Source organism: Chlorocebus sabaeus, chromosome 23 (genome assembly GCF_047675955.1).
Source record: "Chlorocebus sabaeus isolate Y175 chromosome 23, mChlSab1.0.hap1, whole genome shotgun sequence".
NCBI classification, from domain to species: Eukaryota; Metazoa; Chordata; class Mammalia; order Primates; family Cercopithecidae; genus Chlorocebus; species Chlorocebus sabaeus.
Genome location: NC_132926.1, coordinates 66,264,343 through 66,335,715, shown reverse-complemented (window position 1 = coordinate 66,335,715; position 71,373 = coordinate 66,264,343). Strand labels below are relative to the sequence as shown.

The 71,373-nt window shown below is 37.6% G+C and overlaps 1 long non-coding RNA gene across 1 annotated transcript; it reads right to left on the bottom strand.

Annotated features, from left to right (window-relative positions):
• Positions 1 to 10,856: 10,856 nt before the first annotated feature.
• LOC119627846 (uncharacterized) lies at positions 10,857 to 42,573 on the bottom strand. Its single transcript, XR_005244059.2, has 5 exons — positions 42,388 to 42,573; positions 34,143 to 34,274; positions 33,195 to 33,335; positions 14,622 to 14,682; positions 10,857 to 11,030 (listed from the first exon to the last, which is right to left on the bottom strand). It is a non-coding gene; the product is annotated as an uncharacterized lncRNA (long non-coding RNA).
• Positions 42,574 to 71,373: the final 28,800 nt, after the last annotated feature.

Genomic DNA, 71,373 nt, shown 5'->3' with positions numbered 1-71,373 from the left:
GGGCAAATTACCTAACCTTTCTAGTACAGTTTCTTAATCTATAGAACGGGCTAATTGTAGGTGACTGAAAGGATATTGAATGAAATAATGAGAAAATGTCTGTACAGCACACAGCACGGTGCTTGAAATACAACAGGGACTCTAATTATTCCACAAAAGGCCATTATTGAAACAAAAACTATCATTTTATTCCTATAGATATGGGGTTTCCTATTATTTCTGTATGTTAGAATATTAGATGAGGTTAAATAATATTATAACTAACATAAATATAAGATAGAGAAGTTTCAGAGGACAAGGTTTAGGTGGAGGAAAGGAACATAGCCATGACCTCCTTGGTATCAGCATCAGATGCACATAAGTGAAACTCTTTTGCCGCCCAGAGATGGAGATCCCCTATTTAGGCAGCTCCTGACATAAGGGAGTGAAGACTAAAAATGTCAGCATATTTACTATTATACCTAGAGCCTGCACTCATCATTATCTGAATCTGAGATATTCCTGAAAACATTTTGGATAGCAATTTTGGGAAGAGTCAGGCTATATTCTATTTCCTATTATTTAAATAGGAAAAATAATAATCTATTCCATATTCATATAAAAATATCCAACCAGTTGTTCTAAATGTCACCAGCAATACTCTTCAACTTATATAGCAACTCACATATATCTTCATAATATAGTCATGTGCTTCATAACTATACTTCAGTCAACAACAGACTGAATATATAACAGTGATTCCGTAAGATTATTTTTTTCAGGTTTTAAAAATAACCTTTATTTTTTAAAAGTTAATGTGTGCATTATAGGAAATTGAAAACACGAGAAGGAACAAAGTCACCCACAATCACAAGCAGTTTGCTATGATTATAATACTGTATTTTTACTGTACTTTTCTATGCTTAAATACATAAATACCTGCCATCTTGTTACAGTTGCCTGCAGTATTCAATGTAGTCACTGTACAAGTTGGTAGCCTAGAAGCAATAGGTTACACCATGCAGCCTAGTTGCATAGTAGATTATACCATCTGGGTTTGTGTAAGTATATTCTGTGATGTTCACACAACTATGAAATCGCCTAAGGATACTTTTTTAAAAAATATGTCTGTCATTAAGCAATGCATGACAGTATAAGCATTTAAAGCACTAATTATCTAATTTCCTCAACACATAATGAGCTCATCAATGGTATGTTCATATGCAGCTCTCAAGGATACTCTATAGTATCAGATATAAATTACGTTTTCCTTCTACACTGCAAAGAACATGCACTGTAATGTAAATAAACAAGGACACACTATGTTAAAGATACATCATAACACTTAGCAAAATAACTTGATAAAACAAGGCAATTAAGAAATACTTGTTCTCGATCAGCCTGGGCAACATGGTGAAACCCCCTCTCTACAAAAAAAATGTAAAAAATTAGCCAGGCATGGTGGCACATTGTGGCTGAGTAGCTGGGACCTACTCAGGAGGCTGAGAGGGGAGGATCACTTTAGCCTAGGAAGTGAAGGTTGCAGCAGTGAGCCGAGATTGCACCACTGCATTTGAGCCTGAGAGACAAAGTGAGACCCTGTCTCAAAAAAAAGGGAAGGAAGGAGAAAGAAAAGAAAAGAAAGAGAAAGAGAGAAAGAGAGAAAAAGGAAAGAAAGAAGGGAGGGAGGGAGGAAGAAAGGAAGAAAGGAAGGAAGGAAGGGAGGGAGGGAGGGAGGAAGAAAGGAAAAATGAAAGAAAGAGGAGTTAGTTTCCAATTGCCCAGGTGAGATTTGGTAGTGGGAAGAGAGAAAGGGGGCTGTGATCTTAGTAGCAGTTTGGTGATGGGTGAAGTTTGAGGGAGAATGAGTAAATGAAGGAGTTAAGTCATGCAGTACGTGCCAGAAGTTTGTCCAGGTCTAAATTTGAGGAGCAGATAAACAGTCTTCTCACCTTGGCACTCAACAGTCAGTCAGTGACTAAGAAGCAAGGCCTGCAGCAATAAGACAAACCGCAATTGCCTTTTGTTGAATAGGCAATCCTTCAGGATGGACAGCGTTCCCTTAGCTTGCAGATATAAAGTTCTTACTTTATATCTGTAAATGTGTTTTGGAGTGTGATACTTCTGCTTATGTCATAATCACTGCCATTTATGATATCAGTCTTTCCTGTGCATGCTCTAAAGTATATTTTAAACATTGGGCACTGAGTATTCAGGGTTGCTTTTCTTTTTCCTCCTCTTCTGCTGACCAACAGTGATTATTAAGTTGCACAAATTTCAACATTTTCCTTAACTATAGACACACGCACACACACACACACACAAAATATATAAACCTTGGCAACTTCTGTGATTTTTTTTGTTTTGAAACTATGACTGCCCCAAAACATTGTTAGCAACTAATTGCAGAATAGATTTTCTAGAATATATTTTTATTTAATAATATGGAGAAGATGATATCTATAATGTGCAACCCATTTAAATAATGAAAGCAGGGACTCATCACTTGGGAACAGGTTGGAACTAGGTCTGCAGTGTACTCTGCATCCTCTCCTTTAGATATCAAAGTAATGTACATGCTTTGACTGACAGATGCATGGCAGATTCATTATAGCAGGCTTTGATTCAGAGTGAATTTGCAGAGAAATTGTTTGCAATCTTTAGATGATGAGAATTCAGAAAGTGAAAGATACCTATATTTTTGCCCAGTTCCACAGATTGCTCCGTAGTAAAGACTTGTCTGATATCCCTGATATTTAAGAGAAAGCCAAATAGATACATCAATGCATTATTTTTCACAGTTCCTTAATCTGTTTGAAGAGATGGATACAAAGATATACACAAAGGACACATTTTCAGACCTTTGTGAATTCCCAAATCTATGAGCACTTCTGCAGCATATGATTTTTCTACAGCAGGCAATGCATTTGAAGTTTAAAAATGCATGTGAAATTTTCATTTCGTTACTAAGAGTGATTGCCTACTTGATAGTGTATTGAATAGAAAGCAAAACCACAAGGAAACTTTGATGTTGGCCAGTCACACAAATCATATTTGTGGCTCAAGAAAAGAACAAATTGTCATAAGCCACTAGTCCTCAAAAGCCACTTACCAATGGCTGAAACTGAAAACACGAAATCTCTGGAAGCCAGAAATCCAGGCTACTAGATTGTCAGCTCCTCAGAAACCTCTGTAGTCGGACCATGTTGCTCACCTTCCTGCAGAAATTCCTGAACATTGTAAAGATTTCAAATTATAAGCATAATATTACGGGGCAATATTTCAAATCCTCATTTAAAATGGAAGTTGAAGACAGTAACAAACACACCACCTTCCTTAAGAAAACCAGTTTTACATTCTCCAAAATGTAGGGAGCAACAGAGAAGGAAGTTTCTCTTGTAAATGGCCAGTGAACCGGAAACCATACTGTGGGCTTTCATATTCATCGGCTCACTTTCAACTCTCCCTCCTACCCCACCAACGCCGACCACTAGGTGGTGCTGCTCTCATTCTAATATTTCTGCCCGGGCACCAATAATGGATTGTTCCTCTTTCATCTGAGATTTATAGTAGCACGGCTACTATATTTTTTGAAAATATAAAATATTTTTAAAATACTTAAAATATTTTATATAAATTATATAATTTATATTTTATATAAATTATATAATTTATAATTTACTATAAATTATAATATAGTATAATATATAAATATATATTTAAAATATTTAAACTTTTATAATTTATATAAAATAATTTATTTATATATTAAATATATTTAATATATTTATAACATTTTGTATCTAAATATTTATAAATATATTTAGTGAATATGTCATAAAATATATATTTATAAATATGTCATAAAATATATAATATTTAAAATACTTTATAAAATATTTTGAAAATAAAAATATTTTTTTGAAATATTTGAGCGAAATTTTGCAAAAAGCACCAGGATAAAAAACTAGAGATGAGAATGAAAAGTTATTAGTGAATGGATCACACAATTACATTGACAACTACTTCTGAAAGGTCATGTTGTGGGAAACGTGGGCATTTTCCTAGGGCAGTGCAGAACCATGGAATAGTTTTAACCGTGAAATAACCTAACTTCTATTGTCAAAAGAGCATTCTGACTGGCATATGAAGACTAAATTAGAGAGGTGTACTACTTCTCCAACTCTCTGACATCAGCTGGGTTTCCAATAATTCCATTCAATTCTCATGCTATCTATCTGAAGTTACAGTCAGTTCCCACAGGTTAAAGAGCTTAGTCCCAGAAGACTACCCCCACATCAGACACCAACACAAGTTCCAGGCGACCTGTACTTCTGACTGATCATCTATAAATCGAAGATTCCCACAACTCCCTGCTCAGGTTTGACAGTTCACTGGAATAGCTCGCATGACTCAGAAAGGCACTTTCCTTACCATTACTAGTTTGTTATAAAGGATGAAACTCAGGAACAACCAACTGTAAGAGATGCATAGGGCAAAGAAGGGAGGGGGATGCAGAGCTGTCATTCCCTCTCTGGGCACATAAACCTCCTAGCAAACCACCCTCCTGCTACCTCGAGATGTTCACCTACATGAAAGCTCCCTGAACCTTGTCATTTGGCAGTTTCATTATGTAGGTAGGAGGGATTGATTACATCTTTAGCCATTGGGGATTAACTTAAACTCTAGCCTGTCTGCCCTCCCAGGAGATTTGGGGGTTGGGCTGAAAGTTCCAGGCTTCTAATTAAGACTTAATCTTTCTGGTTACCATCGCCAATCTTAAAGCTATGTAGGGGCCCACCAAGAGTTACTTCACTAGAACAAAAGATTCCACCATCTCCCTTATTACTCGGGAAATTCCAAGGGTTTTAGGAACTCTGTGCCAGGAACCAGTCACTAAGACCAAATATTTTTCTGTGGCGCCACAGCCGCTGTGCACCTATGCTCTGATTGATGAATCATAGTGATATTTGGGGTTCCAAGAATCGCTATTAGTCAGGACATAATAATCTTCAAAATTGAAGTTATTTCTCCAGTGCATGGTTTCTGAGGTAAAGGTTCAACAATCCCTTGGGGGAAGACTAGCAGTATGATCACGGAAAGGGCCTTTCTCAACAATATCCAACATCTTTTTATTCAAAACATTCTAGGTGTGGAAACCAACTCAGGTCTGGAATTGGATGGAAGACTGGGATTTTCTAATGTGGAGGTTCAGAGCAGATTTCTGTTAGCCTTCAGCTTACTTGGTGTTCTGTGATTGTATATATCAAGGACTTTAGTAGGTTGCTTATCAGTTTTATTCATGTAGACCCCACAAATTAGTTACAACCAGAAATCTTTGCATATTACCTCTTTCTTTAGGTCTAATTAACAAACCCACTCTGCTGCCTTTGCAAATGAGCAGAACCACATTCCTTAGGGCACTGTTCTGGGAGATCCTCTTTATTCTCCTGAATTCAGAGAGCCCATTTTTATTCAGCTTTTCCCTCAAGCCCTTCCAGCTTACTAAGGACAGACAATAAACCATGTTTTAATGATTCAAGTGCACTCCTCACCAATCTGATTATCATGGCAAGTGTGAAAGGAGAGCCTTCTGGGCTGCAGGGTGGTGAAGGTGGATGGGAGGGATGCTTATCATATTCAATTCAACATGGATGTCCTCTGAAGTTTTCGAATTTCTTCCTCAACCTCATGCAAAGGAATTTGCTGCCTTTTAATATCACTTAATGAGCCATTCATTGCAGGCTTGTATTTGCTGGTTCAGCCAGCACACTTTTAGAATCACAGTGGATTGCCTGAGCCAGCTCAATGAATGGCAACACCTGCATCAAAACATAAGCTATCTGAAAAATTCCCTCCCAAAGAACCTTCGAAATCTATTTTCATTAACGTTCTCCAGATTTTTTATGGCATGACACAAATTAGTAAATTCCTGCAATTCCTTGTGAATGGAACTCTTATTATTTTTTTTTTTTTTCTACTCTGGTTCTGTTCTTTATTTGTTTTGAATTCTGGTAACTAGCCAAGCTACAATAAGACTTAGGTAATGATTCTTAGCTTTCTTCTGCAAGGGAGGTGAGCTACCATGGCAAAGGCAAGCAGTGGTGAGCATTTCAGAAGATTTTCAGGGCTCTGAGTGTGTCCCAATGTTGCTCTTCTAATTGTCAGGGTCTTAATTTTTCTTGATGATTGTCCTAATTTAACCAGATATAGTGAAGTTTTAAATTCAACCAACGTTGTAATAAGGCAGCCCAATAATTAATCTCTGCGTTTGTTTTTCAGGAACCTCAGACTCTAGCAATCATTGGAAAGGTTCTGAGTATTGTGCTGTGCTTTTGGGGAAGAATTTTAAGATTTGGACATGCCTTTCTTTCATTTTATTAGTTACTGCCTTCAAGAACAATCCTCCTGCCCTCATACACCAGAGATTTGCAAGGGAATATAAACCCTCAGAGATGAGCCGTCTCATCATTACCTGCCATGGGTTGTCACCTTCACATCCTGGAATCTGCACATAAGTTTTACTACCTTTTGTCTAATGGCGGCTTCTTCCACAAGCTTTTCCAAGTTATTAAGAACAGCCAGTGGAGCACATTTTAGTGATTCCAGTGCTGCTATCACACCATTCTAATTATCATGGCAAGAGAAAAAGGAGAGGCTTCTGAACTCTGTTGTGATAGTAGTGAGAGGGTGAGTGGCAGAGATGCTTATTATAGATCCAATCCAACATGACTGCCCTCTGAAAATCTGGGAATTTCTTTCATAACCTGATGAAAATGAATAATTGAAGTTTAAAAAATATCATTTAATACAGTCAGTCCTTTTAAAACCACCATGTTTCCCAGAGGCACTATTGCCTCCCTCTAACTCTTTGATACTAGTATCTGAATTAGTCAGAGTTCCTTGGCTGCAAGCAATAGAAACCAGCTCTGGATCACCTAACCTGAACAGGGTATTTGCTGAAAGAATACTGAGTCAAAGCACTACTCAACCTCAGGAAGGACCAGTATCGGGGAAGCCCCACTTGACTCTGCAGATGTCTAAGTGTTCCCATTGGATGACTCAGGTCCAACAGTCTTCCATTCCTATGTCCCCACTCAAGAGTCAAATTCTCCAGAGCATATGATAAGCCTAGCTTGGAGCATCCACTCTTATGGCAGGGTAAAGGAGGGAAATGTCTCATCACTGGTACATTTCAGAATCACAAGCCAAAGGTCCCTGAGTTAGGTCCCTGCAGTGACCAGATGGCACATACATATGAACATACACACACATCCACATGCATGCAAACACAATGGTGGCCTTTTAACTTTCCATTTTAAATGCAAAGATTAGAATACTCATCATGTACTTTCTGTTACATGGTCAATCTGAAGTAATTTTGGGAAAATATTTTACAAAGACAAAGGATTGAAATGTATTTTTACCTTATACTTCAGTTCTTTGGTAATCTAATTTACTATTACCTCTCACCACCGCTTGGGCAATGGTACAAAGAGGGCAGTCAATCTCTGACTTGTCCAGCTGCTAGAAGTTTAGCCAGTAACCACTATATCTCCACCCACCTTGCTTGCTGGAAAGTTACATGTTGAGACTGACCAATGAGCTTAGCACAGTGGCATATTGAGCATCATCCTTCCAGTTCTGCAAAAGGTAGCACTGACTTAAACAAAGGAACCGATGGCAGGACAATCCTGGCGAAGGGATTCTGTGGGGCTATGACCTGCTCAGCCCAGATACAGGGGTTCCTGAGTTTCCTTGCTTGGTTCAGCTCCTGTGTTTGTAAGGCTAGACCTGCAATGACTGTTCAGTAGATTTAGAAAAAGAAGAGGCTGCTCATTCTACCACATCCCCTATCTAGCCCTTGAGACTACCCTGACAGTCTGAAAAGGCCTCTGAAACTGTACCCACCTGTCCTTGATGCAGCTGGTATTCCTGTAGTCACAAGGGGCTTCTTAGTGGACATAAATCTGTAATAATTTAAGTAGTGGAGGATCAGGATTGTTATTTTTGCTTTTAGCAAATCTTTAATTTTTATTTTTCAGATCTTGTTGCAAATCTTTAGAGAGGAAAAGTGAATTCCCAGTATCTGAATGGCTGAGAGCAAGTCATGCTAAGATTGGGACCTACTTTTAACCAGCGGGAGTTAGGCAAGAAGGTTTCTGAGTAGAGATTGTTCTGGATAACATAAATGAATGAATGGAGTCCCCCTCTTTCACTCTCTGCTAATCCTGATACTTTCCCTCAGGGGCTTTGAGCACAATCACGACTCATTAATTATTTCTCAGCTTATTGGTCTTATGCCAGTCTAATATGTTCTAGCTGGCAAGCCCATGGGAGTTGGAACTTTTCTACATTTACTCACCATTGGATCCCCAGCACCCACCTACTGCCTGGCACACAGAGGGCACTCAGTGAATATTTCTTGATTGATTATGTAGCAGGGTTATACATTGAACTCACACTGGATTTAAAGGTGCAGAATTGCTACATTTTCTGAAACTGTTCTGCTCTGGCCTTCCTCATGAATACCCCCAACCTCTTGGGTAATACCTTATCTAGGGTATGAAGATACCTTAGATATGACAATTGAAAGATGTTGCTGGGCATGGTGGCTTAAGCCTGTAATTTCAGCACTTTAGGAGACTAAGGAGAGTGGATCACTTGAGGCCAGGAGTTCAAGACCAGCCTGGCCAACATTGTTAAACCCTATCTCTACTAAAAATAACAAAAATTAGCCAGGTGTGGTGGCACATGCCTGTAGTCTCATTGACCCAAGAGGCTGAGGCACGAGAATCGCCTGAACCTGGGAGGCGGAGGCTGCAGTGAGCCGAAATCACACCACTACTGCACTATAGCCAGGGCAACACAGTGAGACTCGGCTTCAAAAAAAAAAGGAAAGAAAGATGTTTCAGTTTCTTTTAGTTTAAACACTGTAAGTAGACAGAGCTGGTTTATAGAGTGAGAGTGTGTGTGTGTGTGTGTGTGTGTGTGTGTGTGTGTGTGTGTGTACCATCCTCTTTAGGTAAATGCTTAGTCTTCCTGAGCACTTTGTCCCTTTCCTGTGACCTTCTCTAAAATTATATCTGGGTGTAGGACCAGGTGCTTTGACAGAAGGATGAAATCACTGAATCCAGGAAGTGTCCTCTGGTGTCCTCAGTGGTGTCTTTTGAGTGCTAGCCACATCCTGCCCTGCAGGCATGAGTGGCTGATGCCTGAGGCTGGTGGAGCTCTGTTTGTGATCCACTGGCCCAGTTCTTCTAGTTGGGTCAGGGCCTGGCAGTGCCTCTGCTGCAGCCTCACCTGGGCTTTTGCCAGTGCTGTGGACCCTCTGAATCTCTGCCACATGCCTCATCCAAACGTTGACTAAGCAATCTACTGCACAGCCTCTGAAGCAGGATGACTTCTTTCCTCACCATGCCAACACCTACTAAGGCTGCCAGCTCTCAACACAGCCTTCTTCACAGGGTCCCCTGTGTTGTATAGGAATCTCTGGGTCCTGACACCTGGGAACTAATAGAGAATTGGTAAAGTTAATCCCAGCCCTCCCTTTGTCTAATGAGGTTACACAATAGATTCATAAACCTCCCTGTTTTGTGGGGCAAATGGAGAGAGAATTGCCTCTTTCGTGTTCCAAACATGAGTTGGATGAGCATCTGCCCCTTAATTCATCTACCATGCTTCCAGTTAAAGCCTGTAGAGGAGAACTGGGGCTCCCTGCCTTTTTCATTCTCTTCCCATAATTTCCCAGGCCTAGAGTTTTGGGCTGCCTACTCTTATGTCATATTTTCCTCCAACTTGACTGCAGCCTTATAGCTAAAATAAAATAGCAGACAGCATGCTGTAGAGAAAACAGTGCCCAAGCTACAGATGAGGAATTTTAAATTGGGAAAGACTAAAAAATTATATATTTTGTAAATAGATGGCTCCCTTCAGGCTTTCACTAATATTACAGTTTAAATTTTATTTTGCTATAAGATGCAAAATAGATCTATGAGAGCATCTAATGTGGAAGTGAGTTATTGACCTAGTCAGGGCAGTCAAAGAAGGCTTCCAGGAGGAAGTGAAAAGCAAGCTAAGGACTATAGATTGTGCTAAAGGAATAGCGAAGGGTTTTTCCTGTGGAAGAAACAGCATGCCTAGGTGTCCTGTGGTCAGAAGGTGGCCCATTACTATTTATTTTACCTTCAATGATGGTTGATTGTCAATTTAACATATGAGAAGGATATAATCTGACCATAGACTGAGCTAGGGCTAATGAGGACAAATGGCAAGGAAGACAGTTTCTAATTACCATCTCCTGTATAGTTCCAGTCTAATGGAGAATGATTTGTTAAATTAGTAGAGCTTGGTATCTTTTTGTTAAATGATTCTCTGATAATATTAACTTTTCTGCAAACTAGAAAGTAGAAAACTATTTTCTTTTTTTTAAAAAAAACAATGATTTCAAGGAGGCAATATTGCTTAAAACAAAGAAATATTTTAAAATTCATAATAGGAATATAAACCTGACCTTAACAATTTTTTTATAGGGCTAAAATTTTATTTTCCTCTTTAGAGGCATTGACTCAGTTTGATCTTTACAGAATATGCATGAAACACAATACAATAATCATTTAGATTAAAGAGGCTTGTGATTAAAACCAGATGGATAAAATGTTTTATTATTGGGCATTTTGATATTTATGCTGACTAAACATTACTCTTGAACTTGTCTCCAAAGGTCCTGACAAAATGATGACAGCGCATCCCTTGTGAAAATTCCACCCATCAGACAGTGTGAGAACATGAGCTCAGAATTACATCTGATAATTGCTCATCTTTAATTCATTTTAGAATATGATACACATAGGTGAAAAAAAACAAAACCCAATGACTAATGACTCATTCTTTTGTTGCCTTTAGCTTTACTTTCACAATAGCTTTTTGAAATACTGTGACTTGTGTGGTACAGAATCTGACCCCATCAAGAAAGGCACAGAAAGATTATATAACATATGTTAATCACCATCAGAATATCAATATGATTAGATAACTGCACACTGACGTTTCTGAAGAGATAAAAGAAAATTTGGTATGTTAGCAATCCCCAGGTGGTAATCATTTGTTATCTGCCTAATATACAAATTTCTCAACATACAGCTAATTAAGCAAGAGAAAGAAAAATATCCACCAGTAATTTGACATATGATATACTCAGTATTGAGTGTGGATACTTCATATTTTATGTATTTGCATAATTCCAGTGGAGAATAGGGTAAACTTTTATTTTTGAGGTTATAATATTTGTGATGAAAATGAACCTGCCCCTTATTCCTCACTCACTGGTTACGTGTGATGAAGTAGTTAATCTTCAAAGTGGGTGAATTGAGCTTTTTTCAGGCTAAACCATAATAACTTTATGGCAAAGACACAGTTTCTGAATTATGATCTACTATACATATATATGTATGTATATGTACATATATATTATATATATATATTTGGTTTGAAAATTCCCTTCAGAAATTTGATGTGGGGAAAAAATAGAAATAGGACAAGATAATGTGTTAAAGATGAAAATGGTAAAATGCTAGGGTGCAGAGAATAATCTCACATGAGCTTTCTTAATCCTTGGGAATAAAACATAACAACATGCTGTTCTTACATAACTCTGGTCTAGTTAATGGTATGTTGTCTGTATATGGCACTACATAATACTGTGTTTTCCCTAAACCCATGCATGATACTTTACACTAATTTATAAAAAGAAAGTATGTTCCCATGGACTAAATGCAAGAATACACACTGCAGTAGGTAGACAAGCTCAGGGAGCAGAAGCCAAACAATGAAGCTCTTCTTGAGGAACTGTGGTCACAAGATGAGGTCCTGCCACAGTATACGACCAGAGCTGCAAACAGTTGAGAACACTGAGAATCTTTGGGGAAGGTGGTATGCAGAGTTAAACTTGGGTATGGGTGGCAAACCACAGGATGTGTGTGAGGGGCAACCATGAAGTCATATGCAAGATTTAACTCATGTGCCAAGAGTAAGTGTGGTCCTCTCTGCCCTCAGTGTTGTAGCTTAAGAAACCAATATCCCAGGGCACAAAAGATTCTCTTGACCTCTTCCTTGGTTATTACTCATAGCATATTCTTTTGAATATACTGGGGTGGAAAATTTTTTAGATTTAGGGGGACAGATGATTTTAAGGAATTGCCAAATGCCGTTGGATGGGGAGTAATTTAGCTTTTTTTTTTTTTTAATAGTATTGCGATTTTTTTTCTTTTTAGAGAAAGAAGGAGAAAGAGAAAGGAGATTATTATAAAATAATGAGGCATTTTCTTGCATATCTTCAGTAAATTTATTTTAAAATATTATATACCTCATATATGTATGCTCCTAAGTATAAAGCATGTCTACTCAAAAATGTATAATTACATAATATTACCATGTTGTTCTTAAAACAAGAAAGGTAGCTAATTTCTATCTGGACTACAGGTCTTGTGTGATTGGTTCATATGGAATATGTTCATAGTACCCATGTCAAGTCTGGGGATGGATAAAAATAGGAAAACAAAATACATAGACAAAGAATAAATCTTGGTGCCAATATGCATAACAAATGAAAGCTTTAATTGCATCAAAAAATGAATATAGTATAGATGTAAGGAGCTGGCACAAACTCAGCACTCAATATGTGCGATCTGTCAGAGGATAGAGCTGCCACAAAAGCTATCATTATGAGCATTTACTGTGTACTAGACCTGCCAAATTGCTTTACACATATATCTTGCTTCTTTCTCGGGATGGCCCTATTACAGGGAAAATACTACTTTCCACTTTTAATATAGGGAGGTCTAGAGAGGTTAGATAAGTCAATTAAGGTCATACAGCTAACAGTAGCAAAGCCAGATTTTGAAACCATGTCTGTTTAAAACCAGATTCTGCACTTTTAATCCCTTAACTCTCTTTTGTATGTTTTCTGCAAAAGTAAAAAAGGAATTGAAATGAATATACTCTGCTTATATTAAAACGATTACACCAAAAGTCTGTTCCTTGGCTGAAACACACACACACACACACACACACACACACACACACACACACACACACACGGCATGGCCCTTACTGACTTATACACATATACCAACTTACTCGGCTGAATGAGTACTTCTCTCTTGTCTTTTATCTTTTGTCTTCCTTTACCTTCCTTCTTGACTGTCATCCTTCCCATTTGACTTTGCCTTAACCCCACTATTCCCATCTCTTTCACCTGAATCCCACCTTTACTTTTCTCCTTTCACAAAGGCAAAGACTTTGATGCTGTGGGTAAAAAGAAGAGAACCTGCAACCCCCTAGCTGCCTCGTCCTCCCCAGCCATAGGCCATTCAGCTGTGTCTGAGGCATCTTCTTGTTTCCCCAACAGCCTGCTTGCCACAATCCCCAAGCCCTTCTTCAGCTCACAGTCAGAGATGCCTAGAGTAATCTCAGTTTAGTTTTCCTCTACATTGTAGTTTATCCTGGCTTATGGCCTCCAAGACATAGCTCCACTATCTGTTTTCCTTTCCTAACAAGGTTAGGAGTAGGGAACACGAGAAATGAGGTGCAGGAGGAAAACTTTTCTCCATTTAGATGGTTTCTAGAGTGTGTCACACTGCCAGATAGAAATGAGGCTTGTTAAAAGAGTACTCAGTAAGTGGGGCTGTCCACCTGACATTGCCTCCTCTGGGTATCAGAGTCATGACTGCATCAGGCAGGTGAGGTCCATGACTTGTCCATATTCCACAGTGCCCTAGGAGTCAGGGCAGGAGGAGGGTCCTTTAACTTCAGATTTCATTAAAACACTGTATTAGTCCGTTTTCACACTGCTCTAAAGATACTACCTAAGACTGGGTAATTTATAAACAAAGGCGGTTTAATCGACTCACAGTTCTACAGGCTTAACAGGAAGCATGGCTAGGAGGCCTCAGGTGAAACTTACAATCATGGCAGAAGGCGAAAGGGAAGCAGGCACCTTCTTCACGAGGTGTAAGAGGGTGTGTGTGTAGGAGGAACTGTCAAACACTTATAAAACCATCAGATCTTGTGAGAACTCACTATCACAAGAACAGCATAAGGAAACCACCTCCATGATCCAGTCACCTCCCACCAGATCCCGCCCTCAACATGTGGGGATTATGGGGATTACAATTTGAGATGAGATTTGGGTGGGGACACAGAGCCAAACCATATATCAGACACCAACAGCATTTTCAAGTAATGATTACATCAACACTATAAAATAAGAACTAATTTAGCTATGCTTATGTATAAAAAATAAACAAATGCTATACAATGTCCCTGATGTAAACGTCCAATTCTTTCAAAACTTAATAGCTTTATAATATCATTGGCTAAGAATAGCTAAGAGAGTAGTCTAATAGTCTCTGTTCTGCTTAAGTAAACATCTCTTCTATAACACATTATCCGAATTCTGCTTATCTTTGATTTTTAATGATTCCCAGGCTGTTCCTGTTTCAAACTGAGACATCACCTCTCTGTGTGAGGACCCCTGTTGCTAGTCAGTAAATGACCCCTATCTGCAACTACTTAAAGTTCAGATTTTAAACAACAAAAGTCATTGTCATAGAATTGCCAATGTGTGTTTTCAATATACTCACCGAGATGCCTGGCACTAAGTACTTGTTGCTCCAAGAATAGCATCAGGCAAGGAACAGGGGCCTAGTAAAATGAGGTTAAGGAGAAAAAAAAAGCAATTTATTAGAAGGATGGGGGTGATTTGGGTAGCTTCCTAAAGACAAGAAACTCAACTAGCTTCCCCAAGTTACTCTGTCCACAGTCACAGGATCTCTTGTTTCCAATTTTCTTTGAGCAAAGGCTTCATTCTCCCTCTTCTAGGCTGGCTCTCTGCTTATCCCAGCGTATGGGAGGATATAGCCACTGCACCAGCCCTAGTTGTTCTTCCCTTCCAGTTCATACATTCAATAAAGACTTAGAGTTTGCATGTGCCTAATCCCATTTGCAGGAAAATGAACAGATTGACCAGCAGAAATTAGGTTTCCATTGGGTCCAACACACTAAGGGAGGGGGCCAACATGGGAGCCCACGAGAGAAGGAGGTGAGGAAGGGTTCTCAAAGGAGAAGGGTAGGATGAGAACAATGGCTTCTGTCTCTGGGATAAATGGCTTCACTTCTTTCTCATCGCTCTGTCCTGCATGCTTCTGCACTCTTGAGCAGGACAAATAATTTTTTTTAACCAGAGCCCAAGAGGCAAACTGATCAACCACTGGGCTTAATAATGGATGTTAGGACATGTCCCATGTATTACCATTAAACATGCTCCTGATAATACCTTTTCAAGGCTACAAGGGTATAGCTGTTTAACGATGGTATCCTCTTGGTTCAGAGACATAGAAGCAAAGAGGGGAGAACCAAACCTCTTTGTTCATGAGCCAAGAATGAAAGGAACAGCAATTGAAAGAAGTTCGTTGTATCTTATTCCCCCATTCTAGGTTGTTATCTCTTATCAGGATTTAAATCCTATCCAAGGGAGGCTCTCTCCCCGACATAGTGGAGGCTAGAAGTCAGTCTACTAATTTTTTTAGAGTCAGTTAAATGTGAAATTATGAAAAATACACATAATCCTTAAACATTTTATTTTATTTTATTTTATTTTATTTATTTTGAGACAGGCTCTCACTCTGTTGCCCAGGCTGGAGTGCAGTAGCGCCATGGTGGCTCACTGAAAGCTCCGCCTCCCGGGTTCACGCCATTCTCCTGCCTCAGCCTTCCGAGTTGCTGGGACTACAGGCACCCACCACCACGCCCGGCTAAATTTTTTTGTATTTTTAGTAGAGATGGGGTTTTACCATGTTAGCCAGGATGGTCTCGATCTCCTGACCTCATGACCCGCCCGCCTCGGCCTCCCAAAGTGCTGGGATTACAGGTGTAAGCCACTGCACCCGGCCTAAACATTTTATTTTAACTTAGAACATGTAAATGCATATTCATTTGCAAATGTTTTGATGTAGCCCTGCCTTTTCTTTGAATATAGAATCATTGTTTGGTATTTAGTTCCACATTGCTTGTCTAAACCACGTTTATTTTTTCTGATCTCCAGATATGGTTTATTTAAAGTGGAATGAATAACGACTCATAAAAGAGTACAAAACAGTAGATGTTCACCAATTTTTCTCTTTCAAGAACATTTTTTAGTGACTTATCTTCATTGACTTTCTAAAATAGTCAATGTGGTTGTCATAGAAACAATCATTCCTTTTCTTTTGCCCTCATATTTCACTGGTAAACATAATCATTAACTGAAATATGTAAATCGAGTGACAAGTACAATTGTCATGAACAGGTGTGAGAATTAGCTCTGCAGTCTCTCAGTAAGGATGCAGCTCAGCTGAAGGGAGGGAAGTTTTGCAGCCTGCACAGGAGTAGTGTCTTCTCAAACTTGGGTGTGCCCCAGAATCACCTGGAAGGCTTATGAATACACAGGTTGCGGTGTTTTAGCAATTCCAGGAGGTCTGGATTAAGCAAATCCAGGAGGCCTGAGAATTTGCATTTATATTAACTTATAGGGGCTGCCAATGCTTCTGGTCTGGGGACCATACTCTGAGAACCACTGTTCTAGTGCGTGACCCAGTAGCCACAAGCATTCAGCAGGTCATGGCAACAGTTTGGATGCTTTTCAGAGTGATTGGAGAGTGCCTGACAATCCAGCAGGCTAATTACATAAAGTTTGTTATGAGAGTTTGCCCTGTGATTCTTCTCTATCAGTCTCTCATATTGCTTATCCAAATGATCCGTGGTTAGCTGCTGAGGCTCAGTCAGTCACCCTGGGCTCTGGTTCCATCTGCAATGGATGACCGTGTAAATGACCATGTGCTCTGGGCTGGCTATTTAATTTTAATGAACCCCAGTTTACTTATCTGTAGAAAATGGGATGATAACATTTTTAAGGGACAAAGGACCTTGTTACTCATTGCACAGCAGACAACAGGAGCATCAACTTGTTTGTGTTGATTTCCTTTGCCACCAAGTCCCATAGGGTGACACAATACGGGCCATATGGATGCTATGCACACAGGGGGTTTGTGTTGTATCTAAGGAACACTGAGTGTTGGGAGTCTATTGCTTTATAGCAAGCACTAAATAAGCCTACTGTTGGTGTGGAGGAAGATCGTACCTTATCTCTCAAATTTGCCAGCACATAAAATAACCTTGAGAAATTGCCCTGTAACAGACCAATCAGTCTTGCAGTCTTGCCACACCCAGAAGAAGAGTGCCAGGGGCCCAAGGAGGACTGGCTGTTCTAGCACTGTGCACTTGTTCAAAGTGCAGAATGGATGTATCCAAGCATATTCCCATTTTATAACTTGACATTCATTACCAAATCACCCTTCAAAAAACTTTTACCAAGTTACATTCCCAGCAAGGACCCATTTTCTTACGTTCTTACTACACTGAGTAATTATCACCTTTTAATCTTTGCAATTTTATAGGTCAAAGACAAATTCTTGTTTCACTTGTGTCTCTGTGATCAATAGTGAGATTAGACACCTTTTTACACTCATTAGTCATTTATGTTTTTTCTGTTGTGAATGGCATGTGCTGGTTTTCTCAAAACGAGTTGACTTGGCTCTTCTCCTTGGACCCAGGAAGAATGCAGCCTGGACCTGATCTTATGTGCTGAGTACCTATTAAGAGCAAGGCTCTGGTTTCTGTCTTGAGCTTCCCCACAGTAGTTGGGAAAATGAACCACACTCAAGTACAGGGGGACTTGCAATGGCAGCCTCTGAATCCTAAAGGATGAATGTATAACACAATCATTTATTCAGTCAGCTATCACAGAGCCCCTTCCAGTACCAGGCATTTCTCCAGGCACCGGAGATATAAGAACCAGACATATTTCTGCTCCTAAAGCCCTCATTGTCTGGTAAAGAACAGGCAAGTAGAATACAGTGTGAGGAGGAGCTATGATAATAGGAGTGTACATGGGGTGCTATGGCAGCAAATCAGAAGATGATAATTTTTATATTTTCTAATTTATGTAACTTTGTGAGTAATGAGAATATGTAAGATAATATACAGCTCAAAAAATTATAAGATGTTATTATTAGGGATGGCATGATACTATAAGAGGATTGTAGTTTAGACATACAAGAGTTGGTATCTCATTTCAGCCACTTTCTAACTGTGTGATCATGAGAAAGTTTCTTAATAATATCTTCTTCATAGAATGACAATGAGTCACAAAAATAATATAAAGTCCAATCTATTTGTGGGACCTGGAGATCTACATATCATGTTTATATATATTTAAAAGTTTAAAGCAAGTTAGTTATAGATAAAATGCAATTTTTGTCAAAATTTCAGTTGCCTTCTTTGCAGAAATTGACAAGTAGATCCTAAAATTCATATGGATATGTAAAGGACTTCAAATAGCCAAAATCTTGAGAAAGAAAAGCAGTTGGAGGATTCACACTTATCACAAAACTCACTACACAACTACATTAATCAAGACATAAAAATCAAGACATTGAAAATAGACATACAAGTCAATAGAATGGAATTGAGAGGCCAAAAATAAAACATTACACTTACAGCCAATTGTGCTAAGACAATTCAGTGAGGGAAAGATTAGGCTTTTCAATAAATGGTGCTGGTACAACTAGATGAAGCTGAAATCCCTTCCTCACACAAATATAAATGAACTAAAAATGAACTATAGATCTAAATGTAAGAGCTTAAACTATAAAACCTTCATGAGAAAGCACAGGTATACATTTTCATGACTTTTTATTAAGATATGGTTTCCTTTTTTTTTTTTTTTGGAGACAGAGTTTTGCTCTTGTTGCCCAGAACTAGAGTGCAGTGACACGATCTTGGCTCACTGCAACTTCTGTGTCTCATGTGCTTCCATGTGAAGAGACCACCAAACAGGCTTTGTGTGAGCAACAAGGCTGTTTATTTCACCTGGGTGCAGTCGGGCTGAGTCCGAAAAGAGAGTCAGCAAAGGGTGGTGGGATTATCATTAGTTCTTATAGGTTTTGGGATAGGCAGTGGAGTTAGGAGCAATGTTTTACATGCAGGGGGTGGATCTCAAAAGTACATTCTCAAGGGTGGGGAGAATTACAAAAAACCTTCTTAAGTGTGGGGGAGATTACAAAGTACATTGATCAGTTAGGTTGGGGCAGAAACAAATCACAATGGTGGAATGTCATCAGTTAAGGCTCTTTTCACTTCTTTTGTGGATCTTCAGTTGCTTCAGGCCATCTGGATGTATACCTTCAGGTCACAGGGCATATAACGGCTTAGCTTGGGCTCAGAGGCCTGACACTCTGCCTTCCGGTTTCAAGTGATTCTGCCTCAGCCTCTTGAGTAGCTGAGACTACAGGTGCGTGCCACCATGCCTGGCTAATTTTTGCATTTTTAGTAGAGATGGGATTTCACCATGTTGGCCAGGCTGCTCTCGAACTCCTGACCTCATGATCCATGCACCTCGGCCTCCCAAAGTGCTGGGATTACAGGCGTGAGCCACTGTGCCCAGTCTAAGAAATGGTTTCTTAATTATGAACCAAAAGCACAAAGCAACCAAAGAAAATATAAATTAGACTTGTGCTTCAAAGGACACTACAACAAAAATATAAGGTCAACCCACTGAATGTGAGAAAACATTTGCAAATTGTCAGGCCTCTGAGGCCAAGCAAGCCATCATATCCCCTGTGACCTGCGTGTACATATCCAGATGGCCTGAAGCAACTAAAGATCCACAAAAGAAGTGAAAATAGCTTTAACTGATGACTTTCTACCATTGGAATTTGTTCCTGCCCCACCCTAACTGATACGATATAGTCTCCACCGCCCTTAAGAAGGTACTTTGTAATATTCTCCCCCGCCCCTAAGAATGTACTTTGTACACCTATGCCAAACCTATAAGAACTAATGATAATCCCACCACCCTTTGCTGACTCCTTTTTCCGACTCAGCCTGCCTGCACCCAGGTGAGATAAACAGCCTTGTTGCTCACACAAAGCCTGTTTGGCAGTCTCTTCACACAGATGCGTGTGATATTTGGTACTGAAGACCCGAGACAGGAGGACTCCTTCGGGAGACCAGTCCCCTGTCCTCACCCTCACTCCGTGAGGAGACCCACTTGCCACCTCGGGTCCTCAGACCAACCAGCCCGAGGAACACCTCACCAATTTCAAATCAGGTAAGCAGTCTTTTCACTCTTTTCCAGACTCTCTGGCTACCCTTCAATCTTCCTCTCTTGCTACCCTTCAATCTCTCTGTCCTTCCAATTCCAGTTCTTTTTCCTCTCTAGTAGAGACAAGGATAAACATTTTATCCACGGACCCAAAACTCCGGCACCGGTCATGGACTCAGGAAGACAGTCTCCTCTTGGTATTTAATCACTGCGGGGATGCCTGTCTGATTGTTCACCCACGCTCCATTGGTGTCTGATCACTGCGGGGACACCTGCCTTGGTCATTCACCCATATTCCCTTGGTGGCAAGTCAATTGCAGGGATGCCTGCTTTGGCTACTCACCCACATTGCAGCCCAGGGCTGTTCACCGCCGCCTGCTCCGTGTCTCTACCTTTCTCTTTAAACTTACCTCCTTCACTATGGGTAACTTTCCACCCTCCATTCCCTCATCTTCTCCTTTAGCTGTGTTCTTAAAAACCTAAAACTCCTTTGACTCACACCTGACCTAAAACCTAAATGCCTTATTTCCTTCTGCAATACCACTTAACCCCAATACAAACTCGACAATAGTTCCAAGCAGCCAGAAAACGGCACTTTTGATAGCTCCATTTTACAAGACCTGCATGACTTTTGTCAAAAAATGGGCAAATGGTCAGAGGTGCCTGACGTCCAGGCATTCTTTTCCACATCGGTCCCTACCTAGTCTCTACTCCCAATGCAACTCATCCCAAATCTTTCTTCTCTGTCTCCTGTCTGTTCCTTCAGTCTCCACCCCAAGTTCTGAGTCCTTTGAATCCTTCTTTTCTGTGGACTCATCTGACCTCTCCCCTTCTCCCCAGGCTGCTCCTCACCAGGCTGAGCCAGGTCCCAATTCTCCCTCAGCCTCTGCTCCCCTACCCTATAATCCTTCTATCACCTCCCCTCCTCACACCCAGTCTGGCTTATAGTTTCATTCCACGACTAGCCCTCCCCCACCTGTCCAACAATTTCCTCTTAAAGAGGTGGCTGGAGCTAAAGGCATAGTCAAGGTTAATATTCCTTTTTTCTTTATCTGACCTCTCCCAAATCAATTAGCATTTAGGCTCTTTTTCATCAAATATAAAAACCCAGCCCAGTTCATGGCCTGTTTGGCAACAACTCTTAGATGCTTTATTATCCTAGACCCCAGAGGAAGGCTGTCTTATTCTTAATATGCATTTTATTACCCAATCAGCTCCTGACATTAGAAAAAGCTCCAAAAATTAGATTCCAAACCTCAAACCCCACAACAGGACCTAATTAACCTAGCCTTCAAGGTGTACCATAATAGAGTAGAGGCAGCCAAGTAGCAACGTATTTCTGAGTTGCAATTACTTGCCTCCACTGTGAGAGAAACCCACCACATCTCCAGCACACAAGAACTTCAAAACGTCTGAACCACAGTGGCCAGGTGTTCCTCCAGGACCGCCTCCCCCAGGAGCTTGCTTCAAGTGCCAGAAATCTGGCCACTAGGTCAAGGAATGCCTGCAGCCCAGGATTCCTCCTAAGCTGTGTCCCAACTGTGCGAGACCCCACTGGAAATCGGACTGTCCAACTCACCCGGCAGCCGCTCCCAGAGCCCCTGGAACTCTGGTCCAAGGCTCTATGACTAACTCCTTCCCAGATCTTCTCGGCTTAGCAGCTGAAGACTGATGCTGCCTGATCGCCTTGGAGGCCCCCTGGACAGTCACAGATGCTGAGCTTCAGGTAACTCATAGTGGAGGGTAAGTTTGTCCCCTTCTTAATCAATATGGAGGCTATCCACTCCACATTATGTTCTTTTCAAGGGACTGTTTCCCTTGCCTCCATAACTGTTGTGGGTATTGACGGCCAGGCTTCTAAAGCTCTTAAAACTCCCCAACTCTGGTGCCAACTTGGACAACATTCTTTAATGCACTCCTTTTTAGTTATCCCCACCTGCCCAGCTCCCTTATTAGGTTGAGACATTTTAACTAAATTATCTGCTTCCCTGACTATTCCTGGGCTACAGTCACACCTCATTGCCACCCTTTTCCCCAGTTCAAAGCCTCCTTTGCATTCTCCCCTTGTATCTCCCCACCTTAATCCACAAGTATGGGACACCTCTACTCCCTCCTTGGCAACCAATCATGCACCCCTTACCATCTCATTAAAACCTAATCACCCTTACCCCGCTCAACGCCAATATCCCATCCCACAACAGGCTTTAAGAGGAATAAAGCCTGTTATCACTTGCCTGCTACAGCATGGCCTTTTAAAGCCTATAAAGTCTCCTTGCAGTTCCCACATTTCACCTGTCCAAAAACCAGACAAGTCTTACAGGTTAGTTCAGGATCTGCGCTTTATTAACCAAATTGTCTTGCCTTTATTAACCAAATTGTCACCACCCTGTGGTGCCAAACCCATATACTCCCCTATCCTCAATACCTCGCTCCACAATCCATTATTCTGTTCTAGATAAACCTAGCTGACCCCATAAATCCTAAATCCTTTCCCCACTCCCCTTTTCATTCCTTAAAAAACTGCCCTAAAAGCTGCTCCCACACTAGCTCTCCCTAACTCATCCCAACCCTTTTCATTACACACAGCTGAAGTACAGTGCTGTGTGGTTAGAATTCTTACACAAGAGCTGGGACTGCGCCCTGTAGGCTTTCTGTCCAAACAACTTGACCTTACTGTTTTAGCCTAGCCCTCATGTCTGCATGCAGCGGCTGCTGCTGCTTTAATACTTTTAGAGGCCCTCAAAATCACAAGCTATGCTCCACTTACTCTCTACAGTTCCCATAACTTTCAAAATCTATTTTCCTCCTTACACTTGATACATATACTTTCTGACCCCCAGCTCCTTCAGCTATACTCACTCTTTGTTGAGTCTCCCACAATTACCATTGTTCCTGGCCCAGACTTCAATCCGGCCTCCCACATTATACCGGATACCACACCTGACCCCCATGACTGTATCTCTGCTCCACCTGACATTCACTCCATTTCCCCATATTTCCTTTTTTCCTGTTCCTCACCCTGATCACACTTGGTTTACTGATGGCAGTTCCACCAGGCCTAATCACCACTCACCAGCAAAGGCAGGCTATGCTATAGTATCTTCCACATCTATCACTGAGGCTACCACTCTGCCCCCCTTCACTACCTCTCAGCAAGCCGAATTCATTGCTTTAACTCAGGCCCTCACTCTTGCAAAGGGACTACACATCAATATTTATACTGACTCTAAATATACCTTCCATCTCCTGCACCACAATGCTGTTATATGGGCTGAAAGAGGTTTCCTCACTATGCAAGGGTCCTCCATCATTAATGCCTCTTTAATAAAAACTCTTCTCAAAGCAGCTTTACTTCCAAAGGAAGCTGGAGTCATTCACTGCAAGGGCCATCAAAAGGCATCAGATCCCATCACTCAGGGCAACGCTTATGCTGATAAGGTAGCTAAAGCAGCAGCTAGCGTTCCAACTTCTATCCCTCACAGCCAGTTTTTCTCCTTCTCATTGGTCACTCCTATTTACTCTCCCACTGAAGTTTCCACCTATCAATCCCTCTCCACTCAGGGCAGATGGTTCTTAGACCAAACAACAACAACAACAAAAAAATCTCCTTCCAGCCTCACAGGCCCATTCTATTCTGTCATCATTTCATAACCTCTTCCATGTAGGTCACAAGCCATTAGCCTGCCTCTTAAAAACCTCTCATTTCTTTTTCATTGTGAAAATCTATCCCCATTCCACCACTCTTGACTCCCTCTTGGAGTGGATAGATGATCTTTGCTGACAGGACACACTCCAACACTTTCACCCTGATGAAATCCTATTCTTTACTTTTATACTCACTTTTATTCTCATTCCCATTCTTATGCCACCCTCTACCTCTCCCCAGCTATCTTCACCACACTATCAATCTCACTCACTGTCTCCTAGACATTTCTAATCCTTATTTAGCAAACAATTGCTGGTTTTACATTTCTCTTTCCTCCAAAATCACCAAGGCCTCGATTTACTCACTGCTGAAAAAGGAGACTCTGTATATTTTTTAATGAAGACTGTTTTTGTTGTTGTTGTTGTTGTTTTTACCTAAATCAATCTGGCCTGGTATATGACAACATAAAAAAAACTCAAGGAGAGAGCCCAAAAATTCACCAGCCAAGCAAATAATTATGCTGAACCCCCTTGGGCACTCTCTAATTGGATATCCTGGGTCCTCTCAATTCTTAGTCCTTTAATACCTGTTTTCCTCCTTCTCTTATTCGGACCTTGTGTCTTCCATTTAGTTTCTCAATTCATAAAAAACTGCATCCAGGCCATCACCAATCATTCTATACAACGAATGCTCCTTCTAACAACCCCACAATATCACCCCTTACCCCAAAATCTTTCTTCAGTTTAATCTCTCCCACTGTAGGTTCTTACACTGCCCCTAATCCTGCTTGAAGCAGCCCTGAGAAACATCGCCATTATCTCTCCATACCACCCCCCACAATTTTCACCACCCCAACACTTCACCACTTTTGTTTTGTTGTTCTTATTAATATAAGAACACAGGAATGTCAGGCCTCTGTACCCAAGCAAAGTCATCATATCCCCTGTGACCTGCACGTATACATACAGATGGCCTGAAGCAATGGAAGACCCATGAAAGAAGTGAAAATAGCCTTAACTGATGACATTTCACCATTGTGATTTTTTCCTGCCCCACGCTAAATGATATGATATAGGTACTGTGTAATATTCTCCCCCACCCTTAAGAATGTACTTTTTACACCTATCCCAAACCTGTAAGAACTAATGATAATCCCACCACCCTTTGCTGACTCCTTTTTCCGACTCAGTCTGCCTGCACCCAGGTGAAATAAACAGCCTTGTTGCGCCTGTTTGGTGATCTCTTCACATGGACGTGTGTAACACAAATCATACATCGGACAATGAGATGTACTGTCAGAGATGTCAATAATAAATCAAATAAGCAACTGTTAAGTAAAATATGTTCCATCCTCTTGACAGAAATAACTACATAAAGAAAAAAAGAAAAATTTGTGTTAAGTATGGTTTTATGTGATTGCAAGTTGGTAAAATATTAAACAACAAAATTTAATAACTATTGATGCATAAAAGACATAATTCACAAAATATATTTATTTCATAAAATTTATTTTTTCTTGCTGTCATTTCAGCAAAATCATTAATTTTGCAGTTAAATTATGTACATAATTTATCTTCTGTTGAAAGTAATGATTCTGAAGGATAACATTTAGTTGTATTACAGTGTATGAAATGTGAATATATTTTAATGAGAAATGTAAAGTAAAATAAATGTAAAAATCAAAACTTTAATTATTGTTATGTTTTAAGAAGTTTCCTTCTAAAATATTTAAAAATATGTATTAGAATTTCAAGCAAAATAGAATGTACAGTGTAGTTAATAAATATCAAAAATATAAATCAAAAGTATTTAAAGTAAAATTTTTAATTTAGTTTTTTGAAAATGTAATGAACTATCATCAAATATTATTATAAAAGCAAAACTATTTGTATTTTAGCATTTACTGTCTATCTAATTGCCAATATAAACCATCATTAAGGGATGTTACAGTTTAAGCCTAAATACATACAACTCTAAGAGAATATGAATTGTTTCAATTGCAGAATATTTGTCAGTTGATCTTTGTGCAGTGCAACTTTGTGAGTTTCCTGTTTCACTGGTACCTCTGGAATTGGGAATTGAAAGATAATGAAAAGGAAGAATATAGATGCTATTTGACCTTACTGGGAAAAAATACTTCTACATAAAAGAATCTATTTGATTCATGCTAAGAGGACAGTGTGAAAAGTTAATTAATTTGTCTTTTGTTTTTAAATGTTTCTACTGTTTAAGTCTTCCTGCATTCTGAAGCATTATGTTTCTCTGACGTCAGCAGCAGTACAAACCACAAACCTTCAAGTTTAGGGACACAGTTCATTTATTTTTTCAAGGACATAGGGGAAGAGACGTGGAGAAGAATTTCCCTATGGCCAGAATGATCCTGAAAGGTGACTGATAAATGAATTGTGTATGTGTGTTTATGATATGCAGAGCCCTCTACAATGCAGATCCCAGGCGGATCTAGCTCAGGTGTAAGGGTGGTTCTGTAAGGCATGACACATGGCAGAGGAGAGGTAATGAACATTTACACTCTTTATCCTACTTGATTATCAGAGGGTTGAGCACTGTAGACTTTCGTCATCTTGAAACACCTTTTCTTTGTCTTTTGTTATTCCACCTTTTCTGACTTTCTTCCTAAGTCCTCAGCTACTTTTTCTCGGTCTCCTTTGCAAGACCATTTTCCTCAACCAAATATTAATGCACAAGGAGGCTCAGTTTATAGGCCCTCTACATCCACAGTTTTAAATATGGTCTGCCTGCCATTAATGGCTACTCAGCATCTACATTTGGACATCTTTAAGGAAACTCAACTTTTAACATCAACAAGATCCAATTCATATTTTGCTGGATATTTTATGATTGCCCTTCTAGATCCACTCTTCATTCCTTTCCATCCTTATGTGTGTCCTGAGAGGGTATCCTCTAGGTATAGTCTACCTCAACAGACTCCCTTGTTGTATTAATTTCCTTTGTATTTGGATTTCGGTTTGAAGATCGCTGGTAGAAAATCTGAGGGAGGGCAAAAAGTAAGGTAGAGGTATTTGTTCCCTTAGCTACCTCCATCCAGAGTTACCTAGGCCTGAGGGCAGAACCTCTTGCCCAAATATCTTATCTCCTATCATGTGACTTCCTAAACTAGGTTCCCATAATTGTTCCTTCTCTTTGCCTTTTGTAAATTCTACTATTTACAGTCCTAGAGTATTGCACTATTTCTCATGGTTTACCCACTCTGATTGCACTTTTATAAATAGTCCCTTCAAATTACCCAATTTGACTGTACCATCTTTTTTCCACTGGGACCTTAATTGGTACAATAAGTGATACTATGACTGGTCCCAGAAAACAAAGTAAAATCCTTAAAACTCTGGATTGGATTGTGCAGTACTTGAAGAGTACCGGGGGAATGGGGTATGGACAATCCTTGACATACAGTAGTATCACAGTTACTCAAACTGTCACTGGTGATGACACAGGAGGTCAGGGTTTTGGGAAATCAAGTAGCTGTAAAACTTGATTGCTATGAGTTCTACAGATCTTAGGAACTATAGTGTCATCTGGGTTGTTCTAATGGCCCTAGGGAGAATAAGTAGGGACAAAGAGAAATGAAATTGCCACATGAGAATTTATGTGGAAAATCAGAGAGCCCTGATGGCAGCTTTAAAAGCAAATCTTGATTCCAATAACTGCAGGAGGAAGTAGTTGAGAACTAAGCTTAGGATCTGATTATAAGGGTTGCAGCATTAATTAAATGCTCAAGTTCATGAGGCTTATGATATTAAAATAGAGGCACTTATGGGGAATGAGTGCAACCCTGTCCCTTGAGTCATGGAATGAGTCACACTACTGCAAAGAAAGTATGACAATGTGTTCACGCCACTGCAATTCACTAGTCTTGCCCATCTCCAAGAAGGAGCTGGATCACCAGAAGAGCAGAATAGCCTGCTGACCACACAATTTTGGCACCAGCAAAAGAGAACACCTTCAAGGTTAGGGGGCCTGTCCTGCAAGATATGGCAAATACTTTAAATGAACAACATCTCCCTCTATATCTTTCTCTACAAGTAGAACTAATGGGTCTGGAGACCAAGCAAACATGTGACATTTGCAAAAATGTATAATGTACAAGGCTACAAAACAAGGCTTAATAAATTCCAAAGAATGGATGCTATACAGCTTGTTCTCCAAAAAGAGTGCAGCAAAATTAGAAACTAACATTAAAAAGAGATTAGAAACCCTCATATGTTTTGAAATTTTAAAAAAAACACTACAAAAACATTCATGGGTACAATATGGCAAGAGAAAAAATAAAAGGTATAGTGTCTGGAATGGAAGGAATAAAATTGTCATTATTTGCAGATGACATGAATTGGAAAATAAAATGAACCTTGATACTTTTGTATACGATATAAAAAATCAGTATAAAATAGATCACAAACTTAAATGTAAAGGTAAAACAGTGAAGCTTTTAAAAAATACGTAAGAGAATATCTTCATTGCCTTGAGGGGGGTAAACATTTCTTCAACAGGACACTAAAAGCAATGCCAATGAGAGAAAAAAAAATTTCATTGAAGTATAAACTTTTGTTAATAAAAAGAGATTATTTAGAGAGTGAAAAGACACGCTACTGAGAGAACAAATTCACAATACATATATCTGTAAAAAGACACATGCAGAATACACAAAGAACTCTTACAACTCAATTATAAAAAGACAATAATGTAATTTATAAATGAGAAAAAGGTTTGAATTAACATTTAATAAAAGAAGATATGCAAATGACCAATTAACATACAAAAAGGAGTTCAAAATTATGGTCAGCAGGTAAATGAAAAATAAAATGACATTAAGGTACTATGCTTCACACCAAAATAAGTAAAATTTAGAACAAAACAAACTGACAATGCCAAGTATGATGGAACGTGGAATGACCAACTCTCACACATATACTGAGTGTAAGTTGGTAAAAATCACTCTGAAAAACAGTTTGAAAGTATCTAATAAAGCTAAATATATGCTTATTCTGTAATTCAGAAATAACTACTGCTAGCTATATTCCCAACAGAAATGAGTAAAGATGGCCAGCAAAAGACTTTTATAAGACCTTTCATACTAGTTTTATTCGTAATAGCCCCACACTGGAAGCAATCCAGATATGACTTGAGAGTAGAATGGACAAATAAGTATATTCATTCCCAGTAATGGAGAGGGGGAAAAAACCTGTTGCTACAATATGAATAAAACTCACAGACATAATGAGGAGTGAAAGAAGTGAGTCACAAAATGGGACACATGGTTCCTTTGAGATGATATTCAGAAGAGGTAAGACTAATCCATGGTATTAGTCAATAGTGGTTACCTCTGGTGGGGTATTTTGGGGAAGGGACATAGAAAAGCTCTTTGGGATGCTGGAAATGTTTTATATCTTGATCTGGGCAGTAGCTACACAAGTGTATACATATGTAAAATTCATTGAGTTATTCACTTAATCATGTACTTTATATATAATAAGCCTTCATAATAATGTTTCTTAAGCCACAGAACAAAGAAAAATTTTAATGAGAATTATAAAATATTTAGAACTGGATGACATAGAAAGCACTGCATGTCAAAACTTGTGGGATACAGCCAATGCAGTACATAGAAGGCAATTTATAACCTTAATTGCATATATTACAAAGAAAGAAAGATGAAAAATTAATGAGCTATTCAAATACAAAATTGCTAGAAGGACCACAGAGAAACTCCAAAGAAAATAGAAGAAAGAATATATGTTGAAAGCAGAAGTAAATACAATATAAAACAAAAACAGTAGTACGGAAGATGACAAACACATAAAGAGAGAACGATAAATAGAAACTACGAACAAATGAAGAGCAGAAATGAGTCAGTAGCTACAAAAACAGAAGAAACAGAAGCACCATAATGGTTGGGTACCACAGGAGGAAGCATGCCAGAATCTAAGACTCAGATGTGGCAAATTTTTAGAGTGGCTGTTTTGTTCCAGACTTGCAGTTAGACTACTGGAGCTACAGTGGTATAGGAATTAGGCTGCATTTCTCAACGAAAATGGTTGAGATTGTTTCTGATCTACCTTATTTCCACACAAATTCTTGCAATAAAATCTTGACCCTAGACATAACTTGAACTTTAGTTCTTGCAACCTGTTACATTTACCCGACCGACACCCTTTCCCTCTTCTTTTGCTAACCGCATACGATTTAGCGTTCTGGGATGCACCCCCAACATGTTATGATTACATATGAGTCTTGTTTCCTGAGATGCAGACCTGATCTCCTTCCCAGCCAGGCCAATCAATGTCATTCCTATAGATGGCTTTTCCTAAAACCATTGGGAGGAAGGCAATCTTTTTCCTTAAGGTTACTAGCTAGGTCGAATTAAACATCAAGTTACTGAAGACTATCTTTCCAAAACAACGAAAAGAATGCCTTGCCTGAGAATGAAGCTGACATAGAGGAAAGCAGAGCAGAGATGGGGAATGAGGCAGCAAGGTGTAAGAGAGACTGATTGCTAACAATATTGTTGAGGCCCTGGATCCAGCCATGGCTGAACCCATAATCAATTACTTTCTTGCTTAAACTAGTTTGTTTTAGATGGCTACACTTGCAACCCAAATTGCCCTAGTAGCAATAGTTGATCAGTATTAAAAAAAAAAATCTGTCTTAACATAAAAAAAAAAAGTCACTGCTCACAGGATCTTCATATAGGTTTCCCTTATTGTTACACTTACATTTTCTGTTCAAATTAGTGCCTGTAAGATGGTTCTGTATTCTGCATCAACATATTCAAAGTTTTTGCTAGATTGCAGATTCAAAGTTTTTGCTAGATTACAAGTTTTAGAAGATTCACTCAGTGGGTTTAAGTTTAAATTTGAGAGAAGAATAAAATAATCTAGCAAAGCCCTTGTTCATTCAGTAGAGGTAATACAAATAGAGCTTTTCTGAAGAATCATTGTCTTCTGTGGAGCCTCTGGGTGCAGGCTGCTAAAACGAGATTTACAATTACTGGCACAATCAAAATGCTCAGAGTGATTGGGGCTTTTAGAAACTGTTTTGGACTCTCACAGTTTTCCAAATACTTGGCATTCAGCTCATCTGAATATTACCCTCAATTTCCCCCACAGAATCTTTGAGTAAAGAAAATAAAATCTCAATGCCAACAGAGCCAGCAGAATGAGTGCTGAGCTAATCTCCATTTCACCCTGTGACCTACTCGCAGACTGAGTGAGCCCTCAGCCAACACTCATGAATGTGCTCTCCTCCAGAGAAAAAGCTCAGCATTTCTACATTAGAGATGCTGAACAGATTCTTTGGTGCTTTCAAAGAATACAACATGGCTCTAAGAAAGCTTGGAGTTTTTATTGTTACAGTTTTCAATTCCAATTTTAATACAGTGAATTTTGACAGCAAATCTTTCTTCTTAGTTAATGCTTACCAGTGGTTGATTGTACATAATTTTAGAGGCTGTAGATGCCTGGATTACTCTTCCCTCAAAAGTAGAATCTTAACTAATGAAATGTACAGCTTCCTGAAGGAGGCTATTCAAAGAACCCTGCAGTCTCCAAGCAAACAAATCCTCTCACAATGACTTTGATGGATTTTGTGTATAGAATTTTCCTCTCTGACTGGAGCAGGCAAGTTACATTCTTTTCTAAGAGATGCTGAAAACTAACTACTTTTCAGTAAACAACCAATAGAAGTATTTCTTTCAGCTTGCCGCCTTGTTCATTTTATTTCTAAAAACTGATAGCACAGTATCGATATAAGGCTATATACTGAATCCATTTTACAAATATTTAATTATTGGAGTAAATTCAGATAAGACTACATATAAAGTTCTCTCAAGAAGTGAAAAACAAGAAGCATATTTGCCTCCTATCAGGAGTATCTATGACTTAATACTTGTAAGTAACTTTTGAAAAAAAAAACAAAAACTTTTTTTTTTTTTGACCAAGGCTCATCATTATATCTCTAGCATCTAGCATAAGTCTTTCTTGAGTAAGTGGATTAATGAATGGATAAATTTTGGTTCATCATGGGGTTGGCTTTTAAAAAATTATACTCTGGCATTTACGATAAATTTATTTATTTGTACGATTCTAATAACTTTGGTGTCAAATAGTTTGCAGTTTAACCTTTGCTGTTTGAGGTTAAGTAGAAACCTTTGTTTTATTAGAGCCTCAAGATGTCTCTTTTAAAGGAATTGTTCCCTTCTTAGATTTTTGTCCAAGAATCCTAAAGAGTGGTAGAAAAGGAAAACACAATATTCATAATCTTTCTTGGAATTGGCCGGTAATTGTGTAGCCTGAGAAAATGTCCCTGTTCATTATTTGGTGGAAATCTTGTGAATGCATAAACAAATCTTTGCATGATGCTGATCTGCAAAATCAAATTGGTCACAGAGTGTCAAAGTAGAGGCAAATCCCATTTCCCCAGAGGGACAATGCATTCTGCAGAAACAGAGTTTCCAGAGATTTACATTGTTCTACACATCATGTCCAAGTATGCTTTCCTCTATAATGTACCCCATCAGTACCACAATGGATTTGAAAAAAATTTTTTTCTTTTTATAGAGAAAGGGTCTCACGATATTGCCCAGGCTGGTCTTGAACTCCTGAGCTCAAATGATCTTCCTGCCTTGGCTTCCGAAAGTGCTGGGATTACAGGCATGAGTGAGCCACTGCGCCTGCCCCTGAACCATAGATTTTTAATCTAGAAAGAAAACTTTCTTCCAGAACTTTTAAGCAATTTGTTCAATTAATCATCTGTCGCTTTTCATGGCAAAGGTTACCTTTTAGAGTGAGAATTCAGCCTGTAGCATCTAGTGTGTGTGGGGTGGGGTGGGGTGGGGATTTGTTTGTATTTTGTTTATATTGTATAAGAGCAGCATTCCTTCCTTTAACTGTTTCAGCAACACCCAACATCCATTTCTTTAAGATTTTCTAGTCTCTCAACTTTTGCTAGCAGGCACCCAACCCACTGTCTTTGTGGCCTTCATTTAAATAACAAAATCGGGGCTGGGCACGGTGGCTCACGCCTGTAATCCCAGCACTTTGGGAGGCCAAGGCAGGTGGATGGATCGGGAGGTCAGGAGTTCGAAACCAAGCTGACCAACGTAGTGAAACCCCATCTGTACTAAAAATACAAAAATTAGCCAGGTGTGGTGGCAGGCACCTGTAGTCCCAGCTACTCAGGAGGCTGAGACAGGAGAATCACTTGAACCAGGGAGGTGGAGGTTGCAGTGAGCGGAGATCATACCACCGCACTCCAGCCTGAGCAACAGAATGAGACTCCATCTCAAAAAAAAAAAAAAAAAAAAAAAAAAAAAAAACCACCAAAATCTGGACACACCTTTTGATCAGGCTTTAGCATTATGTCTTGATCTTTTTGAAGCATCAGAGTAACACACTGTGGTAGTGATCATCTTTCCTCTGCTACTATGTCAGGAGCTCCACATTTTCTCTCCATTCTCACTCAAGGACAAACTGATTCCTATATATAAATAAAAAAAGCATGAGTTTTGGTATTTATTCCATGGAAACGATGACTTCATTTTTTGAAATAATGTTACTTTGATGAACGATGAAAGTGTTTTCTCCTTCTTTTCCACAACTTCATTACTGCCTTATTCCAACCTCCTGTTCATTCTCTCATAAGATCTTCCACCTCATTCCTCGATGGCCATTATCCTGAAATACCCACTGGCCCTGTGGATCACCAATCAAATAGCCTAGCTTCAGGGTTCCTTGACCTCCTCATTTCCAGTGATTTCCATCCACAATTTCATAAAAGTAATTCACATGGGTCATACTCTGGATTATGTCATTTAAAGTTTTTTGTTTTCCAACTGATACTTTTAGCATTAATAGCAGGCCTCCTGTCAGCAACCTCTTATTCTTCTAGCTCAGCCTTTCACTCACAATATATCTAATTTTACCCAGGTCCATTTATTTGAACCCCTCAATTTTTTTCCAATTTACCACCTTTCCTTAGATGATGCTTTTGTTCCATCACTGTATTTGCTTGTCTTCATGCCCTTCTATTTTAATGGACTCACAAAAGCACAACCCAGATTCTATGCATCACATTTCTCATTTAATCATACCTGTAGTTGAGTATAAAAGGTGGAAATGATTGTACAATATAAGAGATTAGAAATGCTGGTGAGAAGGGCAAAGCAAAATGGCTGAATAGAAGGCCTCACTGTTCCCCACCCTCACCCCCACTAGGACACAAATTTAACAACTATCTACACCAAAAAACTCCTCCAAAAGAACCAAAAATCAGCTGAGCACTCACAATATCTGGTTTTAACTTTACATTGCTGAAAAAGGCACTGAAGAAAGTAGGGAAGACAGTCTTGAATTGCCAGTTTTACTCTTCCCACATCTGTTGGCAGTGGCCATGTGACATGGAGAGAGAATCTGTGGGCTTGGGAGAGTGAGAGAGTAGCAATTGTGCAACACTGCATTGAACTCAGTGCTGCCCTGTCACAGCAGAAAGCAAAACTGGGCTAACTTAGCTGATGCCCATTCATGGAGGCAGTATTTAAAGTAGCCCAGCTAGAGGAGAATCACCCATCCCAGAAATCAGAACTTGAGTTCTGGCGAGCCTCACCACCATGGGCTAAAGTGCTCTTGGACTCTAAAAAAAACTTGAAAGTCTAGGCTACAAATACTGCAACTCCTGCATGAGTCCTAGTGCTGAACTGGGCTCAGAGACAGTGGGCTTGGGGGGAACGTGACTTACTGAGACACCAGCCAGGGTGGCTAAGAACATGCTTGCACCAACCCTCTTTTAACCCCAGGCTGTACAGCTTGCAGCTCCAAAAGATATCCCATCCTTCTGCTTGAGTAGAGGATAAGAAATAGTAAAGAGGACTTTGTCTTGCATCTTGGATGCCAGCTCAGCCATTGTAGGATAGGGCATCAGTCAGAGTCATGAGGCCCCCTTTCCAGGCCCTAGCTGCTGGACAACATTTCTAGGCACACTCTGGGCTAGAAGGGAACCTGCTGCCTTGAAGGGAAGGACTTCGTGCTGTCAGGACTCATCACTTGCTAACTAAAGAGCCCCTGGGCCCCGAAAAACCAGCAACAATACCCAGTAGTATCTTGTAAGCCTTGGGTGAGACTCAGACTTGCTGGCTTCAGGTGAGACTCAATACATTCCCAGCTATGGTGGCTATAGGGAGAGACTCCCTGTGCTTGAGCAAAGTGGAGGAAAAGGTAAAGGAGACTTTGTCTTTCACCTTAGGTACCAATTCAGCACAGTGAGGTAGAGCACTGAGTGGAATCTTAGGGTCCTCAATTCCAGGCTTTGGCACTTGGATAGCATTTCTGAACCTGCCCTGGGCCAGAGAAGAGCCCACTGAAGGTTGAGTCTTACAGCACAAGCTGACTGAAGAGCCCTTGGAACTTAAGGGAACATTGATGGTAACCTGGTAGTACCCCCTGAGGGCTTGTGGTGGTGGGTGGTCATGGGGTGAGGCACCTCTACCTGTGGAAAGGGAAGCGAAGAGTGGGAAGGACTGTATATCTTGGTTTGACTACCAGCTCAACTGCAGTACAATAGAATACCAAAGAGACTCCTAAGGTTTTTGACTTTAGTCCCTAGCTCCCAGACAGCACCTCTGGACCCATGTGGGGCATGCGGGAACTTGCTACACTGAGGGGAAGGACATAAGCTAGGCTGGTTTCACCACCTGCTGATTGTAGAGACACAGGGCCTTGAGCAAACATATGTGGTAGCCAGGTAGCGGTTACAGTGGGCCCTGGGAGATATCCAGTGCTGTCCGGGCTTCAGTCTGACCCAATACAGACTCAGGGGTGGTGGCCACAGGGGCTCTCCAACCCCAGCTCCAGGAAGCTCAAAACAGAGAGTGAGAGAGACTTCATTTGTTTGGGAGAAAGTAAGAGAAGAGAACAAGAGTCTCTGTCCCATAATCCAGCTAATTTTTCTGGATCTTATCCCAGACTACGAAGGTGGTACCTTTATGAGTCTGCAAGAACCACAACATTACTGGGCTTGGGGTGCCCCCTAAAGTAGGTTTAGATCACTACACTCAAGACCATTCAAATACTTGGAAAGCCTTCCCAAGAAGGACAAGTACAAACAAGCCCAGACTGCAAAGACCACAGTAAATATCTAACTCTTCAATGCCTAGACACGGAAGAACATCTATAAGCGTCAAGACCATACAGGAAAACATGACCTCACCAAATGAACTAAATAAGGCACCAGAGACCAGGCCTAGAGAAAAGAAATATGTGACCTTTCTGACCGGGAATTCAAAATAGCTGTCTTGGGAAAACACAAAGAATAAAGAAACAAGCAGAAATTCTAGAGGTGAAAAACGCGATTGGCATACTGAAGAACGCATCAGAATCTTCCAACAGCTGAATTGATCAAGCAGAATAAAGAACTGGTGAACTTGAAGACAGGCTATTTGAAAATACACAGTCAGAGGAGACAAAACAGAAAAAGAATAAAAACAAAGACGCATGACTGCAGGACCTAGAGAATAGTCTCAAGAGAGCAAATCTAAGAGTTATTGGTCTTAAAGAGGAGGTGGGATAGAAAGTTTATTCAAAGGAAAGTTTATTCAAAGGGAGAACTTCCCAGACCTAGAGAAAGACAGCAATATCCAAGTACAAAAAGGTTATACAATGCCAAGCACGTTTAACACAAAGATTACCTCAAGGCATTTAATAACCAAACTCCGAAATATGAAGAGTAAAAAAAGACCCCAAAAGCAGCAAGAGAAAAGAAACAAATAACATACAATGGACTCCAATACATCTGGCAGCAGACTTTTCAGTAGAAACCTTACAGGCCCAGAGAGAGTAGCATGACATACTTGAAATGCTAAAAGCAAATAACTTTTACCTTAGAATAGTATATTGGGTGAAAATATCCTTCAAATATGAAGGAGAAATAAAGACTTTCTCAGACAAACAAAGCTGAGGATTTCATCAATATCAGACCTGTCCTACAAGAAATGCTAAAGAGAGTATTTCAATCTGAAAGAAAAAGATGTTAATGAATAATAAAAAATCATCTGAAGGCACAAAACTCACTGGCAATAGGAAGTACACAAAAAAATCACAAAGTATTATAACACTGTAATTGTGGTGTGTAAACTACAATGATCTTGGGTGGAAAGAGAACCAATCTTTTTGATGAACCAATCAAAAATAATAACTATAGTAACTTTTCAAGAATACACAGTACAATAAGATATAGAGACAATAAAAGTTAAAATGGATGAAGCTAATGTGTATAGTATTTATTAGTTCCTTTTGCCTATTTGTTTGCTATTTGTTTATGCAAACAGGATTACATTTTTGTTTTAAAATAATGGATTATAAGATACTCTTTGCAAGCCTCATGGTAACCTCAAATTAAAAAACACACAACAGATAAACCAAAAAATAACGAGCAAGAAATTAAATCATACCACCAGAAAAAAATTAGCTTCACTAAAAGCAAGACAGGAAGGAAAGAAAGAAGAGAAGATCACACATACACACACACAAAAGCAGAAAACAAATAAAATGGCAGGAGTAAAGTCCTTACTTATCAATAATAACATTGAATACAAATGGACTAAACTCTCCAATCAAAAGACATAGACTGGCTGAAGGGATAAGGAAAACAACAACAACAACAAAAAACAAGACCCAGTGATATGTTACCTACAAGAAACACAGTTCACCAGGCTGGGTGCAGTGGCGTATGCCTGTAATCCCAGCACTTTGGGAGGCCGAGGCAGGCAGATCACGAGGTCAGGAGTTCGAGACCAGCCTGGCCAACATAGTGAAACCCCATCTCTACTAAAATTACAAAAATTAGCCAGGTGTGGTGACACACACGTGTAGCCCCAGCTGCTGGAGAGGCTGAGGCAGGAGAATCACTTGATCCCAGGAGGCAGAGGTTTCAGTGAGCTGAGATAATGCCACTGTACTCCAGCCTGGGCGACAGAGTCAGACTCTGTCTGAAAAAAAAAAAGAAAGAAACACATTTCACCTATACAGGCACACATAAACAGAAAATAAAGAGATGGAAAAGATATTCTATATCAATGAAACCAAAGCAGAGCAAAAGTATCTGTATTTATATCAGACAAAATAGATTTGAAAACAAAAACTATAGGAATAGACAAAGAAGGTCTCTATATAATGATAAAGGAATTAATTCACCAAAAGGATGTGACTATTGTAAATATATATGTACCAAACACTGGAGCACCCAGATATGTAAAACAAATATTATTAGAGTTAAAAAAGAGATAGACCCAAATACAGTAACAGCTGGAGATTTTAACACCCCACTTGTGGAATCAGATAGACCTTTCAGACAGAAAATCAACAAAGAAGCATCAAATTTAATCTGCACTATAAACCAAATGGACCTAATAGATATTTATAGGACATTTTACCCAACAGCTGCAGAATAAAATTATTCCTCAGTACATCAACCATTCTCAAGGATAGACTATATGTTAGATCACAAAACATTCAAAAAATTTTGAAAAATATCACACATTTTCTCTGACCATGATGGAATAAAACGAGAAATCAATAGCAAGAGGAATTTTGGAAATTATACAGACACATGGAAATCAAACAATATGTTCCTGAATGACCAGTTGGTCAATAAAGAAATTAAGAAAGAATTTGAAAAATTTCTTGAAACAAATAATAATGGAAACACACATACAAAATCTGTGGGATACAATGAAAGCAGTGCTAAAAGGAACTTTATAGCTATAAGTGCCTTCATCAAAAAGCAAAAAATATTCAAATAAACAACCTAATAATGCATCTAAATAACTGGAAAAGTGAGAGCAAACCAAACCTAAAATTAGTAGAAGAAGGAAGTAATAAAGATCAGAGTAGAAATAAATGAATTTGAAATGAAGAAAACAATACAAAAGGACAATGAAAGAAAAAGCTGGTCTTTTAAAGATAAGCAAAATTGACAAACCTTTAGCCAGACTAAGAAAAAAGGGAGAAGATCCAAATAAATAAAATCAGAGGTGAAAAAGGAGATATTACTACTCACATCACATAAATTCAGTAAAGTTGCAGGATACAGAATGAAAATACAAAAATCAGTTGCATTTCTATATGCCAACAGTGAACAATCTGAAAAGAAATCAAGAAAATAATTCCATTTACAATAGCCACAAGTGAAATAGAATACCTAGGAATTAATAAAAAAAGCAAAAGATCTCTACAATAAAAACTATAAGACATTGATGTAAGAAACTGAAAAAGACACAAGAAAATGGAAAGACATTTTTATGTTCATGGATTAGAAAAATTAATATTGTTAAAATGTCCATACTTCTCAAAGCAATCTATAGATTTAATTCAATCCTTACGAAAATACCAATGACATTCTTCACAGAAATACAAAAAAATGCCAAAATTTATATGAAACTGAAAAGACCCAGAATATCCAAAAGCACCTTAAGCAAAAAGAACAAAATTGGAGGAATCACATTGCTTGACTTTAAATTATACTACAGAGCTATAGTAACCAAAACAGAATGGTACTAGCATTAAAACAGACATATAGATTAGTGGAACCGAATAAAGAACCCAGAGGTAAATCCATACATCTACAGCGAACTCATTTTTGATAAAGATGAAAAGAACATACACTGAGGAAAGGACAGTTTCTTCAATACATGGTGCTAGGAAAAATGAGTATCCATATGCAGAAGAATTAAACTAGACTCCTACCTCTTGCCATATATACAAATCAAATGGATTAAAGACTTAAATATAAGACATTCAACTATGAAACTACTACAATAAAACATTGGGAAAACTCTCCAGAACATTGATCTGGGCAAACATTTCTTAAGTAATATCCCACAAGCACAGGCACCCAAAGCAAAAATGGACAAATGGGATCACATTAAGTTAAAAAGCTCCTGCACATCAAAGGGCACAATCAACCAAGTGAAGAGACAATTACAGAATGGGAGAAAATATTTGCAAACTACCCATCTGACAAGAAATTAGTAACCAGGATATATAAGGAACTCAAACAATTCTACAGCAAAAAGTCTAATAATCCAATTAAAAATGGGCAAAAAATTTGAATAGACATTTCTCAAAATAAGACATAGAAATGTCAAACAGACATATGAAAAGGTGCTCAACATCACTGATCATCAGAGAAATGCAAATCAAAACTACAATGAAACATTATCTCACCCTAGGTAAAATGGCTGATATCCAAAAGACAGGCAATAACAAATCCTGGCAAGGATGTGGAAAAAAGGTAACCCTTGTACACTGTTGATGGCAATATAAATTAGTACAACCACTATGAAGGTTCCTCAAAAAACTAAAAATAGAGCTACCATATGATCCAGCAATCCCACTGCTAAATATCTACCCAAAAGAAAGAAAATCAGCATATTGAAGAGATGTCTGCACTCGTATGTTTGTTGCAGCATTATTTACAATGGTTAAGATTTGGAAACAGCTAAAGTGTCTATCAACAGATGAATGGATAAAGAAAAATGTGATACTTATACACAGTGAAGTACTATTCAGCCACAAAAAAGAATGAGACCCTGTCATTTGCAACAACATGGATGAAACTGGAAGTCATTATGCTAAGTGAAATAAACCAGGCACAGAAAGACAAACATCACGTGTTCTCACTCATTTGTGTGAGCTAAAAATCAAAACAACTGAACTCATGGAGATAGGGAGTAGAAGGACGGTTACGAGAGGCTGGGAAGGGTAGTGGAGGGGATGTAAGGATAGCTAATGGGTACAAAAAACAATTAGAAAGAATGAATGAAACCTAGTATTTGCTAGCACAACAGCGTGAGTATAGTCAACAATAATTTAATTGTACATTTTAAAGTAACTAAAAGAGTATAACTGGATCGTTTGTAACACAGGGATAAATGTTTGACATGATGGATACCCCTGTTTTATGTGATGTGATTATTATGCAATGCATGACTACATCGAAGCAGCTCGTGTACCCCATAAATATATACACCTATTATGTACCCAAAAATAAAATAAAAATAAAATCAAAAATTAAAAACAAAACATCACCAAACTTCCAAATAAAGACTCCAAACACTTCTAATATTAAGGATTAAAATAAATGTGAGCTATACATACATTAAAGACAAATAAAAACAAGTATGATAATTATTTTTTTAAAAACTACAATGAGATATATTCTTATCCTGGTTTAAATGACTTTTATCCAAAAGACAGACAATAATGGATGCTGGTGAGGATGTGGAGACACGGGAACACTTGTACATTGTTGGTGGAAATGTAAATTAGTACAACCACTATGGAGAACAGTTTGGAGGTTTTTCAGGAAACTAAAAATAGAGCTACCTTACGATCTGGCAATCCCACTCCTAGGTATATACCCAAAAGAAAAGAAATCAGGATATCAAAGAGATATCTGCACTCCCATGTTTATTGCAGCACTATTCACAATAGCCAAGATTTGGAAGCAACTTAAGTGCCCATCAACAGACAAATGGATAAAGACAATGTGGTCCATATATACAATGAAGTACTACAAAGCCATAAAAATAATGAGATCCTGTCATTTAAAACAACATGGATGGAACTTGATTGAGGTTATTATATAAGTGAAAGAAGCCAGGCACAGAAAGACAGACCTCACATGTTCTCATTTATTTGTGGGAGCTAAAAACTAATATAATTGAACTCATGAAGACAGAGTAGAAGGATGGTTATCAGAGGGCGTGAAGGGTAGTGAAAAGTGGCGGGGGGTGGGAGTTGAAACGGTTAATGGGTGCAAAAAGTTAGAAAGAATGAATGAGACCTAGTATTTGCTAGTACAACAGGGTGACTATAGTCAAAAATAATTTAATTGTACATTTTAAAATAACTAAAAGTCTATAATTGGATTGTTTGTAACACCAAGGATAAATGTTTGAGGTGATGGATACCCCACTTGCCCTGATGTGATTTTTATGCATTGCATGCCTACATCAAAATATCCTATGTAATCTGTAAATATATACATGTACTATGTACCCACAAAAATTTTTTAATCAGAAAACAATGCCAAAGAAAGAAATACTGGCAACTAATGATCTCAAGCCACAATGCTAAACCCTGTCCTAACTCTGTCCTCAGTCAGCAGATGATTTTTGACCTGACTTCACTTAGAAAATCCAAGTCATTGCAGGAGCAAACCCTTAACTGACTCTCCTAGCCACAAATAAATACATCTCATTTGCAGTTCACCTTCCTTATCTTCTTTCATGCTTTCTCAGTAAAAGAGCTGTCATTCCTTCAGAAAAAGACTAACTTATCCACTTAAATTTTGATCCTGTCCCCCTAACTCCACCTGGGGTAACTTTATTGACCATTCTCTCTTTTCTTCATGACTTACCTGTTCCACTAACTCATTCTTCCACAGTAAATATTTAGTAAACACCCAATTTTTGCTCCACAACACATTTTCTCCACCTTTTTCTGGGAAAATCTCTGCATATCTTAGAAAATGCCACCTGTAATGACAAGGTGGCGGTGTCTTCTGCCACGGTCTTACATAATCTTGTATGCCAGTCACAGTTAATTTTCCAGGAAACATTCCTGGGCATAAAGCAAAGGTGAGACCCCCAAGGTCCTGAGAATTCATTCACAGGTGACATAGCTTCAGAAAAATATCAAAGCTCTTCCCCTGAGAGAATCAGGTGAGCTGGTTTGTTGTTCTAGACAGAGGAGAGAAGAAAACCAAAAACAGAGAAGAGAATCAAGAGGAGAAGCAAGATGAAGACCAGCTAGCACAAGGTGAAGAGCGTTAGCCAAACTCCAAGGTTGTGGAGGAGGGGAGGAGAAGAGGAGAAAGCAAGGAGAGAGATGGGTGAAGACTATTTTAAGCACAGAAACTTATTCCTTTATTTGAAAGTGTTTGTTTACTGTCATATCACTCCTCTGTCTTCCCATAAATCTCCATGAAACATTTTTCTGAGGGGACTTTGTTGTTGAGGATTTTAGAAGAAGAGAGAGGCTCACTCACATCTGCATTGCTGTGACACAGCACAGAGATCTCTCACACAAAAGAGAGAATCAAAAGAAAGAGGTCATGAGATTGTAAAGTGTGGCCCACTTGCATTCCACCCCCAGAAATTTATAGAAATTATGGGAAGAGCTTTGAACTTACAGAAGGCGTGTAATCAAGTCAATCTTACTATTTTCTCTAAAAAGACAGAAAGAAGGCTCTGATGATGTTGTCATATGTCCAAGTACAAAAATGGTAACTCACAGATAGTTCTAAAGCAGTGATTCTCAAAATAAAATCTGTCAAACATGAATGGGACTTGAGGCTCCTTTTCTTGTAAGTCTTTGACCCTTATGGGTGGCTAATGCATAATTATATAAACTTATATCACTGAGTAAATACTAAGGGTTCTTAAATTGGGTGGTCATAACATAAAATTCATCAGTTGCCAGAGTTTACTGAAAACTCTATTACAAAGCATCTGGCTGCTACGGAATGCTATAAAATTCCCATTGTGTCTGTTGCCCAGAAAGATTTCCATAATTCTCAGACTGGACTATATTATATGCACCATCAATGTTAGCATGAGTGGGTCACAGTTTCAATTGCTGCTATTCCTGAACTAATAAATATAAATTCATAAGTTTTACTTTTGTGGATCATTTTGTTTTTGTGTAATTGCTGCAATGTTACCATTTTGATTTTAATTTTGGCCCTCTCCAAGTCTTTGTTATTGTCAAGTTCTTCTTTCCAGTGGGAGATGGGAACAGCTTGTGTAGATAGGCTGTGGCACTTTTTGTCCTACATTGGCAGAAGTTCAAGTAATTTAAAAGCTACAAAACTTCGTAGCTTTCGGTAACGGCTTTGTAAGCAGTTTTTAATTCTGTGCTTCAAATAGACTGATGCTGGAGAATAGGAAAGTTGTGTTCAGTTTCACTTTGGAAAAGTTGGTAACCACAGTCTGATGCATCCTTTCATTTGTTTGTGCAGGTTCAGTGGTAATGTCTCCTTTTTTATTCCTGGTTTTAGTAAGTTTAGTCTTCTGTATTCTTTTTCTTGACCAGCTAAAGATTTTCCAATTTTTGTTAATCTTTTCAAATATACAACTTTTGGTTTTATTATTACCTTTCTTCTGCTTGTTTTAGATTTAGCTGCTCTAGAGTGTTTTAAGGTGCTCCCAGTGGTTAGGCTGTTGATATGAGCTCTTATTTCTTTTTTAATACAGGCATTTATAAATTTGCCTTTATGCATTAGTTTCATGGCATCCCATATGTTTTGGTACATTATGCCTTCATTTTCATTCATCTTAGAATATTTTTAATTTCTCTTTTGATTTCTTCTTTAATCTATTGGTATTTAGAACTGTCATTTAACTTCTACATATTTGTAAGTTCCAATTTTTTTCTGTTATTGATTTCTAATTTTATTTTGTTGTGATTGGAGAACACATTTTGTATTATTTCAGTCCTTTTACATTTATGTTTTATGGCATAACACATAGTTTGTACTAGAAAATGGTTCATAGGCACTTGAGAAGAATATATGTTCTGCTGATTTGAGGTGTTCAATAGAGCATGTTAGTCCTAGTGGGTTTATAGTGTTGTGGGAGTCTTCTTGAACTAGTCTGCTGAGTTGTTCTATCCATTATTTTTTACAGTGATAAATGACTTTATTATTCACAGCACAACAAGCAGCATAAGCATCCCCACATTTACTTTGGTTTTCTGAGCCTCAATTCCCACAGAACAATGTGAAGCAGGTCAGGCTATTCATGAGGATTTCAACCTCAAGATCCAATTACCTCCTAAAGGTCCACCTCCAAACACCATCATACTGGGGATGAGGGCTTTAACATATAAATTTTGGGAAGACATGAACATTAACTTCATAGCACATCACTATCCTTTTTTTTTTTTTTTTTTTTTTTACACAATACAATACACAATACAATATCTCAAACTGTTTCTGTTTTTTAAATCACCCAATCCCTTTGCAAGCCACGCATTTTGGATTTCACTGAGACTCCTGAATCCAAGGGATCCTTTGCATTCTTATTTAACTTGTTACTCTCATAAATTTTCATACTCATGATAACTTCCTCCTTCTTGAGACTATTTCCCCTAGTTTTTTCTAAAATGAAATACTTATACCTTCCTTCTTCCTGCTTTTTCCCTTCCTCCTTCCTGCTTTTTCCCTTCCTCTTCCTTTTATTGAAATATAATTCATATAACATGAAATTAATCATTTTAAAGTGTATAATTTAGTAGTTTTTAATATATTCATTTTATTGTACAACCATTACCACATGTAATTCCACCACATTTCCATCATCCCCAAAAGAAACCTTATACCCCTTAGCAGTCAGTCTTAATTTTCTCCTGCCATCATCCTTGGAAAATCCTCATCTACTCTCTGTTCTATGAATTTGTCTATTTCAGATATTCCATATAAATTAAATTATACAGTATATGTGTATGGTTTTTGTGACTAGCTTTTTTCACTTAGCATGATACTTTCTAGGTTCATCTGTGTTGTAGCATGTACTGTTAGACATTTCTTTTTAAAGTTGAATAATATTGCATTGTATGGATATGCTATGTTTTGTTTACCCATTCATCAGTTGATGGACACTTGGGTTGTATCTGTTTTTTTGGTTATCAGATAATGCTGCTATGACATTTGTGTGAATGTTTTCATTTATTTTGGGTTATACTCATTATTGAAAATAGATTATTGAAGTTTCTATGAATTATTGTTGTCTATTTCTCCCTTTAATTCTGTCAGGTTTTCTCCATGTATTTTGGTCTTTGTTGTTAGGTACTTATAAGTTTTAATTGTTTTATCTTCCTGATGGGTTGACCATAAAATATCAATCTTTATCTTTAGTAATTTTTTTTACTGTGAGTTTTGTTTAATATCATGTAGCCACTCCAACTGTCTTTAGTTGCTATTTGCATCATACATCTTTTTCTATTTTTTATTTTCAACCTATTTGTATGTTTGAATCTAAAGTATGTTTATTATGGACAGGATATAGTTGGATCTTGTTTTTTATTGGATTGTTCAATTCATTGACATTTAATGTTACTACTGATATAATTGTATTTACATCTGACATTCTACTTTTTGTTTTCTATATGCTTCATCTCTTTTTCCTGATCTCCTCTGATCTCCTCTACTGTTTTCTTTTGATTTAAGTGAATATTTTTAGTATAACATTTTAATTCTTTAAAATAATTTTTTAATTTTTTTGCATTATTTTCATAGTAGCAGACTTAGCATATGCATTTTAACACTTCAGAATCTACTTCTAGGTTTATGCCAACTTAATTTTATCTTCTTCCCCCTTTTTGTGTTATTATTGTTATATATAACACATACATATTATATAGTGTATAAATGTAATATATATCTATTTCAAGTGTTATCTACCTATCTATGTATCTGTCTATCTATTTATCTATCTATCATCTATCTATCTGTCTCAGCTTTCCTCTCCCAGTGGATCTGTAAACAATCCTGACTTGTCCTAGCATTGATGTGTGATAATGTACACTCAACTGTAAACCTCAGGAAGACAGAGACCATGTCCATAGTGTTTCCTGCTATAGCCACTGAGTTACCACACTTGATAAAGTGGAAGCAATAATGCATAGTGGTTAAAAGTGCCACCTACAGTCCAACAGACGTGGATATACAGTGTCTCTGCTATCTACTAGTGTAGTAACATCCAGCATGTTACATAGCCTCTCTGTGCCTCATTTTCCTCATCTATCTGTGATACTGTAATGCTGTCATTCTTATTACTTGTCTGACACAGTGTTCGTGTTCAGAGCTGTTCCCTTTTATCTTATCTGTTGGAAAAGTTAACTGAAGCTTCAGCACAATCCAGCCCATTATTTTACTTTTATGCAATGAATGTTTGAGGTTTTGACCATTTTTTTTCCTTCCCATTTGGTACCCATTTTTTAACATTAAAAACAAAATGAAACAGAATTAAAGTTTCAGAAAGAAACAAAATTCATGACGAGATCAGTTTTCAGTTGTTTAGTGGCCTTTTGGTCACAGCCAGAAATGCCCAAGCTAAGAGCCCACCTGTGATCACTGACAGCCCCCACCTCAGGCAGCTTGACTTTCCTCAGCCCCGATTTGGGGTTTTGCATTTGTTTGATCACTATTTATGAATATATTCAGAATATTTCTTTTTCTGATCTATAAAATATAAACATTTTTCCTGTCCCTTAACTTTTAACCTTTTCTTGCATTTGAATTTTCCTGAGGATATTGTCAGTACTAATTCTAAGTCTCATTTAATTTGCTTCATAACTATATGGAGTATAACTAAATAGGGTAACTTTATTTACTCTCCAGGGCAATTCTGACTTTTGAGTTTGCCCTTGGCTAGTTTCAGATGTTTGATGACCCTCCTTTATGTCTCTATTTGAGAACTCCTTTTTGTCTGCCTAGTTCCATAGATGTATTACCAGTCTTCATGCACTGACCGGGGAGGCGTTGACCATTGGCTGACTTCCAGATGAGAGTGCTTCCCTGTCTTCCTGGATGTCACCAGCTTTCTAGTATTATCTGTAGCCCAAGAGTCCTCACTCTCTTCTCTCACCTAGGAACAGATACCTCTCTTGTTTGCTTCTGGTCCATAGGAATGGGATGGAATGGAAAAAAGGAGCTGATCAACATGGCTCCTCCTCCTCCCATCCCTGAGCAATTACCCTTTTGGTTGCCTCAGGGTCCAGCTGCTCCACTGCCTGCCACCATCTCAGGAGCCCTGACACCTTTTGCCACAACATCATTGCATAGGTCTGGTGTATGACTCTTTCTGTCTTCTATCTTCCAGGACTTTTTCAGCCTCTGATTCACTATGGCAACTCCAACTCTTGTTCCAACACAGGTATAGAGTTTTTAAAAGTTATTTTCTCTTGTCATGTCCAAAAACTTCAAATACAAGACAGAGACTCCTTTGCTTTACACATTTGCTTGACTATTTCCTTCCCTCAATCACCTGATATTTGTATTCTAATCTATTGGTAACATCCTTTAGGCATTGGCTCAGGTGCTGAGATGGTCTGTGGCTCTCTGAAATTATAAAGCAAAATTTTATATGTCTGTAAACACTTGCATTTTCCTACAGCACAGGCTGGTAATTCCTGTTTTCAAAGAAAGCCATGAACCAAAGAGTCTAATGATTGCACAAAAACAAAAGACAGTAAGACAATGATTTCACAGTTTTAAGTCTTGCCTGGAATTTTAGATTTCCTTTCAAATTCCTTTCAAATTTTAGGATCTGATTACTTTTCAACGAGGGAGTTAAAAGAGAGAATCTGCTACAGCCTCAGCTGATTTTCCACATAGGTTTGGAACTACTTTATGGGAATAATCTATGTCGTCACTTTTAGTCAAACTAGAAGAGAGAGGAAACATAAGAATCCAACTTATCTTTTAACAACACTTTTTTCTACATTATTTCTAAGGTTGTGCTAATTCTTTTGGTTGTGAAAAGTTGAATTTTTCTGTTGCCTTCATTTTCATCTTATAGTTTGTCTATTTTAATAAATGGCCTTACATGAAAAAATTGTAAAGAAATGTATACCACCAATTTAGAAATGGTTGCCTTTTCTGTAATTGAACTCGGGTACAAATTGGCGCATAACATGAAAACCTATGGAACGAGAATTATTATTAAAGAAATATTAGATGACTAAAAAAAAAAAAAAAGATTCCAGTTAAGGTAAGCCTAAGCCAGTAGCACCCTAGAATCCCACAGCATGCACTCAGCCCCTACAGTGGCCAGCAGCCCGGGTGTTAGTTGCTTTGCCTTCTCAATCCTTTGTCTCCCTTGGCAATGACTTCTTAGAGAGGTCTCCCTGTAGAAGTGATTGCAATTGCAAATTAAGAAAATGGACGAAAGAAAATAATTATTTTCTTCCATTCTTCAAGTAAGGCATGAGGTTAAGCATATGAGAGAACAAAATAAACCAATTCCAGCATGTAAATGATCAGCATCCATTTTAATAGCTGCACTTGGGATTCTGTAAATATAATGAATAGGGGGTCAAGTAGTATGTGGCTTTTGAAAACCATTTAATGGATCGGTATCATCAGCCTACAAACAGGATCTGAATGGTCTGGATAATGGGACACAATTTAGGGATTGAGGGAAAAACTAACTTTGCTAATCTCTAGAACAATCAAGAAAATGTCTGGAATGTATAAGTAAGAGTGGAGAGAAAGCATGAACTGCCAGAAAGCTGTTATTCTTCTGCTTGGCTTTTAGCAGAGGCTGAGGAATTTGTCTGGGTTGTTTGGGAAATTCTTTTGATACTTATAATATAATCGGGCAGAGGTTTTCCCCTTTTAATATATCTCTGCCTGCCTGCCAAATGCTAACGATTGCTGGATGCCAATTGTCTACAGGAGTTGTTAAATGAGTTTCCTTTCACATTTCCTCTGAGGGTGTTTAAAACGGTGAGGAATCTGTCAAGAAGTATGCTGTAGAAAGCAACAAATCCCCAGTCTCCTTTCTACTCTGGAGGTACTGAGTTGAAAAGAGGCCAGGGTTCTTCCGACTCCACTCTTTCCTGACATCGCCCAGAACCTTGGCGAGGTTGCAGAGTCTTCAGGGCTTAACCAAAGACTCTGGGATGGAGGTTCACTAAGTCCAGGAAAGCTTTTGCAGCCCGAAGACTTCTGCCCCTCTTAGCTACTTCCCTCTGTTCTCCATCCTTAAACCCTGTCAACCACTAATCTGTTTTCCATTCCTAACACCCTGTCCCTTCAAAAATGTTATATAAATGGAATCATTTAGTACCTAACCTTTTAGATTAGCTTTTTTCACTCAGTATAATTCCCTGGAGGGTCATCCAAGTTGTGTCCCATTTCAACAGTATTCCATGGTGTGTATGCACCACAGCTTGTTTAGTGACTCACCTATCCAATTCGGGTTGTTATGAATAAAGCTGCTATGTGAACATAAGTTTCCATTCCTTTGGACTGAATGCCCAAGAGTACAATTGCTGGGTTGTAAGCTTTAGTTTTATAGGAAATTGTCCAATTATTTTCCAATGTGGTTGTGCCATTTTACATTCCTACCAGCAGCAGTTGGATCCAGTTTTTCCATGAACTGGTCAGTGTTTTCACTGCTCTTTATTTTAATAATTCTGATATGTGTGCAATCACATTTAACTGTGATTTTAATTTTTATTTTTCTTATGGCAAATGATATTGAACATCTTTTCATGTATACCTTTGGACCACTTTCTAGTTGGATTGGTTGTTTTTAGTGCTGAGTTTTGAGATTTCTTTATACGTTCTAGATAACTGGTCCTTTGTTGAATTCATATAATATTTAATATGTTGCTCAGGAAATACGTGATAACATTTTCACTGTGAAAATAATACAATATATAGCATCAAAATTTGAAAGTCCTCCTCACACCCTGCTATCTAATTTCACTCATGCCACTAAGGGTCACCTTTTTTCCCCCAATTTTTAAAAATCGTGTTAAAAATACACAACGTAAGATTTACCATCTTACTCATTTTTAAGTGTAGTTCAGTGGTATTACATACATTCATAATGTTGTATAACTATCACCACCATTCATCTCCAGAACTCTACCGTCTTGTAAAACTAGAACTCTATTAAATAACAACCCCCTTTTGCCCTCTCCCCTCATCCCCTAGCAATCACCATTCTACTGTCTCTCTTATGATATTGATCACTCTAAGTTCTCTCATACAAGAGACTGTGACCGGCTTGCTTCACTAAGCACAATGTCCTCAAAGTTCAACCATGTTATAGCATAAGTCAAAATTTTCTTCCTTTTTAAGGTTAAATAGTATTCTATTGAATGCAGATACCACATTTTGTTTATCCATTCTTCTGTCCATGGACACTTGGAACACTTCCATGTTTTCACTAGTATAAATCATATTTGGCAGGAAGACTCAGAAGTAGAATTTGTGGAGCACACGGTAATTCTATTTTTAATTTTTTAGGAACTGCTATACTATTTTCCACAGTAGCTGTACCATTTTATATTGCCATCAAGAGTGCACAGTATTCCAGTTCATCCACATTCTCAACAGCACTTATAATTTTCTGTTTTTGTTTTTATTTTTGAGGCAGAGTGTTGCTCTGTCAGCCAGGCTGGAGTGCAGTGGCATGATCCCAGCTCACTGCAACTTCCACCTCCAGAGTTCAAGCAATTCTCCTGCCTCAGCCTCCCGAGCAGCTGTGATTGCAGGCGTGCACTACCACGTCTGACTAATTTTTGTATTTTTAGAAGAGATGAGGTTTCGCCATGTTGGCCAGGTTGGTCTCAAACTCCTGACCTCAGGTGATCTGCCCATCTCGGCCTCCGAAAGTGTTGGAATGGCAGGCATGAGCCATCTCACCTGGCCTAATTTTCTCTTTTATGATCGTAGCTATTCTGATTGGTATGAGGTGGTATCTCATTTTAGTTTTGATTTTCATTTCCCTAGTGACAAGTAATATGGAACATCTTTTCATGTGCTTGTTGGCCATTTGTATCTTCTTTGGAGAAATGTTCATTCAAATTCTTTGCTCATTTTTGTATCAAGTTGTTTGTTTTTCTATTGTTAAGTTTTAAGAGTTCTCTATATATTCTGCATATTAATCCCATCAGATATAGAGTTTACAAATATTTTCTGTAGCTTGCTCTTTTACTCTATTGACATTGTCTTTTAATGCACAATATTTAAAAATTCTTTATTAAGTCCAATTTGCCTACTTTTTTGTTTCCTGTGCCTTTGTTGTCACATCCAAGAAATTATTGCCAAATCCAATGTTCTGTAGCTTTTACCCTGTTTTCTTCTAAGAATTTTATAGTCTTAGCTCTTAAATTTAGGTCTTTAATCTATTTTAAGTTAATTTTTGTCTATGGTCGTAGGTAAAGATCTACCTTTATTCTTTCACATGTGGATATCTACTTTTTTTCAGCACCATTTGTTGAAAAGACTGTCTTTCCCAGTGAATGGTCTCACATTGTTAACAAAAATAATTTGACCATGTATGCAAGGGTTTATTTCTGGACTTTCTATATTCTATTCCATTTGTCTGTCTTTATGCCTGTATCACACTTCTGATTATTGTAGCTTTGTAGTAAGTTTTAAAATTAGGAAGTATGATTCCTCCAGTTTTGTTCTTCTTTTTCAAGATTATTTTGACTATTCAGGGTCTCTTGAGATTCAATATAAATTTTAGGATAGGATTTTATATTCTGCAAAAAGTGTCACTGGGATTTTGACAAAAATTGCATTGAATCACTTTGGGTAGTATTGACACCTTAATATTAAGTCTTCCAATTTGTGTGTTTTCATTTATCTGTCTTCATTAGTTTCAGCAATGTTTTGTAGTTTCTGTTGTACAAGTCTTTCACTTTCTTGGTTAACTCCTAAGCATTTTATTCTTTTTGATTCTATTGTAAACAGAATTGGTTTTGTAATTCCCCTTCCAGATTGTTCACAGTTAGTATATAGAAATCCAATTGATTTTTGTGTCTTGACTGTTTATCCTATGACTTTACAAAATTCATTTATTAGTTTTAATTTTTGTGTGAAATCTTTATAATTGTATACATATATAAGATTGTATCATTTGTGAACAGAGATATTGTTACTTCTTCCTTTGCAACTTGGGCGCGTTTTTTTCTTGCATAACTGCTCTGCCTAGAACTTCCAGTATTATGTTGAATGGAAGTGGTGAAAGCAGGCATCCTAACATTAAAGAAGAAACTTTCAGTCTTTCACCACTGAGAATGATGATTGCTGTGGGTTTTTCACATAAGGTATTTATTATGTTGAAGTAGTTTCCTTCTATTTCTAGTATTTTGAGTGTTTTTTAAATCATGCAACTGTGGTGAATTTTGTCAAATGCCTTTTCTGCATCAATTGAGATGATCATATGTTTTCTGTCCTTTATTCTGTTAACAGGGTATTATGTTGATTGATTTTTATATGTTAAATAATTCTTGCATTCCAGGAATAAGTCCCGCTTGGCATTATCTTAGTCTGTTTTCTATTGCTTATAACAAAATAGCTGAAATTGGGTAATTTATTAAAAAAAGAATTTATGTTTTACAGTTATCGAGGTGGAAAAGTCCAAAGTCAAGGGGGCACATCTGGTGAGAGTCTTCTGGCTGATGGGAACCCTGCAGAGTCTGGAGGCAGGGCAGAGTATTACATGGTGAGAGAGCTAAGCTTGCTAATATGTTAATGTGCTAGCTCAGGCCTCTTTTCTTTTTCTTATAAAGCCATCAGTTTCCCTCTAATGATATCCCATACATCTATTATTCCAAGAATGTATTCATCCATTCATTAGAGCAGAAGCCTCATGATCTTATCACCTGTTAAAGGCCTTACTTCTCAATACTGCCACATTGGAAATTAAACTTCAACATGGGTTTTGAAGGGGACAGTCATTGTATATAATCCTTTTAATAAGCTACTGAATTCAGTTTGCTAGTATTTTCTTGAGGACCTATGCATCTATGTTTATCAGAGACACTGGTCTGTAGTCTTCTTGTAATGTCCTTACGTGGCTTTGGTATCTAGGATAATGCTGACCTCTTTAAAATGAGTTAGAAAGTGTTCCCTCTAAAAAAGTCAGATTTCAGCAACTTCAATTTAAAAAGAAAAAGGAAGTGTTTCCTCTTCTCCAATCTTTTGGAAAAGTTTTAGAAGAATTGGTATTAATTCTTCTTAAATGTTTGGTAAAATTCACCAGTGAAACCATAAGCTCCAGGACTTTATTACAAGATTTTTGTTACTGATTCAATCTTTTTACAAGTTATAGATCTATTGGGATTTTCTATTTCTCCATGACTTAATCTTGGTAGTTTTGTGTTTCTAGGGGTTTGTCCATTTTATCTCGGTTATCCAACTTGTGATATCCAATTATCCATAGCACTCTCCTATAATCTTTTTTATTTCTGTAGACTCAATAGTAATGTCCCCACTTTTATCTTTAGTTTTACTAATTTGAGTCATCTCTCTTTTTTCCTTAGCCCATCTATCTAAAGGTTTGTCAATTTTGTTGATATTTTCATAAAACTTTTGGTTTTATTGATTTCCTCTATTGCTTTTATATTCTCAATTTTACTTACCTTTAATCAAATCTTTATTATTTCCTTCTTTCTGCTAGCTTTGGGTTTATTTTGTTCTTCTTCTTTACTTTGTAGTTCATCAAATTATAAAATTCTATTTTGATTTGAGCTCTTTCCTGTTTTTAGACATAAGCATTTATAGCTATAAATTTTCCCCCTTTGAACTGCTTTCACTGAATTCCATAAGTTTTGGTGTGTTTTGTTTTTGTTTTAATTTATCTAACAATATTTTCTAATTTTCTTTGTCATTTCTTCTTTGATCCGTGGGTTAAGAGGGTGTTGTTTATTTCACAAATTTGTGAATCCTCCACTTTTACTTCGGTTGCTAACTTCATCCTACCGTGTTTAGAGAGAATACTTTTTATATCTCTTTTTAAATCTGTTGAAACTAATTTCTAGCCTAACATATGGTTTATACTGGAAAATGCCCCATGTACACTTGAGAAAAATGTGTATGCTTTTGTTGCTAGAATGTTTCATATGTCTGTTAAATCTAATTGGTTTATTATGTTGCTTAAGTCTTATATTTCTTTATCTATCTTCCATATGGTTATTCTATCCATTATTGAGAATGTGTATTGAAGTCTCCCACTATTATTGTAGAACTGTTGGTTTCTCTCTTTAGTTTTATCAGTTTTTGCTTTATATATTTTGTTAGTCTGTTATTGTGTATACAGACGTTTATAACTCATATCTTCTTGCTGTGTTGAGACTTTTATTAACATATGTCTTTCTTTTTCTTTTGTAAACCTTTTGACTTAAAGTCAGTTTCATCTGAGGTCAGTACAGCTACCTCTGCTCTCTTCTGGTTACTTTTTGCATGGAACAACTTTTTGTATCCCTTCACTTTCAACCTATTTATATCTTTAGATCCAAAGTGAGTCTTTTATGTATAGCATACAGTTGGATCATGTGTTTTTATCCATTCTGCTTATCTCTGACTTTTAGTTGGAGAGTTTAATCCATTTACATTTAAAATAACTAGTGATAAGGAGGAAATTCTATAATATTGCTCTTTGTGTTCAATATGCCTTATATCTTTTTTTTGTACTTTGTTTCCTTAATTACTATTGTCTTCTTTGGTGTTCAGTTGATCTTTTGCTGTGAAGTGTTTATATTTCTTTCTTATTTCCTTTCATGTATATTCTCTAAGCTGTTTTCTTTGTGGCTCCAGTGGATGTTACATTTAGCAACCAAAAGTTATAACTCTGATTTGGATTTATACCAGTTTAACTTCAATAACATACAAACTCTGCTACTTTACTACTTCTCCACCCTTTTGCGTTACTATTTTCATTAAATTATATATTGATACATGTGCACCCCAAAATAAAAACTAATTCTTCTTTTGAATGCATTATTCTCTTCATTTACATAGAAAAATATGGAATTAGAAACCAAAGTTACAATAATACTAAATTTTAGACTAATTTTTTTAGTGTATTAGTTTTTTAAGTCATATAGAAAACAAAAAAAAATGTAGTTACAGATCATTATATTAATAAGTGTGTGGAATCTCAAACTGGAACAAAAGTTGGGAGGCATGCTAACAAGAAATGCCATGACAAGTAATAGGAAGAAAAGAGTATTGAGGGAAAGGTCTTTTTTTTTTTTTTTTTTTTTTTTTTTTTTTTTTGCCTTTCTTGAATTTGGTTTTTATTGTGAGTGGGTAAAACAAAACAAAACAAAACAAAAAGATGACATATTTTACCATTATCTGCCTAAGCATTTGTATTATTCAGGGTTCTCCAGAGGAACAAAACCAATAGGATATATACACAGAAAGGCACACACACATATATACACACACACATGCACACACATGTGCATACCTATATGAGATTTATGGTGAAAATTAGCTTACACATGATTATAAAGGTCAAGAATTCCCACTGTCTGCCATTTGCAAGCTGGTGAACCAGAAAAGAAGGTAGTACAATTCAGTCTGGGTCTGAAGGACCAGATGAACTGATGGTATAACCCCCAGTGTAAATCTAAAGACCCAAGAACCAGGAGTGCCAAGACCTGTGGGCAGGAGAAGACAGATGTCCCAGCTGAAGTAAAGAGATGAAATTTTGGCCCTGAGCCGGATGAATGGTGTTCCCTGCTTTGGGAGAGTGATCTTCTGTATTCACTCTACTAATTCAAATGGTAATTTTTTCCAGAAACACCCTCACAGACACACCAGAAATAATGTTTACCAGCTATCTGGGCATCCCATAGCACAGTAAAGTCGGCACATAAAATTAACATTTTTCTCATTTGCCCTGAGAATACTTGCTGGCAGTGCTTGCAGCTGCAGCATTTACCCCGAGATAACTTTGCCACAAAATATCTCACTTTTATTATTATTTTCACATTGCTCTAGCACATCGACTTTGGAAACAAATTCTATTTATAGAATTCTGTTTTTAGTAGTGGTATTTCCATTTACAAAATATAGTAATTCTCAATGGCTGAAAATGTTAAATCCTGGAAAATGTAGCATTCTAATGTGTGATGTTAAGATTGTTCTCAAACAGTGGTTGGCTGAAGATTCATTTGATAAATTTGATTTTTCTGAAATAGACAATTTTGATGATTCAGATGATTCTGATGTTAGTTCTGTTTAGAAATAACTCCAAGAACAATTTTTATGTTTTACTTTCACACTGAAAATTAGTCAGATTTGCTTCATTCTCAAAGAGCATGTTTATATAAAATTGAAAGAGCGCTGGCAGCGAGCTGCACATTTTTTCCTAAACAGGAAAAGGGTTAACCATCACACCATCTATATTCTGTGAAAGCCTCTACTCCCCACCCCTGTGGAGAACTGGGTGACAGTATATTGAAGCTGTAGGGCACTGAGAAAGCTTTGTGTCCAATTTCGCAGTTTTACTGAGGATGAAATGGGAGTTCTGATAGACAGAAAGTTACACAATTAGCCACAGCAGCACTAGGAAAGGAAATTGAGTCTCTTGACACTACATGAGTGGTGAAATACTCTTGCTTTTGTGGTTTATTAAGGCCTTCTGGAAACTTTCACCAATGAAGAAAATCTGTAGGACAAGGTGTGACAAGGTAGACTCAAAAGAAAAAGGCAGATCACTTACAAAAGAGGGTACTAGCAAAAGGGCCCAAAGTTCCAGAGTTCCTACCATCCTAGGCTTACAAAGTATTTACTTGTAGAAGAGCATGGGGAAAGTGGGATAAACTGGTATAATCGAGATGAAAATGTTAAGTAGTCCAGGAGTAAGACCTGGGCACTCTAGGATTTCACCTCAGCCCTGTCCCTTTTCTATCTAACATTTTGTCCTTTGGTGATTTGATAACTGCAGCTTCCTTAACGGGTTGATCTGACCTTGAGTGAGAACATTTGGTTTCAGTGACATAATTAGAACAAACCAAAAATGTCTGTCACTTACACAAATAATTTTAAACACAGAGTAAGGCAAGAGTTGCTAAAGTCCTATGAAAATGCAAAAAGGTCTCATTTTGTATGTTGTTTGGTTACTAACAAGTTCTGAAGTACTAGATACAATGTTTTGAAGAGTCTGATATTATTAAAATACATTGTGTTGAGATGGGTTGGTACTTTCGATGTGAATCTTGTTACATTAATCTCTCAGGGAAAGTTATTGACAGCCACCACATCTATTTTTAACTGAATGCAAACTGTGGCAGAACTAAAACCAAATGCTGAACTGCGTACTGACTATGTTCTAAACACTTAATATACAAGAGCTTGTAATACTGAAGCCCTCAATCTTTACTTTCATTTCCTATCTTCCTTCTGACTATAGTCCTTAATTTGAGTGTACTGGATTTTTTCTCAGATAATTCTCATTCCAATTATTCGTTATCTAGCTATACTGAGAAGCTGATGGGAAAAAAGTGTTACTCAGGGAAGCAGTAGGATTTTTTTTCAGAAGCCATTAGTTCAGAGAATTTATTCATTCAAGGTGGTTGTAGATATGAGTTGGTGGACACAAGTTCTTTAATAGGGAGAACAGAGAAAAGATCGTTAAGGCATCTGTTAATAGGTTTTTAAAATGGAGATACTAGCTCATTTGGGAAATACTTGACATAGAAAATGTGTTCACATTAGCGCTACCATCATTTCCAGAGTGTAGAATAATTTTGCAGTTTTAATTTAATGTCGGAAAATGCTTGAATATTTTTCCTCATTGTTTTCCAGGCCTTAACAATTTCAAATTATTCTATTCTACTTGCTGGCTCTAAATCCAAAGCTTCTAACAAGACATTTTACATTAGAAATTCTGTTGATATCTTTTTAAAAATAAAATACTTATAGAATATAAAGAAATTGAGAAAATAAGGGGCTCAGAATAAAAGGGAGAATCATAATCAATTCCGAAAAATTAACTGCAAGAAGAAATATTTTTAGATGCTACTGTTTCTTAAAACATACTTCAACAGCACTTATTAAGTCGCTGATTTTTACTTCAAACAACACTTTCCCCACATTCATGTGTTAATAGTTATCTGTTTTTCAAGACCTGGCTCAAAAGCAACCTTCTTTCCTAATTAGTTTCTTCCTTTTCCGTGGTACATAGTTGATTTTGTTTTGTGAATATCGTTTTATTTTTTGTTGTTGTTGTTGTTTGTTTGTTTGTTTTTAATACTACCTGACAGAAAGTAAGTTCTGTGAGACCTCATCTGCTTTGTTCATTACTATGGTCTCACAGCCCAGAACAGGTGCATAGAAAATAATTGTTTTTCCACTCACTGACCTGTTCCATCAAACTAATTCAGGTACACCTTGTTTAGAGTTGTCCCACAGACTCCTGAATCATTAAGGATCTGCTAAGCCAACCCACACAGATCTACAAACTTCAGTGGATGTATTCCAGGGGTTCTCAGGATGGCCTACTGCAGTCAGAGAATGTGAAGGTTATTTTCATGTGTCAACTTGATTAGTCTGTGGTGCCCAGATGTTTGCTCAAACATCAGTCTAAATGTTCCTGGGAGGTTATTTTTTAGATGTGATTAACATTTTAATCAGTAGGCTCTGAGTAAAGCAGATTACCCTCCATAATGTGGGTGGGCCTCATCCAATAGACTGAAGGCCTTTAGGAAAAAACACTGAGAAGGAAGAAGGAATTTTACCTCTAGACTGCCTTCGAAGTCAATACCTCTACATCCACTCTTCTCTGAGTCTTCAGTCTACTGTCCACACTGCAAAATTTGGCCCTCACAATCTTATAAGTCAATTCCTTAAAATAAATCTCTCTCTCTCCCTCTACATATATATATTTACACACACACACACACCCTATTATTTCTGTTCCTCTGGAGAACCAAGACTAATATAAGAAAGAAGGCAGAGTGGGAGATTGGCAGTGATGCTTTTATTTGTTCGCTTGTTTTCCATGTATTGCAACCTAGAACATTTTCTGCACACTCTTTATGTGGAAATGATGGGAAGTGACCATAAAAACCTTTTTTGTCACACAAAGGATCACCTTATGGCAAAAGCACATTTATTGAAATAGGAATCATACATAAAAACAAGATCAAAAAGCAAAGTTTACAAATCTTCTGACCTCTTCAGTGAGGACAAATTAGCTGGCAACAGTATGCCATCTAGCAAATATTTTACAAAAGAGAGACACACAGACTGTTGCTTCAAGGTAAAGGTAGTAATTTAACAGCGAGGGAGAAGATAACAGCTCAATCACGCTACAGAAGCATCTAAAAGCAAATGTTTAAAAATTATTTTTGTTATTGGAAGTAAAACATTACTTATAAAAACTGTATATTTATACACTTAAAAAGTTGGAAATAGACTGCAATATAGTATCTTTTAATTAGTTTGCAAGAACAACTGGGGCTATTTAATAGCTCAATTTCAAGGCAAGAAAAACTTGAGCATAATTACTGCATGAAATTAAAAAAATGAGTTTTATGATTTAAAATGAGTTTCATGATTTCCTGGCAGGGTACAGTGGCTCATACCTGTAACCCCAGCACTTTGGGAGGCCTAGGCAGATGGGTCTCTTGAGGTCAGGAGTTCAACACTAGCCTGGCCAACATGGTGAAACCCTGTCTCTACGAAAAATATGAAAATTAGCTGGGCATGGTGGCACGTGGCAGGAATCCCAGCTACTCAGGAGGCTGAGGCATGAGAATTGCCTGAACAAGGGAGGTGGAGGTTGCAGTGAGCTGCGAGTTCACTACTGCACTACAGCCTGGGCAACAGAGCAAGACTCTGTCTCAATCAATCAATCAATCAATCAATCAATCAATCATATTCTTCCTTAAGGCCTAAGTACCTGCTATAGACTGAATGTTTGTATCTTTCCAGAACTCCTATGTTGAAATTCTTATCCTCAATGCAATGGTATTAGGAGGTGGGGGCTTTGGGGGTTGATTAGGTCATGAGGGTGGAGTCCTCATAAAAGGATACTTTTATTAGCACCCTATAAAAGTGATCCCAAAGAACTCTCCACTTCTTCCTGCCTTGTGAGAACACAGTGAGAAGGAGGTTGTTTTTGAAACAGGAAGCAGGCCCTCACCAGGCATTGAAAAAGATTCAGTGCCTTGACCTTGGACTTCCCAGCCACCAGAACTGAGAGAAATAAACATTTGTTTTTTAAGCTACTCAGTCTATGGTATTCTGTTACACCTGCCTTCATACACTAAGACAGAAAATTGTTACCAAGAAGTAAGGGTGCTGCTATAACAAATACGGGTTTTTTTTGTTTGTTTGTTTTGTTTTTTTTTGACACAGTCTCACTCTATTGATCAGGCTGGAATGCAGTGGTATGAGCTTGGCTCACTACAACCTCCACTTCCCAGGTTCAAGCAATTCTCATGCCTCAGCCACCCAAGTAGCTGGGAATACAGGCATGTGCCACCACACCTAGCTAATTTTTGTATTTTTAGTAGAGACAGGATTTCACCATGTTGGCCAGACTGGTCTCAAACTCCTGACTTCAAGTAATCCACCCGCCTTGACCTCCCAAAGAGCTAGGTTTACAGGTGTGAGCCACTGTGCCTGGCCTACTATAACAAATACTTTAAAATGTGGAAGCAGGTTTGAAACTGGGTAATGAACAGAGGTTGGAAGAGTTTCGGGGTGTATGCTAGAAAAAAGCCTAGATTGTCATGAACAATATTTTAAAGGTGATTCTGGTGAGGATTCAGGATGAAAAGAGCTATAGAGAAAGCTTTAGTCTTCTTAAAAAATACTTAAGTCATCATAAACTGAATGTTGGTAGAAAAACAATAAAGGCCATTCTGATGGGTCTCAGCTGGAAATGAGAAACCTATTATTGGACAATGGAGAAGAGTCCATCTTTGTTTTAAATTGGCAAATAACTTGGCTAACTTGTGTTTGTGCTCTAGTGTTTTGTAGAAGGTAAAATTTGTGAGCGATGACATTGGCTATTTAGCTGAAGAGATTTCTAAGTAATGTGTTGAAGGTGTGGCTTGGCTCCTCCAAATTGCTTAGTAAAACATGAGAAGAGAGGAATGACTTAAAGTGGAATTGTTAAGCAAAAAGAAAGCAAGACTTAAAGATCTAGAAAATTCCCAGCCTATTTATATTGCAAAAATGAGAAAGTGTGTTTGGAAGACAACATTAAGGATGTCGCCAAATGACCACCTGATAAGATTAATATGGATCAACCATCTTAACAGAAGTCATGTGCTATTCTTCAAGACAGTGGAAATATATCCCCAAGCGTATTTCAGAGATCATCAGGGCGGCCATTTCTGTCACAGACCAAAGTACACGGGCCCAGGGGACCCATGTACTTCCACCTAGGTTTCAAAGAATGGGGCTGCCGAGAGCTGTGGGGTGCTGATCTCAGCTCAGCAGAGCCATGAGCACAGGACCCCAGCTCAGTGGAGCTGTGACATTCCAGCAGGGAGCTACTTCAGGGTCATTTCACCAAACTGTGGGGATGATATCCTAATGGGATAGGAAGGCAGGACATCAAATCAAAGAGGATTATTCTCAAACTTGGAGGTTTAATGAAGTGTACCTTCTTAAGTTTTGTCTTGTTTGAAATCTATTCCCCCTTGCTTCTTTCCTATTTCTCCATTTTAGAATAGATACGTCCATCCTATACCTGTCCAATCACTATATTATGAAAGCATACAACAAGTTTGATTTCACAGGCTCACAACTGAAGAGAAATTTTGCCTCAGAATAAATTGTACCTCAAGTGCCACCCATATCAGATTTAGATGATATTTAGATGAGACTTTGGAGTTTAGACTTTAAGGTTGATGCTGTAATGAATTAACACTTTTGAGGCTAATGAGATGGAATGAATGTGTTTTGCATGTGAGAAGGACATAAATTTGGGGGGACCAGGGGCAGAATCCTATAAACTAGATGTGTGAGTACTCACCAAAATTCATATGTTGAATAGACTAAGATAGCACTTTTTAATATAACATTTTTTCGGCTATGACAGCCATTAAGATCAAATGTCAAACCAAATCTAGTGCTGCTACCTCACAATATATTGAACCAAAGTTAAAAAAGAAAAGAAGCCAGCTGGGCACGGTGGCTCATGCCTATAATCCCAGCACTTTGGGAGGTCGAGGCAGCTGGATCACCTGAACTCCTGAGTTCGAGACCAGTTTGACCAACATAGTGAAACCCCTCATCTCTACTAAAAATACAAAAATTAGCCAGGTGTGGTGGTGCGTGCCTATAATCTCAGCTACTCAGGAGGCTGAGGCAGGAGAATTGCTTGAACTTGGGAGGCAGAGATTGCAGTGAGCCAAGATTCTGCTGCAGCACTCCAGTCTGGGTGACAAGAGCAAAACTTCATCTCAAAAGAAAAAAACAAAACAAAAGAAAGAAAGAAAGGAGCCTATTCCATTATATTGTCCTGTTTTAAATGTGATTAATAATAAGCTCTTAGTTATAGCAAAGATACTATAAATAATACACATTTAAAAATCGTTTACAATGTTTATTTCATTTTAAATTATTGTCTTTTATTTGCTATTTTGTGCATGTTTTATAATTTCATGCTGTAGTAGTATAACAGAGCATTATAAACTTCACAAATAAGTATATACATAATGGGACTGTAACTTCATAATGTTTTGTAGATAGGAATTTGGAGAGCTCCAGGTCGAATGAGGGCCAGTGGATATTCCACACAGTCCTCAGTTTGAGGGATACTCACAAATCTGCTCACTGACATGAGACATCTTGCCCATTTTCACATGCTTTGGGGATTTATTTTAATGGATAAAGCACTCACTGGATATCAAAATGTAAATATTACAGAGATTAGACTTAAGGGACAGTCAGATGATGGAGATAAGTTAAAGGCTTAGTTGCTTCCACCATTAAAGCAATTATAAAGAATACTGAGAAAACAAAGACAACTAATAAAACTGCAAATTGCACATTCATGAGCAGTAGTAAATTATAGTGGCACCACATCCTCACAAGCAGTATCCTCTTATGACTCCATTTATTACACTGAATCAGTGGTTTTATTTTCTTGAATGAATTCATAGTGCTAAGAGGGGTTCGCTTAAAGAGAGAGTTCAGTAGTATGTACAGGTTAGGAATCCACTCAGCTAATTTTAAAGGAAAATTTCTATATGAAACCCTTAAAAATAAGTTTTTCTTCATCAGATTATATCTAGCTCATAAAGGAATAATTGCTCAGGGAATAGAAAAAGCAGGACAGGATTCTAAAGTACTAAACCTGGCTGGGTGATATGTCATTAAAATAAGACAGTTCTTTAAAAAAAAAAAAAAAAAAAAAAAAAAACTGGAAACATAACAATGCAGGAATTCCCCAATTGTAATATACGATGTTCTGCTTCAGGAGAGGTGCTCAGACAGTAGAAAAGGATGCTTTTTTTCTGTCATATGTATTTATAACATATCCATAACTTTTTAATTCATAATTGTGTTTGCATTTTAAAGAATGAACTCCAACTCCAGCAAAATTTACACTCACAAAAACGTAGTATGGTGAAAAAAATGTGGTATGGTGAACTTTGAAATCACAGCAATTTGGATTCGAATTCCAGCTTCACCATTTACGTGCCATTTAATCTTGGGTAAGTTGTCTTACTTTTGTGAATCTAGGTACCCTTATGTTAATAAAACTACTAATCTCATTGTTTTTTGTTTGTTCTTAAAGTGAGACAATACATATATAATTTGACTCATAAAGTGGCCTTCTCATTTCATTTAACATTTTAACCCTTAAATGTGGCCTAGCTTTGTAAGTTTATGTTTTTATCCCTGACACTTATCATTTGCTTACTTTGCTTATTTTCCATCTCTTCAATTGGATTTAATACAGAATCGTGCAGGCACTTTGGAAAACAGCTTGGCATATCCACAAATAGTTAAACATAGAGTTATCTTATGACTGAGCAATATCACTCCTAGGTATATGCACAAGAGAAGTCAAAATGTGTCTGCACAAAAACATATGCATGAATATTCATTGCAGCATTATGCATAATAGCAAAAAACGGGGAACAACACAAGTGCCCATCAGTTGATGAATGTATGAACAAAATATTACATAGCCATACAGTGGAATATTATTCAGCATAAAAAGGAATGATATAATAATACAAGGTACAATATGGATGAACCTTGAAAACATCATGTTGACTGAAATAAGCCAGTCACAACAGACTATATATTACACAATTCTATTTACATGAAATGTTCAGAATGGGAAAATCCCTAGTTCTCTAAGTAAATAAGTGGTTTACTTATGGTCTGCAGGGGATGAGCAGTAGGGGAGTGATAGCTAAAAAGTATGGAATTTCTTTTTGAGAAGATGACATATTCTGAAACTGACTGTGGTGATGGTTACATACATCAGTAAACATACTAAACCCATTGAATTGTACGCTTTAAGTGGGCAAACTGTATGGTGTGTGAATTATATCTCAATAAAGCAATTAAAACTCTATGGTTTCTTGCCAGTTTTTATTATAATGTGAAATAAGTTAAAATATATATTCTCTTTTCTGTAAGACTTAGGTTTTGGTTACTCCTGAAAACATCTAATTAACTCTGTAAATTTCTTGATAGTCAAATCGGTCAGATAAGTTATCTCCACAAAATATTTGAAGTCACAAAAACATAAACAAATATGTTTGACTAAATTAAATGATAATAATTGTTATCTTTTAAAAGGATTGTGTCTTGTAAACTATAAACAATACTGCAAAAAAAGTTGACTTAATTATTACACTTTCTGAAAACTGTTAAATGCCATCTGTCTAAATTTTAATACCAACAGAAATCACCTTAATCTGTACTGTTACAACTTAATATAATTCCTAAGATCTCTGAAACTTGAACTAATAGTAAATTATACATAAACTTTGGTTATCTAAAATCTTTGGTTATCTGGACATATTCTAAGATATTAAAATTTAGAAAGCTAGAAATCACAAAAGTAGTACAAATAAGTAATGCATATTTTATCTTTGAAAAGTGCCAATCATGACAATACATTTGATGTAGTGCGTTTATAGTCATATAAATTAAATGATACAGCTAATATATCTGAAAACTGAAAAAAGCTTAAAAAATTTTATCACACATATTGGTGTATGTTTAAACATAGATATAGAGTTATATTAGAATTGTGAAACTAAGAACCTTATGAATATTCAAAGAAAAACTATCAATTAGGTGGGAAGTAGTCTTTGAATATTCAATCTCCTCTTTAAAAAAAAAAGCAACAACTACAAACAATCATGTTTTCTTATTTGGTGGCTATTATGGAGAACAGACTTCCTTACCTCATAGGAAGAGAGCTTCTTGAGAGACCCCTAATTCTTTGTGGTTTGGTGTAGATTTCTTGAGTTTTTTAATTAAAATTTTTTTAAGGGAGGGAGTCTCGCTGTGTTTCCCAAGCTGGCCTCGAACTCCTGGGCTCAAGTGATATCCCCCACCTCAGTCTCATGAGTAGCTGGGATTACAGGTGTGCACTACTGCAACTGACTTTCAATTACTTTCTGACCGAAATCTTTTATTTCTATTAAGAAATAAAAGAAGTTAAAATTCTATAAATTATGACTCACTGCTGTGCTTAATTTAAATGTTATTTATGATTATTTTTATAGCTAAGATCATTGTTTCATCTTTAGACATCAATGACCTGTTTATATATTAATGCTATAAAATGTTTCTTTGATAATTATTTTTGATATTGCTTTTCCTAAATATAGGTTTCAAATACTGCATAATAAAAATTCTAAGATATTATTTTATCTAAACTATCTTTGGCGTTTCCAAGGAGTCTTCTGAGACACAAAAGATTTGTTCCAAACTTTATTAAATTAATAATGCTACAAATAAGAATATGTGTATATTCTACACAATTATGAGAGCAACCCTGTTATCAATCTCACAGTATAGGGGCAACCACTCTCAAATCAAAAGGAGAAACTTAATCCTCTCCAGGTTAATTGCATGCAGATGAAATGTTATTATTATAAATATATTCTTATGTCTTCAGGATGCTTATAAATCACATATATTAATAGAGGATTCCATTTTTCCTTATTTCAATAATTCTGGCTAATATATTAATTAGAGTTAATCAGTTTTGTCATCAATAGATGGTTTCTGGTTTCCTTTACACTTGCTTAAAAGTAACTGCTATAAATCACAGATCAGAAGTTCTGGAAAAAATTTCAAAAAACTCTCCAAAAATTCCAATGTCCTTCAGCAAAGAATTGTCGACTATTCTACTCCACAGAAAAGTAGATTTATGGATCCCAACTTGCCAAACAAAGCTGGTATCTTTATTACAAAGAGACCCGACACCTTTCAGACTTCACAAGATGAGTTTGACCTTTCACAGTTCTTTCATCCGGAAGTGGTCAAACTCATGGAAGGAGACATGTAAGCTAACGTTAATAAAACCAGAATTAACTAGGGTTAAAAGAACTGATTTGAGTATGACTACTGTTTTTTATTAAAATGGGCATATTAAATTTAGTTTTTTCTTCATCCTCAGGAACCATTTTGTACAGCTGTCACTGGACTGTTGATTGCTGAAATCCTGTCCAAAGCTAACATTCTTTGAGCTAATATGAATAGTAACTCAATCAGCAACGTTTATTACACGCCTCTCCAAACGTATATTTTGAACATAATTAGATCACCAGAAATGTGATTTGTTCCTCTGAATATCTACATGCAACTGCATTATTAATGTGTTGATATTAACGAGATTTTACCATTAACAGCACATTAATTTTTTTTATAAATTGTATCTTAAAATATTGACCACTCTCATTAGGAGTGCATGCTGTTTTTTCCAACAAGGAAAAAGTGCTCTGTTTTAAAATTTATCAATATACCCTGTTCAGTTTTGTTCTGCTTTTTTTTTAACAAGGGAACACTGATAGTCAATTTTATATGTCAATTTGGCTTGGCTCTAGTACCCAGTTATTTAATCAAACAGCAATCTAAGTGTTGCTGTGAAGGTATTTTGTAGAGGTGGTTAAGATCTATTTGACTTTACGTAAAGGAGATTACCTTTGATCATGTGGCTGGGCCTCTTTAATCTGCTGAAGCAATTAGGAGAAAAAACTGAGGTTTCCCAAGAAAAGGAATTCTGCCTCAAGACTACAGCACCAACTCCTGAACTCTTGCCTGAGTTTCAAGTCTGCTGGCTTGCCCTACAAATTTTGGAGTCAATACTACATGCATCAACTCCTGTCTGTTTCTAGCCTGCTTGCTATGTTTGCCGTACACATTTCAGACTTGCCAGGCCTAACAATTGCATAATCAATTTTTAAGATAAACTCCTTTATATCTACATCTATATCTATGTCACATCTATATCTATATCTATATCTATATCTCTATCTCTATCTATCTATCTATCTATCTATCTATCTATCTATCTATTCTATTGGTTTTTATTTCATTGGAGAACCATCACTGATATAGAAATGAATTTGCATAGAAGTTGACTAAGGTTAGGAGTATAGGCTGTGCCAATAGAAGATAAATCTTCCCTACAGAAAGTTCATTAAAGCCATTTAAGGACCAAATCCATTATTAACTTGATCTCATGAGGCTGATAGTGGGCAAGAGAGCCCCAAAGTAGAGTCTTAGCCCAGGAGGGTTCTTGGCTTTGCCCAGGAAATAATTCAAGGGTGAGCTAATGGTGCTAAACAGTGACTTTTATTGAAGTGGCAAGCATAAATGCATTGTCAGCAGTGATTTCCTTATGGGCACGAGATTGGGAGTTGGGAGGGGAAAAAAAAACCCTGCTTTTTCTTCCTTCACAATTACTATATATATTTCAGAGTCGTTTAGAAAATTTTCGAAGACCTTAGATCAGTATGTTAATTGAATAATTAAAACTCCATAAGCTAGTTGGGTGTGGTGGTTCACACCTGCAATCCCAACTACTCAGGAGGCTGAGGCTGGAGGATCACTTCATCCCAGGAGTTTGAGGCTGCAGTGAGCTATAATCATGCCACTGCACTCCAGCCTGGGTGACAGAGCAAGACCTTGTCTCTAAATAAACAAACAAAAACTTCATGAGGTTCAGAGGCTTTGATCATTATTTTTTCTGGAATTCCATGAAAAAAAGGATGATGTCCCCACAAAAGGATGACAGCCTCCATTTGCCAAAGACCGGCTGATTCATAGGAATCCTTTTTGTTTTTGGATTCATTAAATTTTAGCATTCATAAACAGAAGCTCCCAGGGAAAGATGTTAAAGTTAAGGATGCTCTAGGACACCCAAAGAGGTCTATAGAATTCAGGGAGTCCACAGACCTGGGTGGGAATAATTGTATTGTTGTTTTCACTAACCTCTATCTGAAATTCAGGATTTCCCTCCATTAACAATGTAAACAGCAATCCAGAGCAATAGACACCTGTGTTTCTATCTCCTATAGAGATCACAGATATAGTCATATTCGTTACAGTTGCAGATATCCCAAAATACTGTTTCTACTTCTCACTACTTTGAAGTTATACTAGATAGTAGGCTTGCTGGTAGATCTAAATTCGTGCATTAAAAGTACACAGATTATAAATTTGGCTTATAGTTAGGTAACTGTGTTTGCAAATTATTGTTTTTATTTGCAGTCCTCTTTATATGGTATTTTTGTCCTTTAATCCCATGACAAACTATAGTGTTTTAAAAATAGATTTAAAGCATCACCAAATTTCTAGAGAGGTTCATGACATACAGAAAGTTAAAAATCTCTTCTTTAGAGAAAAATAAAACTAAATAATCTTTAACAAATAAAAGCAATAACATTTTTTTGTTCTTGTAAAAGAAAAGAGATTTACAGATGTGTAACGTTCCATATTCCAAACAAGTATTTTTTCTTTATGCACAAAGGAATTACTATTACCACAGCCATCTGGAGATAAATTGTTTTCCCATAGCTATAGAAAGATCTTTTGTTTAGGAAAAGTACCTAAGCAAAAAACTGACTTATACTATGTAGATGACTTTTCCTTTGATCAAGCAAGAAGTACTCGATAAGGTTTTAATTTATGATATTCTGCTCTTTCAAATGATAAAGATATTCCTAAATTTCAATGGGATTTTTCTAAACAATAGACCTAAATCCCATTTTACCTTTCTTTTCTTATTTATATCTTATTTACTTTATTTACTTGTTTTTATGGTAGGGGTCTTGTTCTGTCACCCAGACAGTAGTGGAGTGGCGCAATCATAGCTCAATGCAGCTTCGAACTCCTGGGCTCAAGTGATCCTCCTACCTCAGCCTGAGTAACTGGGATTACAGGCATGAGCTATCATGCCCAGCTATTCACTTTACCTTTTTGAATCTTAGAAAGAGGAGCCAGAATCCATATAGCCAATTGAAGCAACGTGACACATATTGCTTTGATGTCACACATATAGCTCCTAAATTGACACTCAATTTATGAATTCAAGATTATTGCCTGGAATCATTGTACTGAGATTTATAGCCAATCATAGATCAAAGATCACCGGAAGGACCATGTCCTCAGAAGACTGGGCAGTAAATAATTTGCAGTTGTTTGTTTTAGTGCATTCTAATGTGCCCTTTGATCTTAAAAAGTTCATGGACGGATGATGGTGAGTTCAGTGATGGGAGGTTGGGATGGGGAAAGGCTGCAATGCCGTGTAATGCCCTCAGTTCCACAGGGCACACTGTGTAACCACTTTGCTTTCCCCTAAGCAGGACATGAGCTCTGGCCTCACATCGAGTTGCATAAGTAGGGATTTCAATTTTTTTTTAAATTTACTTTATCAACGAGGAGACTGTTTACTATGGCAAGGACATCAAGCCCCTTTGTTTGGACATAAGGTCTAGGGAAAAACCCCTGACTCCTCCCTCCTCTCCCTTCTCAGCAGTCTGAGTTTGCAGCAAGTTGCAGTGCATTTCAGTTTATAATAGAACAGGAAGAAAGTCTCATCTGGGAAGAAAAATGGGAAGGACCAGGTGGAAAACTATCAGGGCTTAGGTATTCAAAAGTATGGCATTAACTGGCAGACATGCTACATGTTTTTTGAGGTTTCTCTACTTCTGACCATTTTGGTTCCAGGAGCCAGATTTATCAATAAACAAGGAGAAATCTATCAGACATACTTAAAGTGTGTCCCTTGGGCAGGAGGCATTATATGGGAGCTTGTGAGAAATGCAGATTCTCAGATTCTAACCTAGAGCTGCTAAATCAGAATCTCCAGGGGTGGGGCCCAGGAATCTGTGTTTCAATAAGCCTTCCAGATGATTCTTAGGCAACCTAGGCAACCCTCTGCAGGTTCCTCTTCTGAGGGAGGAGGATGTCGCTGTGTCACTGAGCAACAGCAGTGTTATGTGAGTGTTTATGTCCCACAATGAAGAGCAGTAAAGCCACGACTTCATGGCACACAGACTGAGGGGGAAAAACCCTTAGTTTCTGTTTAATTTTCCCATGCTAGATCCATGCCAATAAGTTTGCAAAACATAACACACCTCCCTGTGACTAATTGTTTTGAAATTATACTCAAGAGTTTGGGTCGTTTGGGGAATTAAGGTAGAACATGTTATTTAAGGAATCTGAGAACTTTCTCTCATTTTTTCCTCAGACTTTCTATAAGTATGTTGAGAGTTTGGACTGGGTCTTATTCATGCTTTTCTTACCAGCACTGGCTCAGAGCCTGCTTCAGTAGGGCTGATTAATAAATGTTTGGAAAATGAACAAACAAGCAATAAATGAATGAAATTCAATGAAGGTTTTGTCTTTACCTGTGTTTATAGGTTTTATATTGCTCTCAGTATAAATTACCACTAATGCAGTAGTTCAAACAACAAACCTTTATTATCTCATAGTTTTCTATGTCCAAAGTCCAACTGGGGTCTCATTGGGCTGA